This window comes from Humulus lupulus, chromosome 9 (assembly GCF_963169125.1).
Source record: "Humulus lupulus chromosome 9, drHumLupu1.1, whole genome shotgun sequence".
Lineage (NCBI taxonomy): Eukaryota > Viridiplantae > Streptophyta > Magnoliopsida > Rosales > Cannabaceae > Humulus > Humulus lupulus.
In genome coordinates this window covers 127,153,994-127,226,082 of record NC_084801.1, presented here as the reverse complement: position 1 = coordinate 127,226,082, position 72,089 = coordinate 127,153,994, and the positions used below count along the sequence as shown (strand labels likewise).

The window sequence follows — 72,089 nt, the reverse complement described above, 5'->3', positions numbered from 1 at the left end:
TGGATCCAGTCGAGGTGGTGGCTCTAGTGAGCAGAAGAGGAAGGCCCCAGATTCCTTTGTTCCTCCCAGTTCAGATAAGAGGGCACGGGGTGCTTCTACTGGCCGTCAGGGTGGAAGTGACAACTGGAGGAGTTTTCCAGTGTGTTCACGGTGCAGGCGACAACACCAGGGTGAGTGCAGGATTAGGACCTGCTTTGTCTATGGGAGTGCCAGTCATCTGAAGAGGGATTGCCCTCAAGTCAAGAAAGAGGAGCTGAAGCAGAGTGACAGTCTTGCTCCTGCCAGGGTATTTACTTTGACTCAGACTGAGGCGGAGGCTAGCCCCTCGGTTGTGATAGGTCAGATTTCTAGTGCTAGATCTTCTTATACTACATTGTTTGATTCGGGAGCTACTCACTCGTTTGTGTGTGCTAGAGTGATAGATCAGCTGTGTAGACCTAGTGTGTTGTATGCTAGGGGTTTTCAGACTTTATTGCCGACTAGGGAACTGGTAGTCTCTAGAAGATGGATTAGAGATTTACCAGTAGAGGTAGATGGTAGGGGGTTGTTTGCTGATCTGATTAAGCTTGCGATGGATGACTTCGACATGATCCTAGGGAAGGATTGGCTATCGAAGTATGGGGCGAAAATTGACTACAAGCGCCACATGGTGACTTTTGAACCAGAAGGGGAGGTATCCTTTGTATTTGTGGGGACAACTAGTGGACCGCGGTTACCTATGATTTCAGCATTGAAAGCTAGAGACTTGATGTAGGAAGGTTTCATAGGATTCCTAGCGAGCGTTGTGGATACCTCTAAGGTGGTGTCGGTTGGACCGGGAGAGACTAGATTGGTGTGTGAGTTCTCGGATTTGTTTCCGGCAGATTTGCCAGGGTTGCCACCGCAGCGGGAGATTGATTTTGTTATAGAGTTAGTGCCAGGGGCGGAGCCAGTATCTAGGACAACTTATAGAATGGCTCCAGCAGAGCTAAAGGAGTTGAAGATTCAGTTGTAAGAGTTACTTGATTTGGGGTTCATCAGACCAAGTTTCTCGCCATGGGGTGCTCCAGTGTTGTTTGTCAAGAAGAAAGATGGATCTCTTAGGATGTATATTGATTACAGGGAGCTGAATAAGTTAACCATTAAGAACAAGTATCCATTGCCTAGGATTGACGATTTATTTGATCAGTTACAGAGAAGAACAGTGTTTTCCAAGATAGACCTCCGATCAGGTTACCATCAGTTAAGGATTAAAGAGGAGGACTTACCAAAGACCGCTTTCCGAACGAGGTATGGACATTATGAATTTCTGGTTATGTCCTTTGGATTAACCAATGCCCCAGCAACTTTTATGGATATGATGAATAGGGTTTTCAAGGATTATTTGGATAAGTTTGTGATTGTGTTCATCGATGACATCTTGATGTACTCTCAGTCAGAGACAGAGCACGAGCATCATGTGCGGTTGGTTTTATAGTGGTTAAGTTATATGCTAAGTTCAGTAAGTGTGAGTTCTAGTTACCACAAGTTACATTTCTGGGCCATATCGTCAGTAAGGAGGGGATTCTGGTTGATCCAAGTAAGATTGAGGCAGTTAGAGATTGGCCTAGACCGAGCAATGTTCCTAAAGTGAGGAGTTTTCTGGGTTTAGCGGGATATTATTGGCGGTTCGTTGAGGGGTTCTCCAGAATAGCTACCCCTTTGACATAACTGACAAAGAAGAAGACAAGGTATGTCTGGACGGACAGATGTGAGAACCGTTTCAAGGAGTTGAAGCGGCGAATGATCACCGCGCCAGTGTTAAGTTTGCCGACAGATAATGAAAAGTTTGTGGTTTATTGTGATGCATCCAGACAGGGTTTGGGCTGTGTGTTGATGCAAGCTGGGAAGGTGATAGCCTATGCATCAAGGCAGTTAAAGGAGTATGAGCAGAGATATCCCACGCATGATTTGGAGTTGGCAGCAGTGGTGTTCGCACTTAAGATTTGGAGACATTATCTTTATGGTGAGAAATGCGAGATATACACCGACCATAAGAGTTTGAAGTATTTCTTTACGTAGAAGGACCTGAATATGCGCCAGAGGCGGTGGCTGGAGATGGTTAAGGATTATGATTGTGATATCCTATACCATCCTGGGAAGGCTAATGTAGTGGTTGATGCATTGAGTCGGAAAGGCCCAGGACATTTGTTTAGTTCGAGAGAGATATCTGATAAGCTAGCCGAGGAGATGACTAGAGCAGGTATAGAGTTGGTGGTTGGTCGGTTGACCAACATCACTCTTCAGTCTACACTCCTTGAGAGGATCAAGGAGGCACAGAGGAAGGATTCCCAGTTGAGAGGTCACAGAGAGAATGTCTTAGTCGGAGTGACTAAGGACTTTTCTATTTCAAAGATGGGGTTACTGAAGTACAAGGGTCGGATCTGTGTTCCGATGGATTCTGATATCCGGTGGGAGATCTTAGATGAATCGCATACCACTCCCTATTCCTTGCACCCGGGTACGACGAAGATGTACCAGGATTTGAGAGTTTTGTATTGGTGGTCGGGCATGAAGCGGGATGTGGTGGACTATGTGGCCAAGTGCTTAACTTGTCAGCAAGTCAAGGCTGAGCATCAGAGGCTAACGGGGTTGCTGCAGCCTCTGGGGATCCCAGAATGGAAGTGGGAGGATATTACCATAGACTTCGTGGTTGGTTTGCCGAGGACCGTGGGACAGCATGACTTGGTGTGGGTGATTGTGGATAGATATACTAAGTCCGCCCACTTTTTTCCTGTTAGGACGACTTATACAGTGGAGCAGTATGCTGAGTTATATGTGAAGGAGATTGTTCGACTTCATGGGGCTCCGAGGTTGATAGTATCCGACAGGGACCCCACTTTCACTTCCAAGTTTTGGGAGAGCCTGCAGAAGGCTATGGGCACGTAGTTGCGGTTTAGTACCGCTTATCATCCTCAAACAGATGGACAGCCTGAGAGGACGATTTAGATATTGGAGGACATGTTGCGAGCCTGTGTGCTAGATTTTGGGGGATCTTGGAGTAAGTATCTCCCTTTGATTGAGTTTTCGTACAACAAGAGTTATCAGGCGATCATTGGAGTGGCTCCGTATGAGATGCTTTATGGAAGGAAGTGCAGATCACCCATCCATTGGGATGAAATGGGTGAGAGGAGTTATTTGGGTCTAGAGATGGTTCAGAGGACCAATGAGGCGATTGGAAAGATTAGAGCGCGAATGCTCGCCTCCTAGAGTTGTCAGAAGAGTTATTTAGACCTGAAACACAGGAGCGCGAAATTTCAGGTTGGTGATCATGTGTTTCTTAGGGTTTCCCCTTTGAGGGGAGTGAAACGATTTGGTGTTCAGGGCAAGCTGAGCCCTAGGTTTGTTGGCCCCTTCGAGATTCTGGAACGGGTTGGAGAGGTAGCTTACAGACTAGTGATGCCTCCAGCTTTATCAGGGGTTCATGATGTTTTTCATGTGTCCATGCTCCGGAAGTATGTGTCAGATTCGACGCACGTTCTGAGTTATGAGAGTTTGGAGCTAGATCAGGATTTGTCCTATGAGGAGAAGCCAGTTCAGGTTCTTGACCGGAAGGATAAAGTCTTGCGGAGCAAGACCATCGCCTTGGTGAAAGTGCTGTGGAGGAACAGCAAGGTTGAGGAGGCGACGTGGGAACTTGAATCAGAGATGAGGGAGCGGTATCCCGAGTTTTTCAGGTAATTTCAAGGACAAAATTTCTGTAAGGAGGGGATAGTTGTAACGACCCAAATTTGCTAATAAGGCTTAGGGCATTGATTAGCGTGCCTGGAGGGCAATAAGTGAATTATGGATATAATATGTGAATTTATGTGAATATGTGATAGAGATGCATGTTTAGTTGAATTAGATATGCATGTGGGCCCCATTTGGATATTAGGGGTATGTTTGTGATTTTAGCCCGTTGAGGGTATAAATGTGATAAATGATATATATCTGTGTAGCACGATCCGAGACAGTCCTAGGGAGCAGTTAGCCAGAAAGTCACAACGGGGTTGAGAATTCGACTCAGGGCGAGTCGAGGGGTATTTTGGGTATTAGATGTGTTATGGGGTTATGGAAATAAATATTTGGAGATATATTTGAGGTTAGAATGTCTAGGAGGGAATATTGAGGAAATTTACCATTTTGCCCTCGGGGACGTTTTTGGCACCCCGAGCCTTGAGGTAACCTTAAAGCTTAAGTTAAATAAAACAAAGCCTAGGAAGTTTTTAGAAACTTAGAGATCGACTCTTTCTCCCTCTCTTGAAGCTGTCCTCTCTTCATCTTTCTCTAAGGCATATCAAGGGAAAACTTGGTGAAGCTAACTTGAAGCTAAGGAATTCAGCTGAGATTTAGGGGAGCTTGAAGCTTGAAGCTTGGAGCTTAGGAAGCTGGTTCAGAGATTCAATCCAACAAGGGTAAGCTTTAAATTATAAGGATTAAGTTTGGAATTTATGCTGGTTTTCATAGAGTATGCATGGGTTGGATTCTAGGACAGGTTTTGATTGTTTAATGGGTGTGGGAATTGGTTCTTGAGGTCGTTGGTATGTTTAGGTTGCATAAATATGAATTATGGGTTTAATTCTGAGGTTGGAGGTGATTTTGGAGGTGTTGGATCGAAGGATATGCAAGGAAAAATGGTGTTTTTCTGGGTTTGGAGGCGAGGGCTGCGACCCTAGGAGGGGCATGCCGCGGCCCGTGTGCATGCGAGGCCTTGGGGGGCCATGGTGCTCGAGGTGCGCCGCGACCCATGCGTGTTTCAGGGAGGTGTTAGCCTCTGTTTTGAGGCTAGCCGCAACGCTTGTGGGGTTGGGCCACGACCCTAGTTCAAGGTGCATGGTGACTTGAGGGTTTTGACTTGGGAACCTATTTGCTAAGGATCGGGATGGATTTTATCACCCGAATTGATAGGATTCAAGGTCCCAGAGATTAGAATTGTAACTCAAAGCTATTTAATGGATTAGAACTTAATGGATGAATATTGTTACTGTGTTGTGACTAGGGTTTCGGTGAGGCTCAGTTTAGGGGACTGTGCTCGGGATATCGGTGCTTGGAAAGCTCGGGACTCAGGTAAGAAAACCACTGTTCCCATAGAGCTTGTATTCAGGGCAGAGCCCTATATGATTGTATTGCAGGGAGTAGCCCTTTGATTGAATTTGTTCATGTTCAGTATATGCTTTATTATGCTATGAATGCAAATGTGTGAATGTTCGGCAAGAGCCGGGAACGGCGCAGGCCGAGGTCAGCAAGGCCGGGAACAGCAAGGGGCCAGGAACGGCGTTAGGCACGTGGAGTGCAAGGCCGAGTGCAGAAAGGGACCGGGAGCAGCGTTGAGCACATTGAGTGCGAGTTGCCAGGGCGAGACCCTAAAGGATACTTGAGATATCCTCACGGTGTGGACCGCGAACCCAGGGCCTGGTAAAGCGCCTGGGACGGCATGGCCGTATGTGTTTCGCCTATTGATGGCCTGTTTATATGCTGAGTGTTTGTTATGCATATGTTTTCTGCTTGTAAGGGTTTTCTTGCTGGGTTTCGGCTCACAGGTGCTCTGTGGTGCAGGTTAGGGCAAGGGGAAAGTCGACCAACCATGAATATGGAGAGCGTGAAGCGGCGCGTACATGTTTGGCCTGCCTGGCTGCCACAGCCAGTGGTTTTGAGAGATGATTGTATTAAAACCTAGATTTTGTCGTCTAGTCGACTTGGTTTGTACTTATATGTTGTAAATATTTCTAAACAGTATTTTGGGATCCCAAGTGTCAAACACATTATGTTTTTCAGTAATTGAAATTATTTTCGAAGTTTATTACTCTGTTTATGATTTAATTACACTTTTGACCTAAACCTCGATTAGCGAGTTGAAAGCACATTTTAACCTCACATAGTAACGGCTCTAAGGAAGTAGGGCGTTACAAAAAGACATGGGCAGATGAAAAGAGTACTCAAGTACTCTGACTGCGCAATCCCTGAATGACACGTGTCCACACTCGAGTGTGGTGGGTGGCTCGGTTTTCAGAAGTGTCAGTTCAAAAGTTTCCTTCTCATAGGATTCAAACTGATAGTTTTGAGGGGGAAAAATGTTACACCAAATTTTCGAAGATAGGAATTTTCATCTCGAAAGTCAGGCTCGTAAAATGTAAGCTCGAAATAAGCAGGTTCATCATAATCAGCTTTAATGAAAATATCAAGAACAGTATCGCTGAGCAGTAAGTGCGACAATATTGGAATTGGTGAGCTCGGAAACTATGTGGTCTCAGAGGTGTTATGAGATTATAAGTCAAGCTCGAAGCTACAATGACAATGGTTCAGCACTAGTATAAATTTCTTGATTCATTTCCTACCATCAGACAAGACAGTTCGAGCTCGAGCATTGTGAGCTCGAAAATGATGATCTGAATAAGGTTGTTTTTTAAAAGTCGAGACGAACTGAGGTAGCGAGCTCGTGATGGTGGGTCGGTCTCGAAAGCAGGTAATTCGAATGTCCAAGGTCGCAAGATAAGTGTGAACATAGTTATTGTTATAGAATCCCTATATCTAAGGGATTGGTTGTAATCTGTTATTAAATCCAAAATATCATGGGATTTATACGCGCACGTAGTAACTATACGCATTTAATTACATTCATTTAGTTAATTTGTATAATAACTCCCCGAAATATGAGGGGAGATATTCGGTATACCACGCTATAAATAGTGTGGAACAATTCATTTGTGGGGACTGAGAAAATTGGTATTGGGAAGACTTTGTAAAATTGCTTCCAGAAAGCTTTGAGAGAATTTCATAAAGTGAATAACACCGACTCGTGGACTAGACAGATTTTAACTGCTGAACCACGTAAAAATCGTGTCTTTTATTGTTCGTCTCTTTTTGTATTTTGTTTAATTTCTCTTCATTTCTAAGTTGACGAAAAACGGCGTCAACAATATATAATATAAAATTTACAACTTTAAATACTTAATCTATATTACAAAAAATATTATAAAATATATATAATATATTAAATATTGATATAAATTTGATAATCTCAAAAATTATAACAAATTAGGCAATATTGAATTAATAAGTGACCTATATGAGAAAAAAATTAACTGTTATACAAATCAAAAGTGAATGAAAGAATACATTATTTATAAACTACAAGTATAATGCCGACAATGAGTTGAAAATAATGTGAGATTTTTACAAAATACCATTACTTAACATATACAACTAATTACATAAAAAAACTCATATTCACCAAAAAATCAAATAAAATAGATAAAAGATCTCTAACAACACCTTCTCTTTAAAGCTTTCTTTAATGACATTTTTGTATAATTCAGCTTAAATACTATATATATATAAACTCACATGTATTAGATTACCACTTAAAATTGTCTCATAAATCAATTATTTTCTTATCTGCTAATACTTTTTCTAATTCTTATATGAAAAATATGAGAAACTATTTGTAGTTTACAGTTTCATTTTTTTCTTTTTTTATCTCATGTAATTAGCACAAAAGATAAATCATTACACAACAAAAATAAATTAATATTATAATGTCTTAATTTTCTTTATTATTTTTAACGTATTAAGTGTTAGAGAGTCTATATATTTTTTTTCTTCAAACGAACTCAATATCACAATAACATATAATCTTTTAAATATACATCTTCAAAAATTGTGAACGTCACTTTTTTAAAAAAAAAAAGTGATACAATATATATGCCTTCTTGTTATGGTATATATATATTATATTATTTTTTAATATATAATATTATATTTATAAATTTAAATGATATAAAAATATATACTACAAAAATTAAATATATAAATATGAATATATTACCCATATAAAAAAATTCTAATTTTAATATTGATATATATATATATAAATTTGATGAACTCATTGTATTAATCAATCACCCATATAAGAAAAAAATATTAATTATTGTTGAACAAATCAAAGTGAATGAAATAATACTTTATTTATAATCTACAAGTATAACACCTACAATGATTTGTAAACCATGTAGGATTTTTACAAAAAATAAAATAAAAAATCATTACCCAACATATACAAATAAAACTCAAATTCACATAAGTTATAATAAAATAGATAAAATAGCTCGAAAAAATTATAAAATGACACATCACATCTCCAAATAAAACTCCCATTCACAAAAAAATCTAATTAAATAGATAAAAGATTTCTAAAATATTTATGGATGCCATATTACCTTTTCAAAACTTAGACTTACATAAATATATATATATATTATATGTAGATATATTTTATTTAATCCTATTGACGCCGGTTTTCGTCAAACAGTGAAAGAAGAGCACATAAATAATAACTGATAATGGCCAATTGAAATAAGACAATATAAACACACGGTTTTTACGTGGTTCAGCAGTTAAATCTGCCTATTCCACGAGTCTCTGTTATTAAACTCAAGATTATCTCTGAAAATTCTTTAAGCATGAATTCTTCAGAGTTTTCTCTCAAGGTTCAGAATTTCGGTTCTTTACAATGGTGCATGGCCTCTCTATTTATAGAGAAGATTGAAGAATACTATCCCACATATTTTGGATAGTTACTCTTTTTGTGTAAATCAAATAAATGGCTTTAAATGCCTATAATCAGATATAAAAGGAAACGTCCCCTGAAAACCAGGAGACGTATAACTGACCAAATAAAATCCCACGATTCTAGGGGATTTACAGTAATAAATGAGGATTACATCTCGTATTTATAACACTTGTAGATATTCAAGGTGGTTATCACGTATCTCTAAGGCTTTAGCTTCCCAGGTTTCCCGTCATCTATCGAGCTAGAAACATCTCCCGAGGCCACATGGTTTTCGAGATCGTATGTGCGTCGAGCTCGGGACCTCTGATCTGAGGTCACCCCTGAAGATGAGAGCGTCCCCGGAGCTATCTTTCGAGATCATGAATACTTCGAGGTCACCATACTCGAGGTCGTCTATGTCCTGCAGGCTCGACATTCAATCCTGGAGCATGTTTCCAACCTTATGAGTCCACTTATTTGCGAATCCAACTTTCGAGGTCATATTTAACATAGCTCGAAATCTGGGTGTAACAAATCCTATGTTTATATAATTCACCGTAAATTATATATCTACATACACACATGTATTATAGATTACCACTTAAAATTGTCTCATAAATCAATTATTTCAATTATTTTTTAATCTACTAATACTTTCTCTAATTCTTATATGAAAAATATGAGAAACTATTTAAATTATCACAATTTAATTTTCTCTCTCTTTAATCTCGTGTATTTGCACATAAATCATTATACAACAAAAATAAATTAATATTATAGGGTCTTAATTTTCTTTATTTTTTTAAACAAATAACTCATACAATATATATATGTCTTTTGGTTACACTATATATTATATTTATAAATTTAAATGATATAAAAATATTAAATATATAGATATAAATATATAAAATAAAATTAATATAAATTTGATAAATTAACAAATTATTATTAATTGGAAAGATTTTATTAATCAATCACCCATAAAAAAATATTAATTGTTGAACAAATCAAATTGAATGAAAAAATATTTTATTTATAGTTGTACGTCCTGAAATCCAGCACGAGTCTTTTAGACAACTCGGATACAACTATCTAGCCCAATACTATAATAGATGACCCACAATTTCACCATTCCTCTACAAAGACAGTGCAATTCCCCAGGTAAATAGCACGAGCTGATGAATACAAAGCAATAGGCACGGGCTAGGAACACTTATGAAGCATGGCATCCAAGACGCGAGCTGACGCTACGCTCAGCTCGGGGTATGTTAATGATCTGTCATGTCCATGGACCTTTATTAACTTGGATACGTTATATATAAATGTGCGTGATCAGACATCACATGTCTGTTTATCCCTGAATTCTCGGACACGTAACATAATCGTGCATGATCAGACATCACATGTCCGATTATGCCAGGTGACCCATGATCAGTTTACCTAATGATTAGACCATACCTTAATGTAACTTGTAATATTCATCATTTGTGCAAGACAGGTCACAGGAAGGGTTTGTATTCACGTGATGACCCTAACACCTATCCTGGGATGGTTGTTCTATAAATACCAAGACCTTGGATAGGGAAGGGGTTGGGTTTTTTCTTTGTAATGCAAATACTTTGCCAAAATATAGAGATATATACAGTAATAATATTGACTCGTGGACTAGGGGAATTTTAGCCTTCGAACCACATAAAAAGGAACGAGTGTTCTTGATATCTCACTTCCAACATCCCTAAGTGTTATTTTCCTTATTACAGTTTGTCCTTAAGCACTAATCTATTCTAGCTAATTACGTAATTCATTATTGGCGAAAAACTGCATCAACAATTTGGTGCTTTCATTGAGAGCTGCAGATTAGTGCTGTCGTGAAAGATTCAGATAAAACTTCATCATGGTGGTCACTTGTTCAAGGCATGGTAACGAAACGGATCAGCATGGTGGGCAGGAGGCTCACCATACTATTGTTTCTGACGAACAAAACCCAGAGATTCAGCAGTGGTCGGGAAAGCAACCGATGGGCCATGATGACATTGGAAGTTTCAGCGCCTCTACCGCTGAATCCGAACTCGGATTACTTGACTGCGGTGGAGTTGGAGAACATGCAGTTGAGGAGCCATCTAGCCAAAGTAAACAAGAAAATTAAGGAGGTCTTGGCTCGGCTACCCCCTCTTGCAACTGAAGTTAACATCAGAAAGAGGCAAGGGGGACTCATAAGTCCCGCCGGGATAGTCGACCCAGGCCTAATCGATCGGTTAGAACCTCAACCCCGAGTTCTGCGCCCATGTCGCACGATCACCAAGAAACCCCGTTTGGTGGCTTTCCCAGGGATCGTCAATGAATTAGTCGGTCGGTCAGAACCTCGACTCCGAGTTCAGCACCACCGTCAAATGCACCCAGGAGCGCCCGTGACAACCCACGTAGAGGGTCAAGGGAAAACTCCCAAAGACGACATGTCCCGACCGACCTCCCTGTGCCGCGATCAGATCGCTAGACACAGGGAATCGGAAATGGTGGAGTAGAGCAACTGCGGGCTAGTTTGGTCAGACCTGATGGGACGAGAATCGCCTCACCTATCAGACATCCTCCGTCGCTGATAAGGCATCCATCTCCACCTCATCCTGCTCGAAACATTCCTACCTACAGAAATAGCAGGAGGAATCCTCCTCTCGCTGCCCCTACTCATGCCCCACGAGCACGCAGAAATATCCCAGATCCTCATCCTCGACCGCAAGCTCTGAGCTTTTCTAATGGAAGCTATTGGACGGAGGGTCGTCAAAGTGATAGGACCGACATAGATTTGAGAAATCAGCTGGGTTTAGCTCAGAACCCTCAAGTTGATCCGCAAACCGATTTGCGAGATCACCTGAATTCACAAAGGAGAAATCCAGCTCGTGATGGAGTCAGTGGCACTCACCACGAGAGAAATCTTTATGAAGTACGTGATAACGGGAATGTCCCACCGAACCAAGCTCGAGCTTGGAGGGACAATAACCCACCAAACATGTACGATCGAATGGGAGCTGTTAAACAGCCCCAGGGAACCAAGGACCAAACCCTCGAGAGGTTAGCCAAAATGGAGGAGCTGATGAAAAAACTCCTATCAGAGAAGGAAAAATACGAATATGACTCGGGGGATGAGCTCGAGCTATTCACCCCCAACATCGCAGCAACAACATACCCGCCAGGTTTTAGGATGCCCCATTTATCAAAATTCGATGGAGATGGAGATCCGTCCGACCACTTGGGAGTATTCAATACTCTGATGATGGCCCATAATATCAGATCTGAGTTGAGGTGCTTGGTATTCCCTTCGACTCTGGTCGGACTGGATAGGAAATGGTTCAAGCAATACAAAAAGCATTCTATCAGCTCGTGGAAGAGCTTCTCCGCTGACTTCAAGAGGGCATTCTAGGCTTCTCAAGTGGCTCGTATCAAAGCAGTCTCCCTTGAAAATGTGAAGCAGCAGCCCGGAGAGCCTCTGAAAGCTTATTTGAGTAGGTTCGCCAATATTGCTGCGCGAGCTAGAGACGCGGATGAAAGTTCTAGGCTTATGGCGATGAGAACTGGAATCCTTGTTGGGGGCGACCTATGTAAATAAATCTAGAGAAAGGGCGTTAACATCGTGGATGAGTTCCTGAACAGGGCTCAACGGTGGATCAACTTGGAAGTGGCGCGAGCTTCGGTCGCAGGAACCAGCCAAGTCTCTGCCCAACCTGTTGGAGCGGTAATGGATGTTGCAGCTACGGCTCAAACTGTTACCCAGAATAACCAAGGGGGAGGTACCAAGAGGAAGGGAAGTGGCGAGGGCGGCCAGAATGGTTCAAAGAAAAACAAGCCCGTGGAGAAGTTCAAATTGATCTATGAACTTATGCCGACCTCACGGATACTAGAGAGCACATTTTCTTGGCAAATTCTGCCTGCCTTCCATGGAAAAAGCCGGAGTCTCTAAAAAATCAAAGAGTGAAGAGTGACCCTTCAAAAAAAATTTGATTCCATAATGACATTGGTCATAACACCGATGATTGCAGGCACTTGAAGGATGAGATTGAGACACTCATCAAGGCCGGACCTTTGGCTCAGTATGCCCGAAATCAAATCACTTCTAATCAGCTCGCTAGGCAAAACATTCAATCAGCTCTGGAAGTTCTCGCAAATCAGACCGGAGCTCAGGTGAATCAGGATACCCCTCATCTGATAATAGGGGGAGAGATAACAACCATCTCCGGAGTCCCTCATTTGGCAGGCACGAGTAAAGGTGCCCAGAAGAGGTATATCAATGAGCTGAGGTCTCACAATGGAGTTGAGGAGAAAAGGGCATCGACATCCTCCATGGAGAGCATGCTTTACCACTGCTGGGCCTTCAATCAGGACGGCAACTTCTCCTTTATGGCCGACGCGTGGGGGCACTATCTTGAGAAGTTCAAGGTTCGGCTACAACAGGAGTTGCATGCGCCAACTGAGACCAGGGAGACCTCTGCTGCGGGCAAGCAGGAGATTGAGGAGGTGACGTCCTCAGAGCGGCCTAGGGAGGCTTAGAATTTTTGTATTGTTATTTTTATTTGCTTTTATTTGTAAATGCTAAGTACGAGGTTATTCTCCTCGAGACAATTAGTACATTAACTTCAGTTATCCAAGTTTTACTTGTTTTCCAATCTCTCATCCTTTATGATGTGCTAGGCAGAAACTTAGTTCGCGTTAGTTTTATTGGCACCTCGTGTTTTTTTTAGAAAAAACACTGGTTAATCAATTTAACCAACTTCTAAGTTTTGGAACCTGGTCGTGTCCAGGATATTTAATTTTAAACACTTAGTTCGCGTTATTTTTATCGACACCCCGTATTTTTTTAGAAAAACACTGGTTAATCAATTTAACCAACTTCTAAGTTTTGGAACTTGGTTGTGTCCAGGATATTTAATTTTAAAAACTTAGTTCATGTTAGTTTTATCGACACCCTGTGTTTTTTAGAAAAAACACGGGTTAATCAATTTAACCAACTTCTAAGTTTTGGAACCTGGTCATGTCCAGGATATTTAATTTTAAAAACTTAGTTTGCGTTAGTTTTATCGACACCCCGTGTTTTTTAGAAAAAACACTGGTTAATCAATTTAACCAACTTCTAAGTTTTGGAACCTAGTCGTGTCCAGGATATTTAATTTTAAAAAACTTAGTTCGCATTAGTTTTATCGACACCCCGTGTTTTTTAGAAAAAAAAACATTGGTTAATCAATTTAACCAACTTCTAAGTTTTGGAACATGGTCATGTCTAGGATATTTAATTTTTAAAAACTTAGCTCGCGTTAGTTTTATCGACATCCCGTGTTTTTTTTTTAGAAAAAACACTGGTTAATCAATTTAACCAACTTCTAAGTTTTGGAACCTGGTCGTGTCCAGGATATTTAATTTTAAAAAACTTAGTTCGCATTAGTATTATCAACACCCCGTGTTTTTTTTAGAAAAAACACTGGTTAATCAATGTAACCAACTTCTAAGTTTTGGAACCTGGTCGTCGGGTGATCTGTCCCCCAAGTAATCGGGAAGTGGACTTGCTGGGTTACTTTGAACTAACATACAAACGAAACTGTACATAGACACAAATGAAACCATACACATCATCATTCTTTTTTTTTTTTTTTATAATTAATTGGATTTTATATGCAAATCTCAAATGTATAGCATTCCAGGTCCGTGGTACCATTTCTCCATTAAGCCGGGCCAATTTGAAAGTACCTTACTGTATGATTTCGATGATCTGATAGGGCCCTTCCCAGCTCGGGCCTAAGGCACCATCTTTGGGGTCCTTGGCCGCTAGAAACACCCTTTGGAGTACCAGGTCTCCTAATCCAAAGACACATCTCTTAACCTTTGAATTAAAGTAACGAGTGATTTTCTGTTGATAATGCGCGAGCCGTAGCTGTGAATCTTCTCGCTTTTCATCAATCAGGTCGAGGGATGCGCTGAGCAATTTGTCATTCTGCTCTTGGCTGAAGGTCTGGATCCTGTGCGTGGCTATCTTTGTTTTGACAGGAAGGACGGCCTCACTTCCGAAAGTCAGGGAAAAAGGGGTGTGCCCCATCGATGTTCGATGTGAGGTCCGATACGCCCATATCACCTACAAGAGCTGCTCGGGCCAAACTCCCTTGGCCTCGTCCAGCCTCTTCTTAAGGCTTGCCTTGAGCGTCTTGTTCATAGCTTCGACCTGCCCATTAGCCTGGGGGTAGGCCACAAAGGAAAAACTCTTAATTATGCCGTGTCTTCCACAAAATTCGGTGAAGAGGTCGCTATCGAATTGGGTTCCATTGTCTGACATGATCTTCCTTGGTAGTCCGAACCGGCAGACAATATTCCTAACCACAAAATCGAGGACTCTCTTTGATGTTATTATTGCCAGGGGCTCCGCTTCTGCCCATTTAGTCAAATAGTCAATGGCCACTACTGCATAGCGAACTCCTCCTTTTCCTGTGGGCAGGGCTCCAATTAAGTCAATTCCCCAGATCACGAATGGCCATGGGGACGAGATCATCTTCAACTCGACTGGTGGAGCTCGGGCGATCGTGGCAAACCGTTGGCACTTGTCACATTTTTGGACGTAGGAAATTGAGTCCTTTGATAGAGTGGGCCAATAATATCCTTGCCTCAATATCTTCAAGGCTAGGTTTTGCCCCCCAGCGTGATCTCCACAAAAGCCTTCATGCACCTCCTGCAAAATAGTTTTAGCCTCCTCTTGTAGAACACATCGCAGAAGAGGCAGAGACAGGCCACACCAGTACAACGTTCCATCTATGATTGTATACCTCGGAGCTTGATAGAGTATCTTCCTCGCGTCATTTTGCTCGTCGGGTAACTTCCCTGTTGTAAGGTACTCGACTATGGGAGTCGTCCAGGTTGGCTTGGCATCGATCATCTCGATCTCCCTTGTATCTTCTACCACACTTCGTCTTTCCAAGAATTCCACCAGTATCAGGCTCAAGGTCTCGGCTTCCTTGGAGGTGGTGAGTTTTGCTAGAGCGTCAGCATTGGCGTTCTGCTCACGTGGGATCTGCTCGATTAGGCTATATTCAAATTCGGACAGCTCCTTCTTCACCTTGGCCAGGTAGGCCGCCATCTTGGTTCCCCGCGCTTGGTATTCCCCTAATACTTGGTTTACCATGAGCTGGGAATCGCTGTAGCACTGGATGGCCCTGGCCTTTAGCTCCTTGGCCACTCTAAACCCAGCCAATAGAGCTTCATACTCAGCCTCGTTGTTGGAAGCCTCGAATCCGAACCATAACGCGGAGTGGAAACGATGTCCCTCTGGGGATATCAAAATAATTCCAGCTCCGGACCAGTTCTCGTTAGATGAACCATCCACAAAGACTCTCCACAAAGCCTACACCGGTTCTTCCCCAAGTTCCTCTTGGAATCCAGTACATTCAGCCATGAAATCAGCCAGGGCTTGGCTTTTGATTGCAGCCCGTGGTACGTACAATATTTCGAATTGGCTGAGCTCGATGGCCCATTTCAAAAGATGTCCTAATGCCTCAGGTTTCTGTAGTACCTGCCTTAAAGGTTGATCAGTCATGACGTGGATTGAATGGGACTGGAAATACAGCCTAAGCTTTCTGGAGGCCGTGATGAGGCAGAAAGCCATTTTTTCCATTAACAGATCTGCGATTCAGCTCCGAGAAGCCTTTTGCTAATGTAATAGACTGGTTTTTGAGCCCGATCCTCAACCAGGATCAGCACGGCGCTAGCCGCATCTTCCATAACAGTTAAGTAAAGAAAAATAGGCTCTCCTGCCGTTGGCTCGGCTAAATGTGTTTTTAGGTCGAGGAAGGCCCGCTCACATTCTTCGGTCCATTCAAACTTTTTATTCCCCCGGAGCAGGTTATAGAATGGCAAACACTTGTTGGTAGACTTGGAAATGATCCGATTAAGGGATGCCATCCTTCCTGTCAGATTCTGGACGTCTTTTCACGACTGGGGCAATGGCATTTCGAGTAGCGATCTGATTTTGTTAGGGTTCGCCTCTATCCCCCTAGTGTTGAGTATGAAATCCAAAAAATTTCCTAACGCCATCCCGAAGGTACATTTTTCGGGATTCTACCTCATACCATACTTCCTCAGGATCTCAAAACATTCCCTCAGATCGAGAACATGGTCATCGACAATTTTTGACTTGACCAACATGTCGTCAACATACACTTCCATGTTTTTCCTGATCTGATTAGCGAACATTCTATTGACCAATCTTTGATATGTAGCTCCCGTGTTCTTCAGCCCGAAGGACATGACTTTGCAACAATAAACATTGGTTGGAGTCATGAAGTTGGTATGCTTCTGGTCTGCGGGATTCATAGCAATCTGGTTATAACCAGAGTACGCATCCATGAAGGACATGAGCTCGTGCCCTGCTGTGGCGTCCACCAACTGGTCAATTCTTGGTAAGGGGAAGCAATCCTTGGGACGTGTTTTATTCAGGTTAGAGAAGTCGATGCAGGTCCGCCATTGTCCATTAGGTATTGGGACCAGAACAGGATTTGCGACCCAGATCAGGTATTTTGCCTCGCGGATAAAGCCGCATTTTAAAATTCGAGCGACTTCCTCTTCCAGGGCCGCAGCCCGGGTCGTGCCCAAACGCCTCTATTTTTGCGACTTCGCAGGCATGCTTTTTTCCAAGTTGAGGGTATGCATGATGATGCTTGGGTTGATCCCTACCATGTATTCATGAGACCAAGCGAAAACGTCTAGATTTCCATGCAGGAATTTTAGCAGCTCCGCCTTTCTCTCATCACCAAGGTTTTTCCTGAGCCTAACCACCCTCGAAGGGTATTTAGGATTGATGTTTACCTCTTCGAGCTCTTCGATAGCCTGGAGCTCGGGCCTATCTTCGCCTATTCTAGGGTCGATATCGTCACTCAGGGTGGTACCTACGCCGTCGGCTGGCTGAGATTCCTTTATCCCAGGGCCAATTCTCACTTCCTGGGGTTCCTCGCTTTCGCCCTGAATGGCCATTGTCTGCTGCCTGGGTTGTGATTTTTCCTTCATGGAAATGCTATAGCATTCCCTGGCAGTGAGCTGATCGCCTCGGACCGTACATATCCCCATAGAGGAGGGGAATTTGACTGCGAGGTGGCAGATAGAAGTTATGGCTTCAAATTCCATCAATGTAGGCTGACCCAAAATTGCATTGTATGCGGTGGGACAATCGATGACCACAAACTCGAGGAGCTTGGAGACAGTTCGAGGTCCCTCTCCCAAGGTTATTACCAGCTTGATTGTTCCTATCGCTACCGACCCTTCGCCAGAAAACCCATACAACATGATGGAGGTGGCCTTCAGCTCGGTTACCGACAGCCCCATTTTTTCAAGCGTGGACCGAAACAACAAGTTCACTGAACTCCCATTATCAATTAGTATCCTCCTAACTCTCCGATTGGCGAGCTGGGCGGTTATGACTAGAGGATCGTTATGTGGGAACTGGACATGACTAGCATCTTCTTCGGTAAAACTAATTGGCTGTCTCTCCAATCGCTGTTGTTTAGGTATGTGATGCTCTGGGACAAACTCGACTCCGTTGTGAGACCTCAATTCGTTGATGTATCTTTTCTGGGCACCTCTGCTCGAGCCTGCCAGATGAGGGCCTATAGAAATGGTGGTTATCTCTCCTCCTATTATTGGAGGAGGGATGTCTTGACCCACCTGGGCTCCAGTTATATTTGCTAGGACTTCCGGAGCTGATTGAATGTTTTGCCTGGCGGGTGGATTAGGAGTGACCCGATTCCGGGCATACTGAGCCAGGGGTCCGGGCTGGATGAGTGTCTCGATCTCATCCTTCAGATGCCTGCAATCATCGGTGTTGTGACCGATGTCGTTGTGGAATCGACAAAATTTGGAAGGGTCTCTCTTTGCCTTCTGATTCTTCAAGGGCTCTGGTTTTTTCTAGGGAAGGCGGGCAGAATTCGCTAGGAAAATGCGCTCTCTAGTGTCTGTGAGGTCGGTATAAGTCGCGTAGACCAGTTTGAAGTTCTCCACGGGCTTGTTCTTCTTTGGACCGTGCTGGCCGCCCTCACCCCTTCCCTTTCTCTTGCTTCCTCCCCCTAGTTATTCTGGGGAACGGTTTGAGTCGTTGTTACGACGTCCGTTTCCACTCCAGCGGGCAGGTCAGAGACTTGGCCGGTTCCCGCGACCGATGCTCACGCTTCTTCCAAGTTTATCCATCTCTGGGCCTTGTTCAGGAATTCATCCATGGTGCTGACACCTTTCCTCTGGATTTCTTTCCACAGATAGCCCCCAACAAGGATTCCAGTTCTCATAGCCATGAGTTTGGAACTTTTGTCCGCGTCTCTAGCTCGAGCCACAATGTTGGCAAACCTGCTTAGATAAGCCTTTAAGGGTTCTACGGGCTATTGCTTCACGTTTTCCAGGGAATCCGCCTTGACGCGAACTGCTTGAGAGGCTCGGAATGCCCTCTTGAAATTGGCAGAGAAACTCTTCCATGAGTTGATAGAATGTGTCTTATATTGCTTGAACCATTGCCTAGCTGGCCTGATCAAAGTCGAAGGGAATACCAGGCATCTCAGCTCGGGTCTGATACTATGGGCCATCATCAGGGTGTTGAACATCCCCAAGTGATCCGACGGATCTCCATCCCCATCGAATTTGGATAGATGGGGCATCCTGAAACCTGGCGGGTACGCCGTTGCTGCGATGTTGGGGGAAAAAAGCTCGAGCTCGTCCCCCGAGTCGTATTCGTCTTTTCCCTTCTCTGATAGGAGCCTCTTCATTAGTTCCTCCATCTGAGCTAACCTTTCGAGGGTTTGGTCTTTGATCCCTGGGTTGTTCTGGGGTTGTTCAACAGCTCCCGTCCCATTGTATGCGTTAGGCTGGTTATTGTCCCTCCAAGCTTGAGCTTGTTCTGGTGGGACATTCCCGTTGTCACGTATTTCGGAAGGACCATCCTCTCAGCGATCATGACTTTCGTTTCTGGTCGGCTCTCCCCTCTGCGAGTTGAGGCGATCTCAAAGGTCGGTTCGCGGGGCAGCTCGAGGGCTTTGTGCTGAACTTAGATGATTTCTCAAGTCTCCACCAGATCTGCCTTCGGTGGCTTTCGGTCCAATAACTCCCATTGGAAAAGCTCAGAGCCTGCTGTCGAGGGTGAGGATCTGGGACATTTCCGTGTGCTCGCAGGTGATGAGTAGGAACGACGGGAGGAAGATTCCTCCTGCTGTTTTCGTATGCAGGAATGTCTCGAGCAGGATGAGGATGAGATGGATATCTTATCTACGAAGGAGGATGTCTGATTGGTGATGCAATTCTAGTTCCGTCAGGTCGGACCAAACTAGCTCGCGGTCTCTCTGCTCCAGCGCCTCCAGCCCTCTGCGTCTGGCGATCCGATCGCTGTGCGGGGGGGCTAGTTGGAGCAAGTTGGCCACGCGAGCTCCCCCCAGATCTCCTCCTTGAACCATCGCGGGCTCTCCTGGGTGCATTTGATGGTGGAACCAAACTTCGGGCTGAAGTTCTGACTGACCGGCTGACTCGTTAATGGACCCTGGGAAAATCATCAAACAAAGTTTCCTGGTGATGGTGCGACATGGGCGCAGAACTCGGGGTTTAGGTTCTAACGGATCGACTGGGCCTGGGCCGACTATCCCAGCGGGACTTGTGAGTCTTGCTTTGCTTCTTTCCGACGTTAACGTCGGTCGCAAGAGGGGGTAGCTGGGCTAAGACTTCCTCGATTTGCTTATTTTCTTTGACTAGATGGCTCCTCAACTGCATGTTTTCCATTTCCACCGCTGTCAGGTATGTAGCGACCCGACTTTTCTTAACTAGACCCACCGAACACGACTATGACTATCCGGGGTGAACTGGACCCTTACGGTAAACTCTTTGGTAAAAATCGGACGTTAGAAACTAAATAAACTTTAAAGTAAACTTTGGAAAATTTTACATTTGAGTACTTTGAAATAAAATAGTGTTTGGATGGGATCCCATAGTTTTTTTAAAAAAAAAACAAAATGTAGTTTAAACGTAACTTAAGAAATAGTCTGTAGCCACATGGCTTTCTTTAGATAAACTAGCAAACATGAAATTGATAAAACTGTTACTGGACTCAGCGGAAAACTTAAGAGAACCCTGACAACCACTACTACAAAATACACTTTACGGGACACATTTTTAGGACACACACCTAAATGTAAGTCCTAAAAAATGTCTCTGGGGTTTTTAGGACTCTCATTGAGAGTCCTTAAAAATTACATTTTAGGACTCGCAATGAGAGTCCTAAAAACATATGTGAGTCCTAAAAAACCTGAATAAAAAATTTAAGAGTGGTGACTTTTAAAACTATTTTTTTTCTTCTAAATTTTTCATATTTTTAACTTTTGTATTTATAATAATATTTATATTTATATTAAAATTTAAATTTATTATATTTAAATTTAATTTAACTATATTATTCTTTAACATATTTATAAAATTAGTATTAGTTAAAAACGTGTTGTTTTATTGATTGGTTAAATATTGTAAAATAATTTTAAAATTTCTATAAATTTATTAGTTGTAATTTTTTTAACTATGTTTTTTTTTTTGTGAATTCCATATAAATTATCTATGTTTTTTTAAAAAAAAAAACAAGTATGATTATACTCTACAATTAAATAAAAATATAATTATACTCTATTTTAAATTAATTCAAAGTTATAAAATAAAATAAAATATAAATTAATTTAATAAATACCTAAATAATAAAGGAAATTATGGCGCTAAATGAAATAGTAATGGCGCCTTAACTTTGTTTTCAGCTGAAATTGGTTCTCTACCCTAAGTTACCATCCCGCCTCTCTCCTATGCTAGGTGTCTCTCTCGATCTCTCACTCTCTTTCTCACATGGCCGAAAAATGAAGAAGGCTTGGATGAATGGAAGGGTACGTACAGAGGCTTCTCTAGGAGACAGGCTTCGAACGGGGATGATGCGGCAACACCATTGTTTGACGGTAACTCTCTCTCTCTATCTCGCTCCCTCACTCTCTCTTTCTCTCTTTGAGACACTGTCTCGTCCGATCTTCTCTTTGTTTGTTGCAGATGTGCGACATGGTGATGGGGCTTGAGGATTGGGGCGTGCGACAGGGAGGTTGGGTCATGGATTCTACAGGGTGGCTCGGTCGTGGGTGTGATGGTGCTTGCGGGGGTGGTTCGTGCGACGGGTTCGACTTCGGCAAGGTTGTACTTCAACAAATGATTTCATCTAGGTTTGATGATTGTTTTGAGTTTTGTCGTGATTTAGCTCTAAAACTGAAATTTAATCTTCAAACTTGTTTAGGGGATTTTACTTTGATTTCCAAAAGGCATGAGAAGCGTTAAGAAATTGAAGATAAGGTCAGTTGAATTCAAAGTTCTCTTCTTTTTTTGGAAAATTGTTTTTTTTTTAATAGTGAATGAATTATACTGATTCTTGTTTATTACTTTTGTTTCAGGTTATCTGGATTACTGGTGCCAGTCGTGGAATTGGTACATATATATATTTACATTTTTGTTTCAAACTTTCATTTTCTGTACGTGTACTGGTTAATTGAACTATATTTTTGTTATTTCTTAATTATTTTCTTCTAGGGTGTTTAAATTAGTTAAATACTTTATGTTAATGCCACTTCATTGGACAAGGTTGATAAAATTTTGGGCTATTCTTTTCTTAAATGATTAAAATACATATTTTAAATATTCTCAGTTGGGTTTCTCTTCAAGTTGTAATTTTCTTTTAAAAAAAAACAAAAACAAAAACGTATTGTTGCTTCAAAACCTTCATGTGTTCCTTTATGTGGTAGTTGTCACCACAAATGTGTCAAGATTATGATATACTCAATCAAATTGGTTCGTGCTGTTAGAATCATTGTAAGCTGACACATAACGCACAATTTAACCTTTATTGGATTCATTGCTGTTACTTAGCTTCACTGAGTGCAAAGGTACACTAGCATGAAGAACTGCCATATACTGTGTTGAGCTAGTTTCTATGTTGAACTAGTTTGAGGATAATGTAGATCTTTAGTTTAGAGTTTAGGCAGTCTAAAATAACTTAGGGGGTTCTATGTAGAGCTTTAGTTTAGAGTTTAGGCAGTCTAAAAGTAAAATCTTTTATAAGCATATGAACTTTCAGAAAGGATAACAGTTTTTGTAAATTGAGATTACTAATAGGAACTTAGCATATTTGTAAATTGAGGCTCGTTGATGGTCTTTTTTGATATTATTCCATTACACATTGCATTTTTATTATAAAGTTGTCTCTGTAAGATTATCTATTATACTCATGCCTAATTAATCTTTGAGTGACATTTGACTTTGTTGCAGATGCTATATTACAAGATGACCATATGTGTGGCCATATATTTTTTCATAGAGTATGAGTTCAAAAAGAATTTTAAGGGCTTTATGTGGATCTCCTTGATCTAAGTTGTGATTTCTACCATGCTATATTAAGTTGAATTAGAACCTGAAGAGATGTTTAGTTCCAATACAATTATTTATTTATTGGGTTAAATAACAATCTTATTTAGATGAAGGACCCTCATTTAAATTTGGATACAAGCACACCTATTTTTTCAAGCAAGTGTTGTTCCAAACATTCAATCCACAAAGTGTAAAAGAAGAAGTGACATTTTTTAGTCATGTTGTATTTGGTAGAAGTGTTCATTGTAGACTTGTTGGGTTTCATCTTGGTAAAATTATTGAGATTGTTGAGATCAGATTTTTGATCTTGTTGATTGTTATGGTCAAGTATTTTATTGGTTTATTAAGTTTCTGTTTGGAGGCCGGTGATTTCTGGACTGGGTTGAGTGGGTCTGTTTAACATATATACATAGTCGAACCACTTGCACTCTGTTGCCAAATTAATTGATTCACTTTGGGGATTTTTTAAGAGCTGTAGTAAATTTTGGTTTGGAAACAAGCTTGAATAAGATATATTAATCAGAAGTATTTCAGTTTCAATCACAATATGTTTTCTTTTAGTTATGAATTGTTTTGGTTTTTATGTCTTGTAATGATTCTTATAAAGCTCATTTTATTATGTATCTTTGTTGTTGATGATCTCAGATTGATATGTGATATGAGATTGTTACAGTATCCAATATTATATGTTGAAGAGACTTGAAGAGCTCTTGTGTCTCAGTATCTAGGATGCTGAGAAGCATCTTCATACATATATTTGTTTGAATTATTTGATGTTTAAATTCAATCTCTTTTGTTAGGCAATATAAGCCTTCACTGTTCTTTCACAGTCATTTTTAGGACATTTTGAATAGCAGTTTTGTTTTACTTTTTACATTTGCCTGAGATAATTGTTGGATTCTCTTAGATTTATTATATCTTTTGATAATGCCAATCTTAGTCTTAATATGAAATATCATGTATTATATTTATATCTACTAGTCTTAAATTTATCATTCACAACCATATACATATGCTTTTTTATATCAAGATAAATTAATTATATTAATATTCTTTGATAACTGAAAAATAGTTATGAATATATAGTAATATTAATATTCATTGATCACTGAAGAGGCAAGATACTCTAATACCAATAGCAGCACAGGACCTTAATGAACAATATATACTCTCTTATGTTTCAGGAAACAAATACTTCTCTCATCTCTCCTCTCAGCTTTCAAATTCTGTTTGTTATTATTATTTTGCAGGTTTGAACAAGGTATATATCAACCTATTCAAAACCTATATAGTACTAATTCATCTGTCTGCAGACGATGAATGGCATTACTCATAACCCAGATGCTTTCGTTGTTAATATTGGTAAAACTTTCATGGTATATGGTATGTAATGCTTCACTTAATTTTCTTGTGTGTGTATATATATTTATCTAATAGGGGTTTTCCTTGCAAATAGCATTATTATATACAGTATATGATCTTTAAAATGGATTGTTATTTGTTTTGCCTCATGCTCTTGACATTGACACTCGGTGGGACATTTTAAGACAAAGGATTGGGGAGTTTTCTTCTTGTTGTGTTTTGGCTTTTTCTAAATTTTGTTTGACCAAAAGTTTTGATATCTTTCTTTTTTATTTAGGTTTCTTATTTATTTGTATGTGATGATTTATTTGCAATAAGTTGTTTGATTTAGTTCTGAAAGTTAGCTTTCTTAGCATTAATTTAGTTATGAGTATATATATGGACTCTTGTATCTATTGGGTTCTCTTTTTATGATGCAAACCAGGTGTTTGTGATATTGGATTTTGAAGTGTGATGTGTGAAATTCATGCAAGTTTCCCTTACTGCAGTAGCTAGTGATGGCTTTGGGAAGATTACATGACGGTGGCTTGCTGGGTTCATAACTTCGACGAAGGCTCAAGGATGACGATATAGCAAGTGGACTAGCGAGGGAACTTGAGACGCCGGGGGCACACGATTACTTTTCTAGACCTCATAATTTTGGAGCTGAAATCATTATGGTAAAGTATATATATTGATTTTGGAGTCGAATTTTATTGATTGGTGAAGCTTTATTTGACACAAAGGATCATTGTGAAAATAAGTATTATTTGTGTGTCTTGAATTTGTTTGATGAAAGGTTCCTCTAAGATAAAATTATATTTAATTGATAATCTTGTATAGTTTGAGATGTATTTATGCATTATTGTTTGATTTAATTATTGATCATCTTTTTAGTATAGAACATCACACACAATCTGTTTGATAAAAGTTCTCATATGATTTTTGAATTTTATAGTATTGATTTTTATTGAATAAATGCCTATTTCTGGGACTTGAGATGATGAAAAGTTATATGTGATAATTCAAGAAAGCAAGATCAATTTTTTTTTTTATGTGAGTATAGGATATGAATAGATTAAATGTCATATTTTGCTTGATTAAGTTTGTCATAGAAAGAATCAATTGCCCTTGCTTGTGCATATACATCAATATACTAAATGTTGTTTGTGTTTGAGCTTTAGATGATTGGCAATTGAAACTTCTGGAACTTACAAAAAGTATGAGACCAACTTTGTCGTATTGGCTATACAATAAACAAATGCTATTTATAATAGATTGGGATTTTGTTTTACTCTGCCCTTTTTCCAATGTAAGAAAATGAAGAGAGTGAATGTGATAGATGGCTAGGCTAGTAAATTAGGGGATATGTTGTCCGATTTTCTACAGATGGTGACATGTTGGCTTTTCTCTTTTTCTTCTATTTTCAGTGCAAGATGTGTATTTTACTATGTTTTAATTTTCATGTAATATGTTTTTTTTGTAACCTATGTATTTGTTAAATTTTCATGTAGTATATTTCTTTTAATTGATGTTGTGCTTTGCTCAGTCAGATTATGTTGTGTGATTATATCATTATAGCAATTTATGCATGTTCTACAATTTTCTTGCATAGCACATGTTTGATGAAAGTCCCAAGTGTTATCCTATAATCTTAATATTAGGCTCCAAAATCTAAATGTTTAGTATAATCGTCTTCCCGCTTTTGTTTAGGAGCTTTCTCTAAAATCTGTCTTATTTTGTCGCTTGATATAGAAAATAGCTTAGTGTGGCAAAAGCTAGAATTTGTCTTTGGTAAACACTAGTTTTTATGAAATTGCAATATATTTTTTTTCTAGAGATGTGACACTCAAAGTTCTTTGGGATTTAAATGTTGGTTTGAAATTATTTCTTCATAGCATGTGGACTGTCTTGTTTTGCACTTAAATTTCTTTTATCTTGGATATATGTAATTGATCTTTTGATTAGTACATTATAACTTTAAGTTTTTAAAATAAAATAAAATTTATATATGGTTGTTTCTTGATATAATGTTACACTTAATGAGTACGATTTCTATTGTTGGGATTTTAACGAGGCAATTATAGAACCTGGCTTCACATTTATGGCTGCTAATTTTGATGGAATACTTGGATATGGCTGCTAATTTTGATGGAATACTTGGACTTGGATTTCAAGAGATCTCGGTTGGAAATGTTGTTTGGGTAAATCTATATTATCTTTTCTTTTCTTGCTAAGTACTATGGATTTAGGATCTGATGCATATTACTTACAAAGTGCATGTCTTTATATGTGTGTATATATGTATATTAATTTCTCGTTGTTTATTGTATATTTGCTAATGTGCTATGAATGATTGGTAATTTGGTTTATTAATGTCTGTGATTTGATAAACTAACTAGCTTGAGCACTTTTAAATTGAGACTGACAGATATATATTCTTTAGTTGACAAGTATGTATTCCTTAGTTTAAAAAACTAAGACTAACTACTTAAGCCATGAGAAAGTGTCGATATTCTTAGCTGGACAAGGGTCCTGTTATTAAAACTTGAGAATTTTTTATTTTGATGTTCTTTACATTTTAGTCAAATTTTCTTTACTTGATAGGAAACATTGAGGGGAACTATGGTATATGAGTGGTTGAAATGACCATGGCAATAATATTTTTGGCTATGTAAGTTGGGCATTTGGTTTTGTACATAATAAAACAGCTGTACACTCGTTGATTTACTTACTGACCTCACATGAAGCTTGTAGAGTAGTCTCTGAAAGTTCTTTTGTACAGGCATATTTTGTTCTTTTGTTTATGAGCTGATATTTGATATTTTTTATGTCTTTTGTAGGGCCTAATTTGAAGTAATTTGGATATAATTGTTAGTTTTGTTCTCTTGGTTTTGAAGTACAACATATGAACTTGAGATATATGAAAACTAGTGATTTTTTGCTAATTGTGGCAATTGCAACTTGCAAAGCTATTTAGTGTTGAAATTTTTGACTTAATAACTTGTGTTAATACAGGGTTGCCTACAAAATAATCAAACAACTCCGGAATGAACTTTTTTTCCTTAGATACATATTTGAAACCAAGTATGCCTCTCTTTCCCTCCACATATTGAAGGGGGTTTATTAGTCACTCCATTGGGACTGGGAGGGAGGTATTTATGAGAGAACATATAGTTTTATGGTGTCACACATGTATTAGTAGTTAAAGAATGAAAACTTATGTTGATAGATTTTTTTTTTTCTACTCCAAAAACTAAATGACTTATTTTTTTTTCTTGCTTGGGAAACCCCATGTATGCTTGTTGATTAGTGCTCAAAAGATGTCATTTTATCAAGTTTAAGTTTAAATTAAATTAAGTTTTGAATAATATTTTCTTGAATTTATTATGATATATTATTTAAGTGGAAAATATTAGTTTTAATTTAATTTAAAAATATTTTATATGAATTATAATGCATTTGAGTCTAATTAAAAGAAAAAAATATAGAAAAGAAAATAAAAGAATTAAACTTGAAAAATGAGAGCTGAAAAATGATATTATTGTAGTTAACTTCACTTTTTCATTCCAGGCTCAATGCAGGCCTACGGTTCCAGCAGCCCAAAGCAGTCTGGCCCAATCCTCCAACTCCTTCGGCCTTCATTCCTACAGCCACATGCATCTCCCTGCCCGCCACGTGTCCTCCCTCATCTACCCAACGTTTCTAGCCTAGCCAACTTGCCTTCTTCAGTTTCATCCAGCACCCAATGTAATCATCCTTCCTTGCGCCACCTATCCCCACCTGCCATCAGTTAAGCTCTTTTCTCCTTCAGCCGAAGGTCCAAAGCGAAGCCTCCTTCAATAGCAGCCTCTCCTGCTCAGTAAGCCCAAGTGGCCAAACAAAGGCCCGTGTCCAGATCCAGCCAAAGGCAGCTCCCATCTCCAGCAGCCCAATCCAAAGTGACCCCCACAGCCTTGCTCCCTTTCCGCCAACGTGAACCAAAGCTAGCCCAATGCATCAACACCCCAGCCAGCTGCCTACGTGGTAGTTTCTCATTGGCTGAAAATGGGTCAAAATCCTCTTGTGTCATCAGCCATGTTTTGTGGGTATTGGGCTTTGTAAACTGCTATTTTGAGCTTTAAAGCTCATGTTTTTGTGGTATTTTAGAAAAGGGGAAAATGACCATACACCAAAATAGCTAGCTTAATATTAATAATAAGATTTAATTTTTCAAAATCATATTTTATTATTAATATTTCAGATTTATTTTGTAAATCCCATTTTGTTGTTTAATTTCTTTTTGGTCATTTTTTCCTTTTATAAATAGGGACTCCTTCACATTATGTATGTAATTTTTAGAGTAGAGAAACTATAGTAAAATTTCCACTCACTTTCTTCTCATATTTTCTTCTTAGAATTTTGTGAGAATTATGAACATAATGGCCTAATCTTCTTAGGAAGGTTATGGACGATTCCATATGCAAGTGATGTTATTTTGCTACTTTGATTTACTATGTCTTAATGTAATATATTTGAGTTATTTATGTTCTTTCATCTCTATCTTTATTTACTTATACTAATAGTATATAGGATTAGTCATGCTTTTTCTATGTGCTTCTAATTAGTAAAAGTAATATTGATACATAATTTTATGTCTAATCTTCTATTGCATTATTGCCCTTGGGTATTTTGTCATTTTTAGATTTTTCATAAGATTAACTTTGTGCTTTTAAAGTAAAGAACTTTATAACTCAAATGGACTTTTGTTAGAAAAGAATATGGACTTTAATGTTAGATTTTCCAAGTAAATGTTGGGATGTGAACTATTTACTTGTGTATTTTTGTAAATCAAGTAACTAAGTAACTAAGCAAGCATATGGATGATTCTTGAAATCTTTCAACTTCTCAAACTCTTGATTACATCTTACATTTATCTCACCTAACTCACTTTATCATTTCATCAAAAAAATACAATACCAAAATCTCAAACCTCTTTCCATTTACAATTTTATTTATTTCTTGTTACTAACTTTTTGTGTTATTTTCTACTAATCTTTTGATTTTAGGTTACCTCCTTGTGGATCGACCGCCCGATTATACTACAACCACCGCTTAGTGGTTGTCACATTTTGGGCGTTAAACACTTGTTTCATTTTTCAGTAAAGAATATAGCGAAGTAACTGCCGTATATAATGCTTATTAATTATTGAATTATAGGATAAGATCTTTGGCAGGCAATTAATTAAATGTATTGTTTTGTAAAAAGGTTTTGGATAATAAGTTGAGGGCAATATGAATCTTTTGAGAAGTTTCTGAATTACTTGAGATTTTAGCACTGAATAGATCCATGCATTATTGGTGAAATACAACTATAATACATTTGGGACTCTCAAAGGGAAATATATTTTTTTTAAATCAAAATGAAAATTGTAGCTGCATTTTTTTTAAAAAAAAATTTACTTTTAAGGGCATGCAAAGCAAGTCCTAAAATCTTAATTTAAAGACACTCAATGGGATCTTTTAGGACTCACATTGCGAGTCCTAAAAACATTCTTTTAGGACTCGCAATGCGAGTCCTAAAAAATTACTTAAAGACACTCAACCCGATTTTTTAGGACTCGCAAACTTACTTAAAGGCACTCAACAAGAGTTTTTAGGACTCTCAACGCAAGTCCTAAAACATTGCAAGTCCTAAAAAACCTTAGTTTTTAAGGCTCTCAAATAGAGGACTCGCTCCTCGCGAGTCCTAAAAACTTTTTTAGGACTCGCAATGCTAGTCCTAAAAAGTCTTTTTTGTAGTAGTGAACCCTGCAGGTCGGTTGTTTCACAGTATGCATACTTCAGACAGAATCCCCTCCAGCTCATTGCACTGCTCCTTAAGCTTTTCCCTTACCTACACACACAGAGTAACTGATGAGCTATAACGCTCAGTAAGGAAGCTAGCTACAACTCATGATTCTACTATCCCAAACAAACTTTGCATAACAGAAATGCATATCCAGAAACTGTAAACTGAGCAACACGTCTAACATATTCACATAAGTCAAAGTATCGCGTAACTTACTGAAAACATATAACTGAGCCATCGTGTTATCTGTGGGGTCTTAATCCCCGTGTGGCCTCCACGGCCCAGAGAATACTCACCTCCCGTACCAAAGGGGTACACTTCGCTAAAACACGATGACCTTACTGACTTGGCGGATAACCCCACTGTACGACTGCATGGGGATCCACCCTCACAAGGCCTTGTACTGAGCCATCGAGTTATCTATGGGGTCATGATCCCCGTATGGCCTCCGCGGCCCAGAGAATACTCACCTCCCGTGCCAAAGGGGTATACTCCGCTAAAACCCGATGACTTTACTGACTTGACGGCTAACCCCACTACACGGCTGCATGGGGTCCACCCTCACAAGGTTTCCCTTGACAGTCACAAACATTGCACATGCATTCATGATAACTTTACTGTACTAAGCACATTCAAACCTGATAGATGGGTACTATCATGCGCATCCAGCCATATAATCACATATAAATATAGCAACTAGAATTTAACCGGCAGTATACAAACATGCAAACAATTCACTAAGATCACAACAAGCTAAGTTACTCTTGGTGTATACTTCCTTACCTCTTGTCCTTAGCTTTCGTGAATTATGTCTTTGTGAGTATTTCCGATCGCGTTTAAACCCTATAATCATATTGGGACAATATGTCTTAGTTTATGCTTACTAAGATTCTAAAATATATAAGGGAATTTAAAAGAAACAAAACTGAAATTCCCAACCCTGGCCCAAACTCGAGCCCTTGGGGTAAAATGACCATAATACCCCTCTCAGAATCCCAAACTCAACTTAGAAAATTATTATTTCCAATAATAATTTTATCCTAGGCCATGTTCGAAATTTCAAGTCAAAACTCCAATTATTTCTTAAAATTACGTTTTCCGATGCTCGAGTCCAATTCACGAGCCCCGAGCCCACCTCTTGACCTTGAGACTTAAAATCGGTAATATTGTACTCCCTAAAATATTTTCTAAGTCCTTGAAAATATTTCGTAGATTCTAAGTCATCAAATCTAAACTTTGAAACTAACTCCCAAACCTAGAATTTTTCTTGAAGCTTACATAATAATTCCCGAGCTAGCTTGTAAATTATTATACTTGGACAATTAACTAGGGAATTTTTATCCTTAATTCTCAATAATCAGATTTTGATCTTAGAATACCTAATCCCAAGCCTTGCAGTAACTTTCTAAAGTTTTGGAACCAAATACCACTTTTTGTCCCCTTTGGTTACAAATTGGTAACCATTTGTTACCTAAAGAAACAACATACCATGAATGCATGCTCACATGCACAAAGCCTTCATCAATGGCTTCTTGTGCACGGCCAAGAATGGCAAGCACTCTTCAAGTCCAGTTTCGAGGCACAGGTACCTCCCACAACGTTCACTGCCCCATCCCGGTACCACCATGACCCTCACCTCCGGCCACCACCACCACCACCACCACCACCACCACCGGTGGTGGTTGATCGAAGCAAACGGTCAACAATGACTCCCAAGTTTCAGCCGTGACTCCCAAACCCACGAAAGGTGGAACCCAACCCAAGGGCAACTTCTAATACACCTCTGGAACTCTTAGGGGTGTGGAAGAACACCCAGCCCGTGGCCTTAAACATCATCACTGCCTGCAACCTCCATTAACGCCGGCGGTGAAGAAACTCTCAATGCAACCATCGGCCATGGCTACAACCACCACCTTCCCACCCGAAAATTTAAGATCTACTATATTAGACCCTTCCCAACACGGATGTTCTCTAGTCCTAAAACGCTGATTAAAACCATACATAACAGCCCATAAATTCATCACCATCCTAAGAAACGAAAATGAAAAATCGGAAACTTAAAACTACGAAGGAAATCTATGAATATATACCTCTTACTGTGGCCGGTTCTTGGTGTGTTCTTTCTTCTCCTCAACTTAGTCCAAAATACTATGAACACAACAAAACCATTTGACATGAATTTGGAACTCAGAATCTAAGAGAGAAATTAACACAAAGTAGGTTCGGACTTACGTTATTTTGTTCCGACTATTCTAGCACCGAACTCTCAAAACACTCCCTTCTTTCTCTTGCTTTCATCTACAATCAAAACAGAGGTTCTAAGGACGTGTCTAAAGTCCGTAATCCAAAGAAAACCAAGAAAAACTCACCTTGCCTTCTTCTTCTTGGACCCGAACGTACCACACTCTCAAGAACACCAAGTGTTCTTCATCTTTTCTCTCTCGGTTTCCCTTTCAATTTCGAAGATGGCTGAGCAAAATGAGAGAAACATGGCACCCCTCTCAACCAACCTCTAATAACTACCCATGATCCTTTCAAAAACTTCTCACCAAAACTTGATTTGTGTGGTTGGCCGAGACACACACGTGAGAAGCACAATAATATATGTGTTGAAATGTTACATGCATTTTATCCAAAATAATGCATTAAACCACGGCTTAAAATAATTAAAATCAACTATGGTCTAAGCACTAAATAATGCAACTTTGGGATAAAATTATGTCTATGATTATGTGAGTCCTTTCAACATAAAATCATAATTTTAATCCCACAAAATTCCTCTTGAATTATTCATAGACTCCTAGTGAATAAGTCACAAAATCATAGTCTAAAATAATTCTAAGATTTTATGTGGATTCTAAACACATAAAATCATGTACTTAAACTCTTTGAACAAGATGTCCATCTTAGATTTATTTAACATCTAAGTCGCCACACTATTATCTAAAGCGATCAACTCACACTTCATTAATTAAAATAATATTCACCAAATATTATTTTAATTATTATTCCTACTCTTAATAAAAAAAATTCACAGAACAATGTTTACATAAAACACAATAAATAAATAAAAAATCCGGGTTATTACACCCTTCCCACCTTAAAAGAATTTCGTCCTCGAAATTTTTCTTACTCAAACATCTCGGGATACTTCTCGCGCATGTCATTCTCCAGCTCCCAAGTAGATTCTTCAACCGCGCTATTGCTCCACAGGACTTTAACTAGGGGTATCCTTTTAGTTCTCAACTCTTTGATTCCCTGTTCCAGTATCTTAACTGGTTTAACTTCATAACTTAAGTCCGGTTGTAGCTCTAGCGGTTCGTAACTAAGCATATGGGACTGATCGAACACATACTTTCTGAGCATGGAGACATGAAACGCATTGTGGGTACTAGCCAACACGGGAGGTAGGGCTAAGAGATAAGCAACTGGTCCCATCCTCTCGAGAATCTCAAAAGGACCTATATATCTGAGACTTAACTTCCCTTTTTTCCCAAACCTCTTAACACCTTTTGTTGGCGAGACTTTCAAGAAGACTTTGTCTCCCATCTTGAACTCGATGTCCCGCCTTTTGGCATTGACATAACTTTGTTGTCTACTCTGAGCTGTGAGCATATGCTTTCTTATTATTTCTATAACACTTGTAACCTCAAGCACCAGTTCTAGCCCAGCTAGTCGCCTCTCTCCTATCTCATCCCAATGTAAGGGTGCGACACTTCCTGCCATAAATCATCTCGTATGGGGCCATTCCGATGGTTGTTTGGTAATTATTATTGTACGCAAATTTCATGTGGTACAAGTACTCCTCCCAAGAACCCTTGAATTCTAAGGCGCACGCTCGCAGCATATCCTCCAGTATCTGGATGGTTCTTTCTGACTGCCCGTCTGTTTGCAGGTGAAAGGCTATGCTGAGTTTCAACTTCGTACCCATTGCCTCTTGCAAGCTTTCCCAGGAACCTGATGTGAACCTCGGGTCTTTCTCTGAAACTATAGATACTGGTACACCATGGAGTCTGATTATCTCTTTCATATACAACCTTGCAAATTGATTCATAGTGTACGTCATTCTCACTGGGATAAAATGAGCTGACTTAGTAAGGCGGTCCACTACCATCCAAACTGCATCGTGACGTTCTGTAGTCACTGGTAGACCAACCACGAAGTCCATAGCGATATCTTCCCATTTCCATACTGGTATTGGTAACAGTTGCAGTAACCCACCGGGTCTTTGGTGTTCTGCTTTCACTTGTCGACAAACCAAGCACTTGGCTACGTACCCGGCTATGTCCCTCTTCATTCCCGCCCACCAATACATGAACTTAAGATCTTGGTACATCTTTGTTGCGCTAGGGTGCAACGAGTAAGGCGTTGTGTGTGCTTCTTCAAGAATCTTATCCTTGACCTCTTGGTCGCTAGCCACACAAACCCTGCCCTTGTACCATAATATCTGGCATTCCGACATTGTGAAGTTTCCACTATTCTCTTCTTGTAACAAGGCTTCTTGTTTAACCAGATTGTCATCCAATTTTTGCTTTTCTTTAATCTCTTCCAAGAGGTCTGATTGCAATGTGAGATTGGCTAACTTGCTTGTAACTATTTCTGTCCCAGCTTTCACTATCTCTTTTTGTAATGAAGCTTCCACCAACCCTAAAGCTGCAATGGTACCATGACTTCGTTGGCTTAAGGCATCAACCACCACATTAGCTTTTCCAGGATGATAGAGTATCTCGCAATCATGATCTTTAACTAGCTCGAGCCACCTCCTTTGCCTCATGTTTAACTCCTTCTGAGTGAAAAAATATTTAAGGCTTTTGTGGTCCGTGTATATTTCACATTTGTCCCCGTAGAGATAATGTCTCCATATTTTTAAGGCAAAAATCACAGTTTCCAACTCTAAATCGTGTGTTGGATATCTCTGTTCATATTCTTTTAGTTGTCTGGACGCGTAAGCCACCACTTTTCCGGTTTGCATCAGTACACATCCCAAACCCATCTTGGATGCATCACAGTAGACTACAAACTTTTGTCGCTTTTGGGTACACACAACACTGGAGCAGTAATTGATCTCTTCTTTAACTCTTGAAAACTTTGTTCGCATTTATCAGACCACACAAACTTCTATTGTTTACGAGTAAGGTTTGTTAGTGGCATTGCCAATTTGGAGAATCCTTCCACGAATCTCCTGTAATAGCCGGCTAGACCAAGAAAACTTCTTACATCAGTGACATTCTTTGGTTTTGGCCAATCCTTGACAGCCTCAACCTTAACTTGGTCCACTGATACTCCGTCCTTGGTTACTTTGTGGCCTAAAAATACCACTTCCTCTACCCAAAACTCGCACTTCTGTAGCTTGGCACATACCTGTTGTTCTTTGAGCCTCTGGAGCGTCTTTCTCAAATGATCCTCATGCTCCTCCTTTGTCCTTGAATAGATCAAAATATCATCAGTAAAGACGATTACAACTTGTCCAAATACTCTTTGAACACCCTATGCATTACATCCATGAATGCTGCAGGGTGTTTGTTAGACCAAATGACAGTACTAAAAACTCATAATGTCCATACCGAGTCCTAAAAGCGGTTTTGGGTATATCATTTTCCTCTATCTTAAGCTGATGATATCCCAACCTCAAATCTATCCTAGAGAATACCGCTGCCCCTTGAAATTGGTCAAACAAATCGTCAATTCTAGGTAACAGATATCTGTTCTTTATCGTCACCTTATTTAGTTCCCTATGGTCAATGCACATACACAGCGATCCATCCTTCTTCTTGACAAATAGTACCGGAGCTCCCCATGGTGAGTGACTTGGTCAAATGAATCCTTTGTCAAGCAGCTCTTACAGCTGTTCTTTCAACTCCTTTAATTCTGAAGGGGCCATCCTATCCGGTGCTATTGAAATAGGGGTTGTCTCTGGTGCTAACTCGTTTACGAACTCGATCTCTCGATCTGGGGGTAAGCCTGGTAGATCTTTTGGGAACACCTCAGATTACTCACACACCACTTTAATGTCCTCAGGCCGTTGTGGCGTATTCTTAGTTGTGTCCACTATACTAGACAGGAATGCTTGGAACCTCTTTCCCATCATATCCTCCGTTCCTTGAGGACTGAGATGATTGGCGTTTAGGGTGTCGTACTTTCTCCCTTGAACACGAACTTCTCTGTACTAGCCATTTCTACATCTCGAGCAATCATTGGCTTGAGTCCTCTCATGAACTTATCGACCTTAGCTTCCTTGTTGGCCACTAAATCTCCAGCACACTTAGCCAGCCTGTTGAACTGTTGCACGTACTAGGCTACAATAGTATCTCCTTGGATCAAGTTCACACATTCATCCATCATAGAAGCTCTGATAGACTCAGTGTAAAACTGTTCGTTGAAAACTTGTACGAACTCCGCCCATATCATAGCTCTGATATCTTGGATAAGCTTCGTGTTCTCCCACCGGATGCGGGCATCCTTCTTCAGCGTATAATTGGCACATGATACTTTAGCTCGGTCTTCCAACTGCATTAGTTCAAAAATGGATTACATAGAACTCATCCATTCTTCAACTTCCATAGGATCCATGCCTCCTTCGAAAGGTGGAGTATGCAGCTTCCGGAAATGTTCGTATACCGGATCTGGTTGAGTAAGTTGTTGTGGCCTCACCTCCACAACTTGCTGGGTTGGTGGCCTTCCAACCCTAGGTACCCGATTAAGTTCTTGTCAAAGACAAGCAATCTCTTCAGATTGTGCTTGATTAATTCCCAACAGGGTAGCTGCATCCATGTTGGCATTTTCTGGGTTCAGGGTTTTTGGTGCCTGAGCCCTATTCATTCCTCGTCATACACCTCTTCGTGGAGGCATCATGATTCGTTCGAAATCCTTAAGCCAAAGAGCCTAAACTATGAACGATAAATCTTCTATCCATTCAAAAAAAAGGCCTAACACATTCTACTCAATACTCGAAAAGAACAATAACAATAATATAAATTGAGTTTCAAACCTAACATATTTTACAACAATGTATAATAAAGAGAAAAGAGCATAACAACTTTTCATTAATATTACTTCAACTTAATACATGATTTCGATACATAAGTAATCAACTGAACATAAATGAAATACAACAGGCTAACATCATAAAAAAATCCAGCAAACATATCCTAGAACAGGGACAGAACCCACTGTTCACTCACTAGTGACCGGAAAGGAAATAACTTCTAAATCCCAATTCTAGCCCTGGCCTGACTACTGTTGGTGTCATAGACTACCATATGGACTGGGAATGAATCCTCGTATTCTTTCCTAAATTCTGGAGACAACTCCCTAATCACTCCCCTGGGTAGCTTAGGGGTTCCTTGTACCCACCTCTTCTTACTATGGTTTATTTTCTTGATCCCTAAAGGGTTAAACCTAAATTTCTTGGCTATGTTCTCAAAGTAGATCCTAGGGAATCTCTTCCCCATAGCCGAATATTGATTTGGGGCTTAACCTTCTAAGTGAGCTACCTCGCTCCAAGCTTAGTTAAGAGCATCCCTAACACTCTGCCATGAGATTGTGCTCATTAGAACCTCAAAACATTATAGACACTTAAGTAAGCCCCTCATCCACTTAATCTCCTGGATGACATAGTTCACTACCATGATATGCCTAATTAGCCTCTCGAATTCATCATAGCTACCCTCAGGCTCATTTTCATTTCCCTAGTCCTTTGAATCCAATAGTCTCGAGTTTCCTTAACACCTAATCCTCGGCCGGGCATAACTATTATCTTCATCATCACCATTATGTAGCCATTATGAAACCCACAATTATGGTTAAACTCAAAAGTACTTGCAAAACTTAGAAATATACTTACAGTGCAGTAGCTGGGGCATTTCTGATCTTCATATGCATATTGTGAGGGTCTACAGGAGCCTAAGTAACGTAAGCTCTGATACCAAATGTAACGACCCGAATTTTCTTAACTAGACCCACCGAACACGACTATGACTATCCAGGGTCAACTAGACCCTTACGGTAAACTCTTTGGTAAAAATCGGACATTAGAAACTAAATAAACTTTAAAGTAAACTTTGGAAAATTTTACATTGGAGTACTTTGATATAAAATAGTATTTGGATGGGATCCCATAGTTTTTTTTTTTTTTTTTAAATGTAGTTTAAACGTAACTTAAGAAATAGTCTGTAGCCACATGGCTTTCGTTAGATAAACTAGCAAACATGAAATTGATAAAACTGTTACTGGACTCAGCGGAAAACTTAAGAGAGCACTCACAACCTTGCAGGTCGGTTGTTTCACAATATACATACTTCATGCAAAATCCCCTCCAGCTCATTGCACTGCTCCTTAAGCTTTGCCCTTACCTACACACACAGAGTAACTGATGAGCTATAACGCTCAGTAAGGAAGCTAGCTACAACTCATGATTCTACAATCCAAAACAAACTTTGCATAACAGAAATGCATATCCAGAAACTGTAAACTGAGCAACACGTCTAACATATTCACATAAGTCAAAGTATTGCGTAACATACTGAAAACATATAACTGAGCCATCGTGTTATCTGTGGGGTCTTAATCCCCGTGCGGCCTCCACGGCCCAGAGAATACTCACCTCCCGTACCAAAGGGGTACACTCTGCTAAAACACGATGACCTTACTGACTTGGCGGATAACCCCACTGTACGGCTGCATGGGGATCCACCCTCACAAGGCCTTGTACTGAGCCATCGAGTTATCTGTGGGGTCATGATCCCCGGGTGGCCTCCGCGGCCCAGAGAATACTCACCTCCCGTGCCAAAGGGGTATACTCCGCTAAAACCCGATGACTTTACTGACTTGACGGCTAACCCCACTACACGGCTGCATGGGGTCCACCCTCACAAGGTTTCCCTTGACAGTCACAAACATTGCACATGCATTCATGATAACTTTACTGTACTAAGCACATTCAAACCCGATAGATGGGTACTATCATGCGCATTCAGCCATATAATCACACATATATATAGCAACTAGAATTTTACCGGCAGTATACAAACATGCAAACAATTCACTAAGATCACAACAAGCTAAGTTACTCTTGGTGTATACTTCCTTACCTCTTGTCCTTAGCTTTCGTGAATTATGTCTTTGTGAGTATTTTCCATCGCGATTAGACCCTATAATCATATTGGGACAATATGTCTTAGTTTATGCTTACTAAGATTCTAAAATATATAAGGGAATTTAAAAAAAAACAAAACTGAAATTCCCGACCCTAGCCCAAACCCGAGCCCTTGGGGTAAAATGACCATAATACCCCTCTCAGAATCCCAAACTCAACTTAGAAAATTATTATTTCCAATAATAATTTTATCCTAGGCCATGTTCGAAATTTCTAGTCAAAACTCCAATTATTTCTTAAAATTTCGTTTTCCGATGCTCGAGTCCAATTCACGAGCCCCGAGCCCACCTCTTGACCTTGAGACTTAAAATCGGTAATATTGTACTCCCTAAAATATTTTCTAAGTCCTTGAAAATATTTCGTAGATTCTAAGTCATCAAATCTAAACTTTGAAACTAACTCCCAAACCTAGAATTTTTCTTGAAGCTTACATAATAATTCCCGAGCCTAGCTTGTAAATTATTATACTTGGACAATTAACTAGGGAATTTTTATCCTTAATTCTCAATAATCAGATTTTTGATCTTAGAATACCTAATCCCAAGCCTTGCAGTGACTTTCTAAAGTTTTTTGACCAAATACCACTTTTTGTCCCCTTTGGTTACAAATTGGTAACCCTTAGTTACCAAAAGAAACAACAAACCATGCATGCGTGCTCACGTGCACAAAGCCTTCATCAATGGCTTCTTGTGCACGGCCAAGAATGGCAAGCACTCTTCAAGTCTAGTTTCGAGCCATAGGTACCTCCCACAACGTTCACTGCATCATCCCAGCACCACCATGACCCTCACCTCCGGCCACCACCACCACCACCACCACCACCGGTGGTGGTTGATCGAAGCAAACGGTCAACAATGACTCCCAAGTTTCAGCCGTGACTCCCAAACCCACCAAAGGTGGAACCCAACCCAAGGGCAACTTCTAATACACCTCTGGAACTCTTAGGGGTGTGGAAGAACACCCAGCCTGTGGCCTTAAACATCATCACCGCATGCAACCTACATTAACGCCGGCGGTGAAGAAACTCTCAATGCAACCATCGGACATGGCTACAACCACCACCTTCCCACCCAAAAACTTAAGATCTACTATATTAGACCCTTCCCAACCCCTTAAGGATGTTCTCTACTCCTAAAACGCTGATTAAAACTGTAACAACCTTTTTTATATGAATGTCAAAATATTTCTGTGTTGTTTCATCTACAGGGTTTGTTGTTCAGTCTTTGAATTGTATATTGCATATGTTGTCTCTGTTAGTACTACTTAGTCTCTAGTTACATCTACTGTGTGCTGCAGATTAATAAGTACACGTCAGCTATTGTCGCTTTAATTGGAAACGTGTTAAATCTTATTAGCTGCTTGTTTAGTTGATCAGTTAGTGGTTAGGGTTGCTATAAATAGATTAATTTGTTTCTAACAACCTAACCCCCTTTCTATTAGTTTGTCATAGTGAGAAAACGGAATCTTGTTTTTCTCTCTTCGTTTCTTCTTTCTTTCTTTTGTTTTTGTAGGTTCACCATTGTTGAAGGTGAAGCTTGTTGCAGAGTTGTGGGAGGGTCTGATCTGATTCAAAGGGAGTTCGAATCTGGCTAGTAGAGGGATTCAACTAGCGTGCTCAAGGGGATCTTGAGTGTTTGAATCGAGGGATTCGGTTCACAAGTTCCAAGGGATTTGGAAACTATTCTTGAGTGGTTATTCAAGTTTTTAGGGTAATCTGTAACTTTTGTATTGTAAAGATGTTGATTTCATTTCTGAACTGGTTATTGTAATTAACATTGGATTTTTTAGTGAAAGTTACATCTTACCCGATCCAACCACTAGTCGGCTGGAATTCGTTCCCAGTGCAGATGAAGCTTGTAAAATTCTATGTGTGATTTTACGTTGCTTTAAATTGTTTGTTTTGTTCTAGTAGATCAATTCTTGATTCAAGAAGTTAGGTATAACACTTTCAATTGGTATCAGAGCCTTCTGGTTCTATATGAAGCAGTGATTCCCTGGGCTTACTATAAGGTGTTTTTAACCTAGTGTGCATATCACTTGGTTCTTGATTCTTGTTTTTTTTTTCTGCATTTATCTACTATTAAACTTTCTGTTGCGATTAACCCTCTTGGAGTTCCATCTCGAAGAGTGTCACAAGTTTGTTTGTCTCTTGTATGATGGAAATGTTCAGGGAAGGAGGTTCTACTAGTCGTCCACCCATGCTAGAGGGGGCTAACTACCCTTACTGGAAAACGAAGATGAGAGCCTTTCTCAAGGCAGTGGATGAAAAAGTGTGGATGGTTGTCGAGGAAGGTTGGATCTCACCAAGGGAAAGAGAGGGGGAAATCGAAAAAACCAAACCAATGAGTGCCTGGGCACCTGAGGAAATTGAGATGGCTAACTACAATTCCAAGGCCATGCATGCTCTGTTCAATGCAATATCCACCAATCAATTAAAGGTGATCGCAAACTGTGAGGTTGCCAAGGATGCTTGGGAGAAATTGAGGATAAAGAACGAAGGTACTGATGCGGTAAAGAAGTCTCGGCTTAGATCTCTTGCAAAGGCATTTGAAAATCTTTCAATGGATGAGGACGAAACAGTTGCAGAATTTCATGCTAAACTCTACGACATCTCTAACGAGTCATATGCATTAGGAAAGACGTACTCCAATGCAAAATTAGTTTGAAAGGTTTTGGGAGTCCTACCAAGGCGTTTCAAGTCCAAAGTTACTTCCATTGAAGAAATGAGGGATGTTGAGACATTGGATCTTGATGAGCTGATCGGGTCATTACAAAACTATGAGATGACCTTGAAAAGGTGGAGCAAGAACAAGAAGCCAAAAGATTCTGAGAAGGATAAACCAGAGAGCGGTGTGGTGTTTGTTCACAAAGAAGAAAAGTCTAAAAGTGTAGATCTGTCTGGGGACATGTCTGATGAAACATTCTCACTGTTGACCAAAAACTATGCCAGATTCCTCAAGAAGAACTTTAAGAAGAATAACTATGGAGGGAAGGAAAATCAAAACAGGAAGCAGCCCTACAATGGTCCCAAACAAGGTCAACAGCCTGAAAAGAAGAATCGTGGAATCCAATGTCGTGAGTGTGAAGGATTCGATCACGTTCAAGCCGAATGCGCTAACACACTCAAAAAGAAGAAGGCGCTTGCTGTAACCTGGAGTGACAGCGACGAAGATAAAGAAGAAAATAGCAGTGGTGATTCTGATGGAGAAAAGCAAATGGTGGCCTTTATGGCAAGAAGCTCCAAATCCGAAACCTCAGAGGAAGAAGAATCATGTGGGTCCGATGAGGAGAGTCCCCAGAAACAAGCGGCGTATGAGCAAATGTTTGCTCAGTGGGGGTACATGGCAAAAAAGACGAAAGCCCTGGATGACCTTAACAAAAAGCTCGAAGCTGAGAAACAAGCTCTAGAAACCCATGTACAGAACCTCATCAAGCAATTGAAGGAAAAAGAGAGTGAGATTTACAAGATCACAGCTGAGCTTGTCCGTGCTAAGCAATCGTTAGAGTTTATTCCTCCTGGTACAGCCGCTATAAATCAGACGTTACAACTTCAGAAGCCATATGGTGACAGAACCTCAATTGGATACAAAATGTTGTACAAAAAGGGGAATGATTTGTCAATTGAGGAGCCATCATTCGTTACAGCCAAATCTGATCCCAGCGGAGATGAGTTTGTAGGTAAGGCTGATGAGACAGATGTCAGTATTAAGGACAAAACTGGGGGAAGAACCAATTCTGTACACAAATCAGCCCAAGGAAGTCGATTTGTCCCCATCTTCCACTTCTGCAATAGATTGGTTGGCAAAGTATGGGGCAACTATTGACTGCAGAAGGAAGATGGTCACCTTTGAGCCTGAAGGTGAGGATCCTTTTGTGTTTGTTGGAACTATGCATGGACCCCGTATTCCTATGATTTTTGTGTTGAGGGCCAGGGATCTATTGCAGAGAGGTTGCATTGGATTCTTAGCCAGTGTGGTTGACACCACCCAGGTCATGCCAGTGAGACCAGAGGACACTAGAATTGTATGTGAGTTTCTGGACATGTTTCCAGAAGACTTGCCAGGATTGCCACCACACAGGGAGATTGAGTTCGTTATAGAACTGGCACCAGGGACGGAGCTAGTGTCTAGGGCACCATACAGAATGGCCCCAGCTGAGTTGAAAGAATTGAAAGTGCAGTTGCAAGAGCTGTTAGATATGGGTTTCATTAGACCTAGTTTCTCACCCTGGGGTGCGCCAGTTCTGTTTGTGAAAAAGAAAGATGGTTATCTGAGAACGTGTATAGATTACAGGGAACTGAATAAGTTGACAATTAAGAATAAGTATCCTTTGCCAAGGATAGATGATTTGTTCGATCAGTTGCAAGGTATGAAGGTATTCTCTAAGATCGACCTTCGTTCTGGTTATCATCAGTTGAGGGTCAAGGAGGGAGATATACCGAAGACTGCCTTCCGTACCAGGTATGGGCATTATGAGTTTCTAGTTATGTCATTTGGATTGACTAATGCCCCTGCTGCTTTCATGGATATGATGAACAGAGTGTTCAAGGATTATTTAGACCAGTTTGTGATCGTCTTCATCGATGATATTCTGGTATATTCTCAGACTGAGTTAGAACATGAGCAGCATCTGAGGTTGGTTCTACAGAGACTGAGAGAACACAGATTTTTTGCAAAATTCAAGAAGTGTGAATTCTGGTTGTCTCAGGTATCCTTTCTTGGACACATTGTCAGTAAGGAGGGGATTAAGGTAGATCCAGCAAAGATCGAAGCGGTCAGAGATTGGCCAAGGCCAAAGAATGCTTCTGAGGTTAGAAGTTTCCTTGGATTGGCAGGTTATTACAGGCGGTTCGTGGAAGGGTTCTCGAAGATTGCTAGTGCTTTGACTGAGCTGACATGCAAGAGCCAGAAGTTTGTGTGGTCAAATAAGTGTGAGAACAGCTTCCAGGAACTGAAGCAGAGACTGATTACAACTCCGATTCTGAGTCTTCCAACAGATCAGGAGAAGTTTGTGATTTACTGTGATGATTCTCATCAGGGTTTGGGCTGTGTTTTGATGCAATCAGAGAAGGTTATAGCTTATGCTTCTCGGCAGCTGAAGGAGTATGAAAGGAGATATCCTACTCATGATCTAGAGTTGGCGGCTGTGGTTTTTGCTTTGAAGATATGGAGGCATTATCTCTATGGAGAGAAATATGAGATTTATACAGACCACAAGAGCCTGAAGTATTTCTTCACCCAGAAAGACCTGAACATGAGGCAAAGGCGTTGGCTAGAGTTGGTAAAAGATTATGATTGTGAGATTTTGTATCATCCAGGGAAAGCCAACGTGGTAGCTGATGCTTTGAGCTGGAAAGGTCCGGGGCAGATTCATGGTATGAGGCTGATAGCCAGAGAGATAGCAGATGATATGACCAGAGCTGGTATAGAGTTACTGGTGGGCCAGTTGGCTAACATTACGCTACAGTCTACATTGTTAGAGAGGATCAAAGAAGGTCAGTTGAGTGATCCACAGCTGATCAAGATTAGAGAGGATGTTCTGGCTGGAGCATCCAGGGAATATACAGTGTCTGAGGTAGGTTTGTGGAGATACAAGGGGCGGATATGTGTTCCGTTAGACATTGCATTGAGACGAGAGATTCTGGATGAATCTCATACTACACCTTACTCTTTGCATCCAGGCACCACGAAGATGTACCAGGATGTAAGATCGTTATATTGGTGGCCGGGGATGAAGAGAGATGTAGTAGAATATGTGGCTAAGTGTTTGACATGTCAACATGTCAAGGCTGAGCATCAGAGGCCGGCAGGGACACTGCAGCCTCTGGATATTCCAGAGTGGAAGTGGAAAGACATCACAATGGACTTTGTGGTGGGCTTACCCAGGACTACAGGTCAGCATGATTCTATTTGGGTGATAGTGGATCGCTACACCAAGTCAGCTCACTTTCTGCCAGTGAGGACTACATATACAGTTGATCAGTATGCAGATCTCTATGTGAGAGAGATTGTGCGCCTCCATGGGGCTCCTAGATCGATCGTGTCAGATCGAGACCCTACGTTCACTTCCAAGTTTTGGAAGAGTTTACAGACAGCCATGGGGACACAGTTGAAATTCAGTACAGCTTATCATCCTCAGACAGATGGCCAATCTGAGAGGACGATCCAGATTCTGGAGGACATGCTAAGAGCATGTGTACTGGATTTCGGTGGATCTTGGAGTAAGTATCTGCCTTTGATAGAGTTCTCCTACAACAACAGTTACCAATCTACCATTGGAGTAGCACCTTATGAAATGCTATATGGTAGAAAGTGCAGATCTCCCATCCATTGGGATGAGACAGGAGAAAGGAGATACTTAGGTCCTGATGCAGTTCAGAGGACCAGTGAGGCTATAGAGAAGATTAGAGCTAGAATGCTTGCTTCTCAGAGTAGACAGAAGAGCTATGCTGATCCCAAGCGCAGGAACGTGGAGTTCCAGGTAGGAGACTATGTTTTCCTTAGAGTCTCACCATGGAAAGGGGTGAGAAGGTTTGGGAAGAAAGGCAAGCTGAGTCCTAGATTTGTAGGTCCATTTGAGATCCTGGAGAGGATTGGTCAGGTGGCTTACAGATTGGCTTTGCCTCCGGCGTTGTCTGCCGTTGTTATACCCAAAAATTGGAGAATGCATCCTAGGAGGCTAAGGAGAATGCATTCTAGGAGAGCTAAGGGGAGTGGTCCTAGGAGACCCCAAGGAGGATGTGGTCCTAGGAGACCCCAAGGGAGTGGTCTTAGGAGACCCCAAGGAGAAAGTGGTCTTAGGAGACCCCAAGGAGGATGTGGTCCTAAGAGACCCCAAGGGTGTGTAGGAGCCAAGCCTCCCAAGGTTTCCTAAGTGTTGGCTTGAACGTGTCCAAGGTAAGTAGCTAAGGAGGAGGAGTCTCATGCAAGAGGAAGGAGACTTAGATTTTGATAAGGAGAGCCTATACAATGTTCGATCGGACATGTTTGGGAGATGCTAAAGGAGAATGCCTTGATCTTGTCCAAGGTGAGATGTTATGGAGGAGGTTGCCTCAATGTTGTCCAAGGTGAGGTGCTAAGGAGGTTGCCTCAATGTTGTCCAAGGTGAGGTGCCAAGGAGGTTGCCTCAATGTTGTCCGAGGTGAGGTGCCAAGGAGGTTGCCTCAATGTTGTCCGAGGTGAGGTGCCAAGGAGGTTGCCTCGGACCACCTTGGTCCGAGGAGAAGCCAAGGAGATTGGTTCAAGGAGGAACATGGCATGCTAGAGGAGAGTGCCATGTTAGAGGAGAGAAGTGCATGTCCTACCACCATGCACGTTCAACCCACGAAAACATGTCCTACCACCATGCATGTCCTGCCACCATGCACGTCCGACCAGCACTTGCATGGGTAGTGAGTAGGAGGTGGACCAATTAGCTAGAGGAGACTAAGTCAGACACAACTCCAACAGCATATGCGGGAATCTCTCATTCTTCCCACAAATGGGGGGTTTGTTACATTTCGAATTTTGAATGTTTAAATGTAATAAATATAATAAAATATCCCTATCATAAGGGGATATCAGTTGAGGATCCCAGGCCTATAAATAGAGAGTTTATGGATGAGAGAGGGGTTCTTCTTTTGCTTCTTCTTTCTAGAGAGAGAAAATTGGGTCTGTCTATTCTAGAGAGAGAAAGTGCTGAAATTAGAGAGAATTCTTGTATTTTCACAATCTGTACTGAAGAAACTCAGTTGGCTCAGTCCATCTGATCTTGAGTACAGATCTATAAATCACAACTCTAAGTGGATTAGGCTATTACCGACAATCAGGGCTGAACCACTATAAAAATCTCTTGTGTTATTTACCATTCTTGTTTAAACCGTCTGTGTTGTTTTTATTTCTCTTGAAGGCTAGTCGTATTTGACGTTCTCACGTCGTTGGCTAAAAACGCAGTCAACATTTTGGTGCTTTCATTGAGAGCCTGAAGAGAAGAACAGACGGTCCCTGAAGCAAGATGGCGCCTAAGAACACCACTACTGCTTCCAAGAGTACAAACTCCTCTAAAGAACCTGCTAGATCTGAAGGTCCTAGCCCACAATATCATGAGAATGAGCCTAGGGTCATGCTTGAGGACGTGACTCCAGGAGTTGAAGAGCTCCAAGAGACCATGGGGGCCTTCCAGGAGGAGATGGCACAATTCCACGCTAGGCAAGAGGCGTTTGCTGAAGAGATGGCCAGGCAGAGAGCTGCCTTAGAGCAGCAAAAACGCGATATGGAGGCCAGAAGTGAGGAGCTCAGACAACAACAGGAGGAGGTCAATCGGAAACATCATGAAGCAACGCTTGCTTTGGAAACAGCTACCCAGTTGGCCCAAGCCAATGCCCAAGCTGCAGTTCAAGGAGGACCCCCTCCAGGAGCAAGGACCACAGAAGCTGGTGGTAGGAGCAATGATAGACCAAGGAGGGGTGGTAATAACCCACCTGGTGAGGGAGATGGAGTCCGATCGCACACTACCTCAACCCAAGGGGAGCACTCTAGAACCCCCTCCAGAAGTCACCGATCGGGCAGTAAAAAGACTCCACCTGGGCAGGAGCAAAATAAGGCTCCTAGAGAGAATAGGACCTCACAGTTCAAAGATGGGCATGGAGGGGATGAGGCTGATAGTCATCCCACCAGCTTGTCAAGGGAAAAGGAGGACCACAACCCACGAAGGGGAGAAAACTGCCCAGAGCGCGCCAAGAAGCCTCCATTGCACCCCGACCAGCGGCGTAGCAGGAGAGAGGAAGTCCCACATAGTAAGCCCGCTGGGAAATCGAAGAGTACGGTGTTTGATCGGGTAGGAGAGCATGCTTCTCAGAAGGATCTAAGGGACGTTATCACCAACAAGAGGAGGATCGTCCCGGTCGAAGGGCAAAATCTGGACCGTCCTACCAGTCAAGTAGAAATACTTGACGGTGGCGCGCCAGATGGTAATGCCCGACCAGGCGGTCAAAACCTTGGAACCTCATCAGTTGCACCAGCTATCCAAGCCCAGCTTGACATGCTAGCAGCTGCAGTGCAAGGTTTGTCGAAACGACCTTCCGAGATAGATGCGATCGACTACCGGAGTGGCAGCCGTTCTGTGCTCGAATAAGAGCAGCCCAACCACCAGCAAAGTACAAAGCACCAGTACTGCCAATTTATACCGAAAAGGCAGACCCGATAAGACATGTTGGGAAGTTTGAGGACCAGATGGAACTGCTCGGGGTGAGTGATGACTATCAGTGTAGAGTCTTCCCCACCACCTTGACGGACACTGCCCAGGAGTGGTATTGGAGGTTTAAACCAAACCCGAGCTGTTCAGGTAAATTTCGGGGACGAAATTTCAGTAAGGAGGGGATAGTTGTAATGCCCCGAATTCACCGATGTGTTTAACGGCATGAATAGTTGGCCGGGAGGGCCATACTTGCTTAATTATGTTGTTAATTGATTAAATGCATGTATATGTTGATTATATTATGATATGATGTGAAATGCATGCATGTGAGTCCATATTTCTCATTACAGGGGTGTGATGGTAATTTGGCCCGTTGAGGGTAATTTGTGTATTAGGGTGCATAACTTGATTTGCGAATGAGATTCCATTATTATGGAGATATATTCGAGCTAAGCAACATGAGACGGTTATTTTTAGTGGATTAGCGGTTTTACCATAACGGGGTCAATTTTGGGGTAATAGAAATGTTCATTTGATGATAAATTGGGAATAATTGAGATCAGGGTGAAATTTTGGAGGTTTTGACTATAATGTCCCCGGGGGTGTTTTCGGGACCCCGAGCATTAGGTTTTATTTGAGGTTACTTAAGTTTGAAGTAGCTTATCAGATAGAACATACGATAAGAAAACCTTCCGTTCTCCCTTTTCAAAGTCCGTTTTACCGTTTAAGCCTTTTGACGAAATCTTGAGTTCTAGGAGTCGGAATCGAGTGAGGATCGAGGCATAGCGATCCTAGGGAAGATTAGAAGCTTCTTAACCGAAGGATTCGACGGAAAACAACCCAATTAAAGGTAATCGAAGTTTAAGTTTTGAGTTTTTCTGAATTTCTAAGCTTTGAATTGATTTTGTGAATCGTTGAGTTTTCGGTTCGTTCGAGCCTTGGGTTTTGAGGGTTTTGATGTATGGGGAAGCTTGGGAACTTTGCTTTGATGATTGGGGAATGTTTAGGGATGATTTTGGAGGCTTTGGAGTGTTAGAAATGCGGTTGGGAATGGCCCAGGGTGGAGCGTCGCGGCCCTGTTCTTGAGGCGCCGCAGCCCTTCTTTGAAGAAGCAGGTGGGGAGCTTGTGCTCGCTGAGCGCCGCGGCCCTTGATGAAGGGCACCGCGGCCCTAGCCTTTGGGAACCCTGGGGGCCGCGGCCCAAGGTGCTAGGGCCGCAGCCCTTGCCCTGTTTTCGCCCCGTTTGCTCGTTTTGACCCCGGGAACCTAGTTTTAGGCCTCGGGAGTGTCCTTACTACTTGGATTAGTTTGGATTGATCTCTTGGAGGCTAGATGATGGTTTGAGACCCTTGATTATCTTGATTATTAATGGTATCCCATATGTGTTGTGATTAGGTAACCGCTAAAGGACTAAAAGCTAAACCGTTCTCAAGGGTCGTTCTTTTGTTCATTCTAGCTCGGATCAAAGGTAAGAGAACTGCACCCCGAGTGTGACATGCATGGATGTTCATGAGGCATGTTGATTGTGAGAATATGGACATGGATTGAATATAGAATGCTTAGCATATGTTGCTCACTTGTGCATGGTATTGACTCATTAGTCAGGTTTGGCAAAGGTGCTAGCATCAATTGTGAAGCTGTGACTTATTAGTCAGGTTCGGCAGTGGTATTGGGCACTGATCACGTTGAGCTGACTCATTAGTCAAGACGGCCTTAGCGTGTATTACGCAAGCCAATAAGATTTGATCCAATCGATTATCAGCATTGAATGACTCAAAGAGCATCAATGCCAGACCGACCCCGTGGGTCGATGAATGAAATAAGTGCTTGGAGGCTAGTGGCTTACTTAGCAGCCACTCTCCCATTTGAAAATAGTGACGTGCTTGTCAGTCACTCAGTATGGTTTACCAGAACCTGTTGAAGGCTAGTGGCTTACCTAACAACCACTCTTCCATTTGAATTAGTGACTTGCCTGTCAGTCACTCAGTGTGGTTTATCAGGACCTCATGTGATATCCACTCATTTGTTTAAAGCTTATTGCTCAGTGTGATTATAATGATAATCATTTGATAATGTTTATGAAAAGTGTTATGTTTTCTTGCTGGGCTTTGGCTCATGGGTGCTATGTGGTGCAGGAAAAGGGAAAGAAAAGCTCACCTAGCCTTGAGTGGAGAGCTGATGTGGTGTTGTGTACATATGCGGCCGCTTGACCACCACGGCTAAGGAGTTCTTAGAGGAACTAGGGGGTTTACCCTATTTTTGCCGCTTAGGTCGGCGGGATTGTAACTTTACAACTATAGTGACCTTTTTGTACTGAGAACCACTTGTAAATGTTTTGTTTAGCTCTGCAGAGCAGTTTGTAATAAAATCTCCATTTCCTTTCTAATGGTTTTATACCTTAACCCGTTAATTACACTTAGAGCACGTTTTTGACCAAAGGACTCAGGCAACGAGTCAAATTTCCGGTCCACCGTTCACCGTAACTGTTCTGGGGTAGCCAGGGCGTTACAAGTACTCTATGTGAAGGGACTAAAGGCCAATCTCATCAGCATAAGTCAGCTTTGCGATGTTGACTATACGGTAAGTTTCAATAAAACTTGTTGTTTAGTTTCATTTGATCGGTGTTCAATTTTGACAGGAAGCAGGACAGCTGATAATTGCTATGCATTGTCCACTCAAATCAAGTGTCAACGAGTGTTCCTGGACAAACCTGATCTATGGCACTATCGCTTGGGACATCTGAACTATCGAGATCTCAATAGAATTGTGAAACTAAGGGTAGTTAGAGGGGTTCCGGAGTTAAAGGTTAATCGTGACAGACTTTGCGGACCATGTCAACTCGAGAAACAAATTAGAGCCTCACATCCACCAGTAAATGCTCTTGCAACATCCAGAGTTCTGGAATTGCTGCATATTGATCTCATGGGACCCATGCAAAATGAAAGTTTGAGCGGAAAAAGGTTTGTCATGGTCTGTGTCGACGACTACTCTCAGTTCACATGGGTGGAATTCATCAAAGAAAAATCAGATACATTTGGAGTGTTCTCTGCCTTATGCCTAAAGCTCCAGAATGAGAAATCAACGAAGATTGTCAAAGTGTACAGAATCAGAAGTGACCATGGAAAGGAGTTCGAAAACAAGTTGTTTTCTGATTTTTGTGATCAGCTGGGGATCTTGCATGAGTTTTCAGCCCCGAAAATGCCTCAACAGAATGGGGTTGTGGAAAGGAAGAATAGGACACTTAAAGAAATGGCAAGGGTAATGATGGAGGCTAGGAAAATAACCAAAAGGTTCTGGGCTGAAGTTGTGAATACAGCTTGCTATATCAGTAATAGAGTACATCTCAGAACTGGAACTACCCAGACAGCCTACGAGATTTGGAAAGGTAAAACCCTAAACCTAAGTCATTTGCATATATTTGGATGTGCATGTTATGTGTTGAAAGATCGTGAGCTCCTTGGAAAATTTGATTCCAGAAGTGAGGAAGGTATCTTTGTTGGGTATTCGATAAACAGTCGCACCTACCGAGTGTTTGTCAAGCGGACTCATTCGGTGATAGAATCTATCAATGTCAAGTTTGATGATCTGGAAGTGCAAGAAGAGTCCCCAGAAGAAGAAGATCAACATGTGCTAACCATTCCTTCTGGAGGTATTCTTGGTCCCTCGACTCATAATCAAACTCCTACTTCCTCCACAAACACATACCAGACTGTTTTAACTGAGAACCTCCAAGATCCAACTGATCTAGATTCTGAAGTCACCAGTAAGCAACAGTCCTCAACTGCTCATGCCAAGCTATACAAGAACGGGCCACCTGCATGGATTCAAAAAGCTCATCCGCCAGAAGTAGTTATTGGGGATCCAAATGAGACTATGGTCACACGAAGGAAAATCGCAAATTTCATAGCCTATGCTTGCTATGTTGCTTTACACGAACCAAAAAACGTGGCTAAAGCTCTCTTAAATGAATACTGGCTAGCTACCATGCAAGATGAAATGGAAAATTTCAAGAGACTTGGTGTTTGGGTTCTGGTCCCTTTACCGGATGGTGCAAATGTGGTAGGTACAAAATGGGTCTATAAGAACAAGTCAGATGAGTTTGGAACGGTTACACGGAACAAAGCACGACTTGTTGCTCAGGGGTATAAGCAGGTCGAAGGTATCAATATTGACGAGACATTTGCTCCAGTGGCTCGTCTAGAATCAATTCGTCTCTTGCTGGCTGTTGCATGTCATCTCAAGATTAAACTTCACCAAATGGATGTCAAGAGTGCCTTTTTGAATGGAGTCCTACAGGAAGAAGTTTATGTCAAACAACCTCAAGGTTTTGAAGACCCACAGTTCCCCAATCATGTGTACAAACTCAACAAGGCTTTATACAGGTTGAAGCAAGCTCCACGGGAATGGTATGACCGTCTTACTGCATTTTTGACGTCACATGGTTTCTCTAGAGGAAATGCAGACAACACCATGTTCATCAGGTACTTAACTGAAGGTATCTTTGTGGCCCAAATATATGTGGACGACATTATTTTTGGTTCAACTTGTACAAGTGAAATTCCTAAGTTTGTTGACCTCATGACTAATGAATTCGAAATGAGCTTAATTGGGGATCTTAGCTATTTCCTAGGACTTCAAATCAAACAACTAGAGACTGGTATTTTCATTTCTCAATCCAAGTATACCAGAAACATGTTAGAGAAGTTTGGTCTAGGAAACTCTAAGCATGCCCATACACCCATAGGCACAACTACTAAGTTGACCAAAGATGAAACTGGAGAGTCTGTAGATCCAAATTTGTACAGAAGTATGATAGGAAGTCTCCTCTACTTAATTGCCAGTCGTCCTGACATTAGTTTTAGTGTCGGATTGTGTGCCCGATACCAAGCCAATCCTAAACAATCCCATCTTACTGCCGTCAAGAGAATTTTGAAATATTTAGCTGGAACAATAGATTTAGGATTGTGGTACTCATGTGATACCACCATGTCCTTGGTTGGTTATAGTGATTCTGACTGGGCTGGCAGTGTAGATGATAGAAAGAGTACGTCAGGGGGATGTTTCTTTGTAGGAAATAATCTAGTGTCATGGCTAAGCAAAAAACAGAACTCTATCTCTCTTTCCACAGCCGAAGCTGAGTATATTGCTGCAGGTAGCTGTTGTACTCGGCTAATTTGGCTGAACAAGATGCTCACAGACTATGTGTAACGCCCTGCTACCTTAGAGCCGTTACTAAGTGAGTTTTAAAAGAAACTTTGTGCAATAAACTCGCTAACCGAGGTTTTTAAAACAAAAGTGTGACTAAGCAAAAGTTAAGGTTGTAATCTTTAAAAATGTGTTGTTTCATTGAAAACTTCTAGTATTTAACATTTGGAATCTCAAAATAAGGTTTGAAAACTATTTGCAACTTAAAATAAGTTTACAGTTGATTAATTATTAAAATCACAGATTATTACAGCCATTTCTCGAATAAACCCCCAACCAAAGCAGTCGGGCAGGCCAAACATGTACGCGTCGCTTCACGCTCTCCGTACTCATGGCTGGTTGACTCAATCTTTGCCCTTACCTGCAACACAGAGCACCCGTGAGCTGAAGCCCAGCAAGAAAACTCATACAGCATATAACATATGCGAATTATATAGTTAACATATCGGATTATCCACAGATAAACAAGTATTCCATCAAACTAAACAAACACGGCCATGCCGTCCCAGAGGCATTACCAGAGCCTGGGGCCTCGGTCCTCACCGTAAGGATATCACACGTATCCATTGGGGTCCCACCCTGACTACAAGCACTTCACGTGCTTGGTGTTACTTCCGGCCCCACTGCCGTTCTCGGCCTTTCGCCGTTCTCGGCTCCATTGTCGTTCTCGGCTCCTTGCCGTTCTCGGCTCCATTGCCGTTCTCGGCTCCTTGCCGTTTCATTATACTATAATCACAAATAGTCTAACTCAAATAATATTCAAACATATATCAATTCAATTAAGTATGCACCTTAACATGTAATGCAATATAGGGCCGTGCCCTGCAATCATCTCAGCATGCAATATAGGGTCGTGCCCTGCAATCATCTCAACATGCAATATAGGGCCGTGCCCTGCAATCACACCATGGGCCCATGCCCTGTCCTACGGGTGCTATAGTTTTCTTACCTGTCAAATTGATAGCTTTCATCACTTGACTCCTTGAGCACGATCCCACTCGAGCCCTAGCACACACCTAAACATAGCCAAAGGTCAAAGTCATCACCGAACCTCAAGTCCGAAAACCTAGCCTCGGAACCAATCCCGAGCCCCCCGGGAAGTCCTAGATCCACAAAACAAGGTGGTGGAATCGAACCCCGAACCCTAGGTCAAAATCCCTCAAAAATAACCCAAAAACCCCTTTCTGGGAACAGGGTAGCGCTACAATGCTCTAAAGAGGGCGCTATAGCGCTACAAGCAGAACCGGCACCCCCAGAAACAAGGCCTAGCACTACAGCGCCCAAAGACTAGTGTTGTAGCGCTAGTTGCAGGCAGGCAACCCTCATTTTCTTTTTCTGCGATTTCTTTGAGCCAATCTCAACCCAAACTTCCCCAAATCTTTACCAAACTCAAAATCAAGCTTATAAACACTCTCCACTCATCCCAAGCATCCCAAATCCTCAAAACCCAAGCACATTCATCCCAAATCTCAAAATTTACCATGATTAACCCTAAACCTAGAAATTCAGTCAAACATCAAAGTTAAAGGCTTAGAATTCATACCGTTGATGCAATTTCGACTTTGATTCAATTCCTAGACCTCCTTAGCTTGCTCCTTCTCAATCCTGGCCTGAATTCCCCTAAAATCCCCATCAATTCAGCTTAGATACACAGCTCAAAACAGTCAAACCCTAAAACTGAAACTTCCAAAAACTTACCTCAATTGTTGATGTGTTCTTGCTAATCCCTTGCCAAATCTTCAAGTACAACTTAGGATCCTTGATGCTCAGCCTATCCTAGCCCTCCTCTGAGCTTTGCTCCAAGAAAATTGAAGAGAAATTGTGCTAGAATGCACAAACCGCCCCTTTTGGAAAAACCCCTCTGTTTTTCTCTCTTTTCTTTTCCTTCCTTTTTCTTTCTTTTCCACAGCCATCTCACTCTCTCTATCAATCCCACTAAGTATATAAAGCCTCAATAAACTTATCTCTAAGAAGCCAATTGACCAAAATGCCCTCCCTATTAATTCTAAACCCTTTTGTCCATGTAGGGCCATTTTAGTCATTTTACCCAATTCCCGCTAATTCCTCAAGTGTCTCTAATATTTTCCCGTTACTTCCCAATACCTGATTAATCACCGCTAATATTCCTCGATATCAAAATAGACCCCAATATACTCATTAAATTCCTATTTATACCCCCAGGCTCGCTCCGAGCCGGGTATAAATCCCCGCCTTGACTTCCGCTAGTCTGCTCGCTAGGATCGTCTCGAGTCACAAATCACAGATACATCCACATAACAATGTGGTCTCGGCAATCATCTCATATCAATACAGTTATGCCCAAAATGGCCAAAATTACTATCATGCCCTTCTAACACAATCAGGGCCTACATGCATACTAATACACATAGTCATGCATCTCAAATATTCAAATAGTCATATAACATGCTTTAAATCATAATCATGCATTTTACTCATTAAAGTCACACAAAATTACCATCATGCCCTCCTGGCACACTAATCAAGGCCCTTAAGCCTTATTAGCGAATTTGGGTCGTTACACTATGGTTTTTCCCAAGATTCATTAGTCCTTTTCTATGACAGTACAAGTGCAATAAACATGTCAAAAAATCTGGTCCAACACTCAAGAACCAAACATATTGATATCAGGTATAAGAAATATGGTTGAGTCTAAGTTGTTATCCATTTCTCATGTGCCTACAAATGCACAACTGGCTGGTTTATTCACCAAGGCTCTTGATGCAAAAACCTACATTCATTTGAGAAAAAGTATAGGTCTCTGTACCATCTGAGAGTTCTCTTGTTTTGTCTGATCACATTTTTTTTTTGTCTATGGCTCACAGTTTTTGTCCCCTGCAGTTGTGGTTTCTGGTTTATTGATTTGGTCAGAGTACATCCTTCACTTGCTTATCTAGACAAAGATCTGCAATCAAGTTCTTCCCAGCTAAAAAGGCCACCCTATCTAGATGCAATCGAAAGAGCTGCCTTTCAGTAAATATGTACCTCGGGTAGTTTGCTCCTTCCACTTGGTACATGATTGAACCTAAGGAGACGGCTACATCTCTAGCTAGGAGTGAAAGCCGTGGCTGGTTGATCTTGAAAAACTCAGAGTGAGCAAATAAAAAGAGTTGTTTAAAAAAAAAAAAAAAAATAAAAAAATTTCAATCAAGAGTGAGTGAGCTTTCTGCTTTATGTGCATCAAAGCTCACATGAGGACATCTTCACACACATATGAAGAATTCTGGCTGAGGGTCTTCTGTTTGCAAATCAAGAGTGAGGTATGTGCCTTGATCTTCTCATAAAGCTAAGCTGTCCTATGGTGCTTGGGGTTAATACTGTGATGTTTATAGCATTCTTGTTTGTTCATCAATGAGCATTCTCATATTGATCAGGTATGCAATTTTTTTTTAACAATGTTCCTTTTGCATCAATGGTCTTTGTGTGAGTCATCTGCTTAATTTTTGGTTCAGATACTCAGCTTGGATCTGTACTAGTCTCATCTGTCATACACTGATATCATTTTTTTTTATTGAGTGTGAGTCCATTTAATTGAGTTGCATAAGTGCCTTTAATTCATTTTGGGGAAAGTTGTTAGTCTGTTGAGTTCTAAACAACACAAATAAATAAATAAAAAAATTTCAAAGGAAAAGGGTAAATGAGTCATTTCATTTTTTGTTGTTCACGCCGATATCTTTCAACAGTCTTATTCTTTCTACCTCATCATTTGTGTTTAGAGTCTGACTCTTCTTCTTCTAAGTTTTTTTTTACAAAAAAATGGTGAAAACCAAAAATGTCAATCGTCCTTTTCGGCCTTCCCCTCCTCCGGCGTCTTCTCCGTCACCGTCCGTGGCCATTGTTCCCGTTCAGTCGTCGCCTACCATGTCCAAGTCATCCTCACGTCCTTCGTCACCATCTCAGGTACGGTCACCCTCACCGTCGTCCTCCTCCACCACTGGTTCACCTCCTTCACCCAAAGGTATGAGCTCTCCAACTCGTTCATTTCCTAAACGTTTTACTAGGTCGTCTCTTGCTTCGTCTAGTCCAGCCACCCCACTGTCCTCACCCAATCCCTCCAAACCCTCCACATCCAAACCCACCCATCTTCGAAAAGAAAAACACCTCCGTCTTCACCAACGTCTCAGCCTAAACGACCCAAGCAAACTTCTAGGGCTCCAGGTGCCTCCTCTGTCCCTCCAACCAACTGTCCAACTCTACACCATAGTCAGCCTACCCATCCTTTTTGCTCGGACCATAAACTAATGCGTTATAGGGATGAGGTTTCTCAGAGAAAATTGTGGTTTGAATACAATGTTGTTATTGATGATTTTCCCCTCCATAAAGCCTTAATAGAATCTCGGGGGTGGCTCAACACTGTTACCAATCTCAAACCACCTTGTCCATGAGTTCTATGCCAATATTGATAAAAGGATCATTAGTGAAAAGAGTGCTCTCAAGTACCGAGCCTACATTCGGGGTAAACGTTTTCCTTTTTCCCCCTCCATTGTGTCCAGGGTGTTGTCTGTTCGAAAAGAGTTGTCTCCTGACTTTAATCCTCAATTTACACCATCTAAGCTCGAAATGGGGGTTGCTCTTACTTGTTCTGATTCTTTTGAATGGGCTAATGGTGATCTGCCTGTTCCGGCTCTATCTCATTTTTACAAGGTGCTTCATCGCATTTCCTTGAATAACTGGTTTCCAAATACTCATACCACTTCCATCACAACTGAGATTGGTAAGTTCCTATTTGTTGTTGGTACTGGGGTCTCTATTGATTTGTCTGCCCTTATTTTTGGAAAGATTGTGGACGCTGCTTTAGCCACGAGAACAAGGAATGTTCTCCCGTTTCCTTGTCTGGTTCATCAAATTGCCTTAAGAGGTGGTCCGACACTGACTCTTCATGATGTGCCTTTAGCTGTTCCATCGTTTGGCAAGTCTTGCAAAGCTCTTAAGTCCAAACAGGTTCTGCCTCCTACCTCGTCCACTCCAGATCCATCTTCTCAACCTCCAGTTGCATCTGGAACAACGATTAAAGGCCTTGCTCCCTCCAATTGGCAAGTCCAATTTGTCAATCGGTTTGCAGCATTTGAGAAGAGATATGACGAAGATCAGAAACGTCAGAGGGAATTTGAGGCATCCATGTCTCGGATGGTAACTTCTATTCGAGAGACTGTATTGGTGCATCTGTCTGGGTCCAAGGTATCTCATCCAGGGCTTGTTCCTCCTAATGAGTCTCCATTGGTTCCTAATCACACTCCAGTTGCTTCTGATGCCACTCCCGTGGTCCCTAATGCAGCTCCAGTTGCTCCTGATACAACTTCAGTGGTTCCTGATGCAACAGTTGTACAAACTCAGGGGGAGTGTGTTCCACATACATCTGCTACTGTCCATCCAGTTGCACATACTTAGAGGGAGTCATCTCATGTTGCTCCTGCTCTGGATGATGTTCCTGCTCCAACTACTGTTTTTGCTCAAGCTCCTGTTTCTCAAAGTGCTGCTCTGTCTGCTCCAGCTGATAGTATACCTACTTTTTCTGCTGCTGATGTTCCACAGGTTCAGGGGGAGCTTTCGTTAGAAATCACTCCAGCTGCTCTGACTGCTGATGGTGTTCCCAAAGTGTTTCAGAGGCGTGTTCCTAAGACTCGTTCTGGTATAAAGAAATATGATCCCTGAAGGGGGAGAGTTTGGGAGTTTCTGTTTAGTTGTTTCTGCTTAATATTATATCAAAGACTGTTTTTCTTTTTCTTTTGTTTCTCATCTTGCTTGGATGTATTTTGAATCTTTTCTGACTGTGTTAGTTTAATTTGTGCAAGATTGAGATATTATGGGTCTGTTGGTAGTCTCTTTTTAGTGTTGCTCTGTTGGCTGTTTATCAGTGATCATATTTTGCCAAGGGGGAGATTGTAACAACCTTTTTTATATGAATGTCAAAATATGTCTGTTGTTTCATCTACAGGGTTTGTTGTTCAGTCTTTGAATTGTATATTGCATATGTTGTCTCTGTTAGTACTACTTAGTCTCCAGTTACATCTACTGTGTGCTGCAGATTAATAAGTACACGTTAGCTATTGTCGGTTTAATTGGAAACGTGTTAAATCTTATTAGCTGCTTGTTTAGTTGATCAGTTAGTGGTTAGGGTTGCTATAAATAGATTAATCTGTTTCTAACAACCTAACCCCTTTTCTGTTAGTTTGTCATAGTGAGAAAACGGAATCTTGTTTTTCTCTCTTCGTTTCTTCTTTCTTTCTTTTGTTTTTGTAGGTTCACCATTGTTGGAGGTGAAGCTTGTTGTAGAGTTGTGGGAGGTTCTGATCTGATTCGAAGGGAGTTCGAATCTGGCTAGTAGAGGGATTCAACTAGCTTGCTCGAGGGGATCTTGAGTGTTTGAATTGAGGGATTCAGTTCACAAGTTCCAAGGGATTTGGAAACTATTCTTGAGTGGTTATTCAAGTTTTTAGGGTAATCTGTAACTTTTGTATTGTAAAGATGTTGATTTTATTTCTGAATTGGTTATTGTAATTAACATTGGATTTATTAGTGAAAGTTACATCTTACCCGATCCAAGCACTAGTCGGCTGGAATTCGTTCCCAGTGCAGATGAAGATTGTAAAATTCTATGTGTGATTTTACTTTGATTTAAATTGTTTGTTTTGTTCTAGTAGATCAATTCTTGATTCAAGAAGTTAGGTATAACACTTTCAAAAACCATACATAACAGCCCATAAATTCATCACCATCCTAAGAAACGAAAATGAAAAATCGAAAACTTAAAACTACGAAGGAAATCTATGAATATATACCTCTTACTGTGGCCGGTTCTTGGTGTGTTCTTTCTTCTCCTCAACTTAGTCCAAAACACTATGAACACAACAAAACCATTTGACATAAATTTGGAACTCAGAATCTAAGAGAGAAATTAACACAAAGTAGGTTCGGACTTATGTTATTTTGTTCTGACTATTCTTGCACCGATCTCTCAAAACACTCCCTTCTTTCTCTTTCTTTCTTCTACAATCAAAACAGAGGTTCTAAGGATGTGTCTAAAGTCCGTAATCCAAAGAAAACCAAGAAAAACTCACCTTGCCTTCTTCTTCTTGGACCCGAACGTATCACACTCTCAAGAACACCAAGTGTTCTTCATCTTTTCTCTCTCGGTTTCCCTTTCAATTTCGAAGATGGTTGAGCAAAATGAGAGAAACATGGCACCCCTCTCAACCAACCTCTAATAACTACCCATGATCCTTTCAAAAACTTCCCACCAAAACTTGATTTGTGTGGTTCGCCGAGACACACACGTGAGAAGCACAATAATATATGTGCTGAAATGTTACATGCATTTTATCCAAAATAATGCATTAAACCATGGCTTTAAATAATTAAAATCAACTATGGTCTAATCACTAAATAGTGCAACTTTGGTATAAACTTATGTCTGTGATTTTATGTGAGTCCTTTCAACATAAAATCATAATTTTAATCCCATAAAATTCCTCTTGAATTATTCATAGACTCTTAGTGAATAAGTCACAAAATCATAGTCTAAAATAATTCTAAGATTTTATGTGGATTCCAAACACATAAAATCATATACTTAAACTCTTTGAACAAGATGTCCATCTTAGATTTATTTCACATCTAAGTCCCCACACCATGGTCTAAAGCGATCAACTCACATTTCATTAATTAAAATAATATTCACCAAATATTATTTTAATTATTATTCCTAGTCTGAATAAAAAAAAATTCACAGAACAATGTTTACATAAAACACAATAAATAAATAAAAAATTCGGGTTATTACAAGGTAACCTGGGTTCGGATTTGGCGGTAGGGGCGCTGAACTCTTGGTGTCGTCATGGCCCATCGGTTGTTTCCCCGATCGTTGCTGGATCTCCGGGTCTTGTTTGTTGGATACGGCGGTATGGTGAGCCTCCTGCCGCCATGTTGATCCGCCTCGTTACCATATGTCTCGAACGAGTGACCACCATGATAATTTTTTTGTGATAGCACTAATCTATATCCTCCCAATGAAAGCACCAAACTGTTGACGTGATTTTTCACCAACAGTGAATTATATGAATAACTAGGATGGATTAATGCTTAATGATAAACTGTAATAAGAAAATGATAACACTCAAGGATGTTGGAAACCAACTACGAAGAGAAAAATGATCACTCCTTTTTACGTGGTTCGGAGGTTGAAATCCCCCTAGTCCACGAGTCAATATTATTACTGTTTTTCTCTCTTGCTATTTTTACAGAGTATTTGCATTACAGAAAGAATCCAACCCCTTGCACTACCCAGGATCCTGGCATTTATAGGAGAATGATCTCTGGGTAGGTATTGGGGTCATCCCGTGATCTCTTGATCCTTCACATCATTTCTGCAACATTGATGATTAACATCTAAATTTTACACCGAGGTGCAGTCTAATCAATCAGATAAAAAAGGTAATGGGCCGCATGGCCTTAATCAGGTGCATGATTGTAATGCCCCAAATTTCCTAATAAGGTTTAGGACCTTGATTAGGAGGCCGGGAGGGCCATAATTGATTTATTGTGTTATTAAATGATTATATGCACGTTTAGGTGTATTAAATATGCATGCGAACCCATTTCTAAGTAATTGGGTTTTCATATTTTGGCCATTTCGGGCATATTTGGCATATATGTGATATGTGTGTGGTGCTTTATTATTGTTTGGTTATGCTAGGGTTACTCAACACAAGACAATCCTAGGAGGTAAGCTAGTGGGAAAGTCACAACGAGATCTATTCTTGACTCGGAGTGAGTCAAGGGGGTATTTGAGCATTACCGGGTTATTGGGTAATGGGAATAAATATTTGGTGATAAATTGGGAGTTAGTAAGATCAGGGGGAAATTCTGGAGGTTTTGACTATTTTGTCCCCGGGAGTGTTTTCGGGACCCCGAGCGTTAGGATTTGGTTGAGACTACTTAAGCTTGAAGTAACCCTTTAAAAAAAATAAAAAAGAACGTTCTATACATTCTCTCTCCCTCTAAGTTTCCTTTTCGTCTTCCAATCATATTTTTGAAGGTAACTTGAGTTCTAGGGCTCAGATTCAAGCGATGATTGAGGCATAGCGATCCTAGGGAAGATTAGAAGCTTATTAGTCGAAGGATTTAGTTGGAAACAACTCAATCGGAGGTAATTCAAGTTTTAAGTTTTAAGTTTTTTAAAGTTTTTAAGCTTGAATTGGACTTTGTGTTTTGATGAGTCTTTGATTGAATTGAAGCTAGGGTTTTATGGGTTTTGGATCATGGGGATGTTTGGGAACTTTGATTTTTGAGTTTGGAGGTGTTTAGGTATGTTTTTGGGAGGTTTTAAAAGGTTGAAATGGAGAAAAATGGCTGACCCGAAGTTGGGCCGCGGCCTTGTTCTTGGGCGCCGCGACCCTAGCTCGAAGAAGCAGGTGTAGGGTTTTTGCCTTGCTGGGCGCCGCAGCCTTGAGTATAGGGCACCGCGGCCCATGCTCCTGGTGAGGCTGGGGGCTGCGGCTCAAGGTGTTAGGGCCGCAGCCCTTGGCCAGGTTTGAGCCCGTTTGAGTGTTTTGACCTCGGGAACTTGGTTTTAGGCCTCGGGATCATTCCTACTACCCAAATTGGTGGGGTTTGATGTCTTGGAGGCTAGGTTTTGGTTTCAGGATTGGTTTTAGAACTTGAACTCATTGGATCACCATTTGTGTTGTGACTAGGTTATCACTAGAGGCTTGGAATTAGGATTGTGCTTGTGGCTCGTTTATTGGTAACCTGTGTTTGGACCAAAGGTAAGAAAACTGCACCCCATATGTGACATGCATGGTTATTCTTGATGCATGTTGGATGTTTAAATGTAAACATTGATAGCATATTGAATGCTTAGCAATCTTGCTCATTTGCATATGGTTATTATTGAGGCATGCTGGATGATTAAATGTGATGCATGTGATGCACGAGAAACATGTGATTAGAGCATGCCATAAATTTGACTATGAGACTGATCAGAGCTTGAGCCTCTGTATTTGTGCATGATCATAATTGTGCTAGCAACTGTTAAGTAAGCATGCTGAATGCCCTACGTTTGAATATTCGACATATGACATATGCTTGGTAGCATTGCTTACTTGTGCATGGTACTGACTAATTAGTCAGATTTTGGCAAAGGTGTCAGTATCAACTATGAAGCTAGGACTTATTAGTCAAGTTCGGCAGTGGTACTAGGCACTGGCCACATAGTGCTGACTCATATGTCAGGATGGCCTTAGCGTGTTCCACGCAAGCCAACAAAGATTAGATCTAATTGACATCTACATTAAATGACTCAGAAGAGCGTTAATGCCGGACCGACCTCAAGTTCGATGAAAACTAAAAGTGCTTGTGTGACTTACCTAGCAGTCACTCATCTGTTTAAGCTAGTGACTACCCATCAGTCACTCATATGTTTAAGCTAGTGACTATCAATCACTCATCTGATTAGAGCCATTGCAGGAAAGCCCAGGTAACGGTTTCGTTACACGACTATGGGCACTGAGCCCCATAGTGACTTGCTTGTCAGTCACTCAGTATGGTAAACAGAACCTCCAAGTGATATTCACTCATCTGTTCAAAGTTATGAGCTCTGTATGATCATTCTAATCATCATTTGCATGGCTTTGGGTACTGATCCCCCTAGTGACTTGCTTGTCAGTCACTTAGTATGGTTTACCAGAACCTCAAGTGTTAAATCACTCATCTGATTAGGATTGACTTGATAGTCATCCAATCAGGAGGGCATGATTTCTTATCCTCGATTCCCCAACATTGTTTGAATTTATCTGCATGCTTGAATAAAGCTATGTTTGCTAGGCATGCCAGATATGATTTAATATCATGATATGACTGTTCATGAGCATATTGAGTTTTCTTGCAAGGCTTCGGCTCACAGGTGCTATGTGGTGCAGGTAAAGGCAAAAGAAAGCTGGACCATTCTCGAGTTGGAGAGCTTAGGTGACGATGTGTACATATGCAGCTGCTCGACCGCCACGACTGAGGTTTGAAGGAGAGGAACTAGGGTTAAACCTTGTTTTGCTGCTTAGATCGGCTGGTTGTAAATATTTTATTGTAATAAACCTTTAAATTATATTTTTGGGATCCCAATGTATACAGTAAACGTTTTAGTGAAATGTTAAATCTTAACTAAACTTTTTAATCCCTAAACCACTAATCATACTTAGTTACACGTTTATGGCCAAATGACTCGATTAGCGAGTTTAGCACTATTTGCAATGTGCACCATAACGGTCCCTGGAGTTTAGGGCGATACAGTGATGTCTGATCACGCACGTTTAAATTTAGTATCCAGGAATTCGGGAATTAAACAGACACGTGATGTCTGTTATAGGCACGTTTATATTGCATGGTCAACTTTACAAAGATCCTGGGGTATGTCAGGCCTCTGATGTACCACGAGCTTAATTTAAAGCTAGCTTGTGTCTTTTGGTGCCATGTTTATACAATGGTTCCAGGTGATAAGCTGCTAAATCATTCATCAGCTCGAGCTATTTGTTTAGGGGATCATACCAAATTTCCCCAGATGAATGGTGAACACGTGGCACATTGGTTATGGCTTTTTCTTAGTTCGCTTTGCCTCAACAAAGTACATGCTGATATTTAGGGCGGACAATATATAATTCAAATCAATTTTTTTTAGCTTTTCTTTTAAATTTTTTTTTTTGTTGCCAAATCATGTTTTTTTTAATGTCTTGGTCAAATAACTGGTTGCCTTAAGATAGTAGCAAGTTATCATGGTGTTGGGGATTAGGCTATAGATAACATTTGGTTTGTGATACAACTCAAGACAAATGATACAAGTAAATCAATCTTTGAGAATAGTTAAACACAAATTACATAAACACAATAAGGTAAGAGTTTAGAGGGAACCTTCCTTGAAGAACAAACCCTAGGAACATAAAATCACAAGCTATGATTTTATGTGAAATACAAAAGTTGCAAGGCTTGACACGAATGAAGATTTGTTGTCGAAAAATCTCTATTCCTAGCCTTCTCTATGGAAATGCTTGAAGCAACAACAATGAAATAAGATTGGGATACAGAAGTCTTGATCCTTCATACAAGCCAAACTTTCTTGATGAATATCTTGGAGAAAACTAGTAATCTTGGAGATAGAGAGAGAGAAAGAGGTATTCTTTTAGAGAGAGAGAGAGAGTGATGTGAGTGATCAATTAACCAATTAACTCATATAAAACCCTTAAATGGTATAGGACCCTCATTAGGCTCAACCAATGAGATTAGAGTATTTAAATTTGAGTTTTGAAGGTTATTTATGTAACTGTACGGACTTTCCGTAACAGCCCAAGCGACACATCGCCTAGCACCACTGACAGGCGATGTATCGCCTATGATGAGGTGATGCATCACCTGATCCATCTCAGGCAAGGGTTTCAAACTTTTGGCGATGCGTCGCCTCTTAGGGGGCGACGCATCGCCGACGCCTATGTTTTGGCACTCCAAGACTTGTCTTAAAACACCTCCAAATACTCCCAAACTTCTTGGGTACTCATATATACTCCAAATAAATAGTTTGGACCCAAAAAGTTGATTTATAAATGTATATACTGAAAGTCAACTTTCACATGTTTACTTTTGTGAAATTGTTATTGTTTCAGCACATCTTCGTGCCTAAACAATTTCACTATGTATGTAACCAATCTCAACAACTAGTTTCTCCTAAGATAGTGGTAATTGATTACTTATAATGTAAGTAACTGACTACCCCTTAGATGATAATATGTTACTTTGATTGGAACATCCAAATTTAGAAAGAATAATATATAAAAATGTGAAATGTAATCTATCAGGTAACCAGTTACTTAACCTAACATTAAAAAAATGATGTGACAAAAAAAAGGAAACAATGTAAAAAGAAAAGGCTGAAAAAATTTATTTGAATTTTTTTTATATATATAGTAAAAAAATTGTAAGAAAAAGAAAATCGGTTAAAAGAAAAATCGGTTTATTCGAGATGCTTTCTATCCTGATTGGATAGACAACCCTATGCTTGTCCCAAAGCCCAACGGAAAATGGCGAACCTGCACCGACTATTCCGACCTCAACAAGGCATGCCCCAAGGATTGCTTTCCCTCGCCTCGAATCGACCAGCTCGTAGATGCCACTGCAGGCCACAACATCATGTCACTCATAGATACTTTTTCTGGATATAACCAGATTGACATGCATGCACTCGAACAAGAACATACGAGCTTCGTGGCCAACAAGGGCTTGTACTGCTACAACGTAATGCCTTTCGGGCTCAAAAATGTTGGAGCCACATACCAAAGATTGTTAAATAGGATGTTCGCTGAGCAGATAGGGAATAACATGGAAGTTTATGTGGATGATATGTTAGTCAAGTCCAAACATAACAATAACCATGTAGACGATTTCACTTAATGTTTTACTGGACTCCAAAATACAACATGAGACTCAACCTACAAAAATGCTCATTTGGAGATCCTCGGGTAAGTTTCTTGGATTCATAGTGAATGCTCGGGGTATAGAGGCTAATCTCGACAAGATCAAAGCGTTAATTGACATGCTCTCACCTCGAAAACATAAAGATGTTCAGAGATTAATTGGACGAATGGCGGCCTTAAGTAGGTTTATCTCGAAATCTACAGACTGATGTCTTCCATTCTTTAATCTTTTGAGAGGGGGAAAGAAGTTTTAATGGTCGGACGAGTGTGAACTTGCATTTTAGAATCTTAAGAAACACCTCGCCGAGCCACTGATCTTGTCGAAACTAATCGCAGGGGAAGTTTTATACTTATACCTCGCCACAACTGAGCATGCCATTAGTGCAGTACTTGTACGGGAGGATAAGAAAGTACAAAAGCCTGTATACTATGTCAGCAAGAGGTTACTGTGGGCAGAATCGAGATACCCATTAATGGAGAAACTGGCTTTGAGGCTACGCATCTCGAAAGCTTCGACCCTATTTCCAAGCACATCCTATTCATGTGTTAACTGATCAGCCATTGAGGCAAGTATTATCCAAGCCAGAAGCATTTGGGAGATTGTTGAAATGGGCTGTTGAGCTCGGACAGTTCGAGATTACCTACCATCCAAGAATGTCGATCAAGGGACAGGCTTTGACATATTTCATCGTTGAATACATAGGGATCTCCAACGAGGAAGTCGTAACCCTAGCATGCGAGCTGTGGAGACTTTACGTTGATGGGTCCTCCAATGAAAATGGATCGGGGCAGGGATCATTCTAATCACCCCAACGGGAAATCACTTCCACTCGGCGCTAAGGTATGGCTTTGAGGCATCAAACAACGAGGTCGAATACGAGGCGTTGTTAGCAGGTCTTCGAATAGCCACCAAGCTCAAAGAAAAATCCATTCATTGCTATAGCGATTCACAATTGGTTGTTAACCAAGTCCTGGGTGAATATCAGGCTCGTGGCATAAAAATGGCGGCTTACCTGGAGAAAGTTAAAGCAACATTTGGGGGGTTTGAGTTCTACGCTATAGAACAAGTTCCCCGAGAACAAAATTCAAATGCAGATGCATTGGCTAGGCTCGCCACAACTAACGAAGCTGACACACTCAATGTGGTCCCACTAGAATTCTTACCGACCCCGAGTATAACCGAGTCTGAGGAAGAAGATATAAACATGATTGACTCACAACCCACCTAGATGACCCCAATAGTTGACTACCTTGAAACTGGAAGTCTCCCAGCAAACCGGAATGAGGCTAGAAAGCTTATGTACAAAATACCAAGATATACCATTTTGGAAGGAAAATTGTACAGAAGAGGATACTCTATGCCATTACTTAGGTGTGCAACTCCCCCTGAGGCAAAGAAGATTTTGGAAGAAATCCATGAAGGATTTTGCGAAGATCACATCGGGGGGCATAGCTTGTCAAAAAAGATGATTAGGCAAGGATACTTATGGCCAATAGTCAAGGCAAACTCATTCGAGTATGTCAAACGCTGTGATAAATGTCAATGGTTCGCTTCGATACCGTGAGCTCCACCCACCGAGCTTACCATGATGAGCTCCCCATGGCCATTCGCGATATGGGGAATCGACCTCATAGGCTCCTTGCCAACTGGAAAAGGTGGAGTAAGATATGTTGTAGTCACTATCGACTATTTCATGAAATGAACCAAAGTCGAACCCTTAGCAACCATCACCTTGAAGAAATTCCTAGATTTCATAGTGAAAAACATCATCTGTAGATACCATATGCCCAAGAAGATTGTGTCAGATAATGGGACTCAGTTCGACAGTGATAAGAATGGGATAATAAAAAGTTTCCCCTCCATGGCCCATCCCCAAGAAAATGGCCAGGTCGATGCTGTTAACAAAACTTTAAAAAGCTCTATGAAGAAAAGGCTAGAAGAAGCAAAGGGGAGATGGTCAGAGGAGCTGCCTCAAGTCCTGTGGGCATATAGAACAACGATAAGAACCTCGACAGGGCATACCCCTTTCTCCCTGACTTATGGATGCGAGGCCATGCTTCCATCGAGGTTGAAATCCCAACCATAAGGCGTGACGCATATGACCAAACCTCGAACCAATCCCAGCTCGAAGAAAGTTTGGACATCGTTGAAGAAAGACGAGATGAAGCCCAGTTGAAAAATGTTGCATACCAGCAGAGGGCTACGAGATATTTTAACAAGAAGGTATGAGATAGGAAATTTTGATTGGGAGACTTGGTGTTAAGACGCGTGTTTTTGGCCACACGAGACCCATCTGCTGGGGTGCTTGGGCCTAATTGGGAGGGACCTTACCAAATCGTGTCCATTATTCGACCTGGAGTTTATAAGCTGGTGAGGCTGAATGGAGGACTAGTTCCGCGAGCTTGGAATGGCGAATATCTATGACCTTATTATCAGTAATGTAAGAATGATGTTTATTCATTTTAACCAAGCGTGTATTTGATTTTTTGCTATTTATCAATAAAATACTAAATTTCATTCAAATGTTGTATTTTTATCGTTATACTTTTTTGCAAACCCTTGATTTCAATAACCTAAGATCGCAATCATAGGCTATTAAGGGGGCATAAGTGGTATACAATCATACCATAGGCTCGAAAAAATATAACATAAATAAAAAGTAACTCTAATAGCAATGTTTGGATTATTAACCCGACATGAAAAAAAAAACAATAAGTGTATGGATCATTAACCAAACACACGAACTAAAACAAGTCTGGAACAAAACAACAAGACATAATCAACAGTCAAAAGTTGGAATTCTAGATAAACCAACTATAAACTATAAGTCCAAACTAGGGCTGGAAATTTTTGCAAATAAGTTTTGACCTCACAACCTCGAAACCATACTCGAGGATGAGGAAAAGTAACTAGAAACACAAAATATAACCAGACTAGCAAAGGTTACACACCATTTGATTTTTTTTTTAATACATGGTAAAAGTAAGGTTCGACCTTGATAATAACGAAGTCGAACATGGAAATTTCGAATAAACTATGCATGAATGTATTGAAATTCGAACTTAAACCCAACGTATATTTGTATGAATAAACAAGTATAAAAGCAGGTCCTTAAACATAACATGCTCAAAATATTTCAACCCATAAATATGATGCATGATATTGAGGCAAAAAATTAAAGGTAGTATTAAAGGTAGTCAATATGCAAAAGGTTGAAAGCAAAAAAAAAACTATTATTTAAATATAAAGTCATAAAATTATTAAAATAGCTCAGAATCGAGCTGTAAACTGTCATTGCCCTAAGGGCACAAAAAATATAATTACAAGAAATTCTAAGGGACGTAGCCCTTTTTGAATCAGTTCACTGGTAATGGACTGAAGCTGACTCAGCCTCCTCGCCTTTGTCCTCCCCATTCCTGCCATCTTGGGTTGTAGCTGTGACCTCCTCTTTGACCAACTGAGCTTTCCATTTGTAGATGAACTTCTCTTCTTTATCTTGAAGGAACGAGGTTTCGATGTTGGGGTTCAAAGACCATATCATGTACATAGCTCGGTCTGTAGCCTAGTATTTCTTGGCCTTGAACTCCTCGTTGAGGCGCTTCTTCTCGTCTACAAGAATTCCAAAGGTGGAATCCTTCTCTTCGCTCAGGCGTTCAGCCTCAACCTTGGCAACACTTGTCTCTGCCTTCAGGTGATCGATATCGGCCCTGGCAGCATTGAAGTCCACTATCTTGGTGTCGAGTTCCGCCTTCAGGCTAACGGTAGTAGCCTCGGAGGAGTCAAGCTTAACTTGAAGAACCTTTGAAGGCTTCGTCAGTCTTAGCTCGGGCCTCCTCATCTTTGGTCTGGGCTCATTTGGCCTCCTTCAGACTATCTTCAGCTCGAATACGAGCTTGGTTTGCTTCATAAACCAGGGTCTCCGCCATTGCCATCTTCGAGGAAAACACCAAACTTTGGCGAAGAACACCAAGAAGGGCCTGGAACAAAAAAAAATTATAAGGGTTAGAAAATAAATAGATGACCAAAGAAATTAGAAGACACGAAAACTAGACTTATCGAGACTGCGAGCTCCACCATTTGGTTAGTAAGGCGTGTGGGATTTTCTCCTCTCAAAAATCGCCACACATCGGCATCGAGATTGCTGCAAGCCTGGCCGGCCCGAGACTGCATATCTGAGCACAGGTAGGCTCCTATGGTACCTGCCACATTCTCCATAGGGTAATCCTGAACATGGGATGATGCCATAAACTTTCAAACCACCTTCGGGGCACCTGTAGGCTTGGGAGCTTGAGGTACGACTTGTTTGCCTTTGTCCCCAACAGGTTGAGGAGGTGGCATAACCTCCGGGGGTTCGGTGGTGGCAACTGACGAGGTTGCGAGGGCTGGACACCACTGTAGGTCCCGGAGCTTGGGCTTTGGGCTCAAAAGAGGCGGGCATTGAAGGAGAGGAACCCTCAACAATCTTGGCCGACTTCTTCAAGGTTACATGACCTCGCTTGGTTCCACAGAGCTTGGGGGGCTGTACCAAGAGGTTGTCCAATTCTGACTCCATATCACCTGAAGAATACGAGGTATATTGGTCAAGCCGAGAAAGAAAAAAGGCATACATATTTTAATAAGTAAAAATAACTAAGTGACAGGAACCTAACAAGAAGACTTACTAGAGCTCAAACTTGGGGACCAAGAAATTCCCCTATCTTGCGATGAGGCTATGCGAGTCCCCTCCCTAAAAGTGGGGGACATCCTCGAGAGGTCCCTATAATCGTTTGTGTTTTATTGCACTGCTACCCCATCCCAAACCTCGTTAAGGCTATACATGGTTTGGTACTTACCTAGCCAGCTATCAAACCTACAAACCCCAAGGTCTACCCTCGACCATGCTAGAAAATTATCCTTGGGGTCCTCGAAGAGGAACATTACGTCAAGCTCGTTCTTATGTAATG

The 72,089-nt window shown here is 40.9% G+C and overlaps 1 protein-coding gene and 1 long non-coding RNA gene across 11 annotated transcripts; one reads left to right on the top strand and one right to left on the bottom strand.

The window, feature by feature from the left end:
- Positions 1-21,302: 21,302 nt before the first annotated feature.
- LOC133802384 (uncharacterized) lies at positions 21,303-29,595 on the top strand. 10 transcript variants are annotated; one of them, XR_009877286.1, is made up of 7 exons: positions 21,303-21,525; positions 21,614-21,751; positions 21,852-21,907; positions 22,006-24,996; positions 26,404-26,520; positions 27,335-27,403; positions 27,890-28,852. It is a non-coding gene; the product is annotated as an uncharacterized LOC133802384 (long non-coding RNA). The 10 variants fall into 10 exon arrangements; XR_009877287.1 differs by having other exon boundaries at positions 27,335-27,471; XR_009877289.1 differs by lacking the exons at positions 27,335-27,403; positions 27,890-28,852 and adding an exon at positions 29,365-29,595.
- Positions 29,596-35,264: 5,669 nt separating this feature from the next.
- LOC133800030 (uncharacterized mitochondrial protein AtMg00860-like) lies at positions 35,265-36,320 on the bottom strand. The gene is made up of 3 exons (XM_062238008.1): positions 36,284-36,320; positions 35,990-36,107; positions 35,265-35,568 (listed from the first exon to the last, which is right to left on the bottom strand). The coding sequence occupies exons 1-3, from the start codon at positions 36,318-36,320 to the stop codon at positions 35,265-35,267; spliced, it is 459 nt and encodes a 152-aa protein (XP_062093992.1).
- Between the last annotated feature and the right edge of the window lie 35,769 nt (positions 36,321-72,089).

Bases quoted from the DNA above. Each gene is read 5' to 3' on its own strand.
- LOC133800030 (XM_062238008.1), bottom strand. From the start codon at position 36,320: ATGGCTAGTACAGAGAAGTTCGTGTTCAAGGGAGAAA. The intron at 36,108-36,283 runs GTACGACACCCT...AAGATCTACCAG, and splicing joins GTTCGTGTTCAAGGGAGAAA to GCTTACCCCCAGATCGAGAG. The intron at 35,569-35,989 runs GTAAGAGCTGCT...GATCTATTCAAG, and splicing joins AAGGAGTTGAAAGAACAGCT to GACAAAGGAGGAGCATGAGG.